Source organism: Telopea speciosissima, chromosome 8 (genome assembly GCF_018873765.1).
Source record: "Telopea speciosissima isolate NSW1024214 ecotype Mountain lineage chromosome 8, Tspe_v1, whole genome shotgun sequence".
Classification (NCBI taxonomy): Eukaryota; Viridiplantae; Streptophyta; class Magnoliopsida; order Proteales; family Proteaceae; genus Telopea; species Telopea speciosissima.
Window position 1 is genome coordinate 56,122,238 of NC_057923.1, and position 60,948 is coordinate 56,183,185.

A 60,948-nucleotide genomic window follows, 5' to 3' on the forward strand; every position below is an offset into this window, starting at 1 on the left:
CAACCAAAGTCATTAGGTATTGCCTAGGATTTCTTAATAGTTATAGACTTTTAAGGTAGCCATTCATAGAAAAGCAGGCACCATGGCTAAAGGCTGTCCATAAGATAAGAGCAGGCCTTTTAAAGCAACGACCTAAGTCCCACTCTGGCATCAATATAGCCCCAAGAAGATGAAACGTTACTTTCATATATATGTTGCACCAATACCAAGTTTAGCAAAGTATATTAGGGAATACATGGTGACAAATATATATATTTTTTTATAAGTAATATCAATTTATTGTAAAGAAAAAAAAAATTATGGGTCGACATTCTCTTTTGAGGAGCGTAGCTTTTGCACACATGCATAGGGGCCAATGAGAACGCGAGTTTGCATCATGGGGGCAGGGTGGTCATTTCACCCCCTGTGTTTGGGCATGGACGGTACACTCCCCATGACCCCAATAACAGGCCAAGACTCACGAGCAAAGGCAGCTCTTCAAGCAACTTGAGGACAAGACTCACGAGCATAATAAAAGGCCCCTAGACCCCAATAACATGGTATGACTCATGGTTTCACAAGATTCCCGTGGATATGATAATGGTTTTAAGCTCTGACATTTTTGAAACGTAAAAGCCCAGCCTACTAGGAGATCTTGGGTTCAAGCCTCTAGGTTCTCATCTTCCCACGCTCCCCCCATAGAATAGGTACCTATCTAAAAAAACATGAGTTTCCATGTATTGACCAGTTTATATTTTAGACCCTAATGATTTTTGTTCTTTGTTTTTTTTTTATTTTAAAAAGAGAGCTATTTTTAAGCTAAGTATGTTGAAGCTCTATGTGACAATCCAAAACCATCCTAGCTGTTTTATAGTTCAAACTTCTTTGCAATAGAAGACCCCTCTTTCGTTATTACTTTTAACTTGGTTGGAGTGAATGTATGTTAACTATTTGTTGTGTTTATTTAAGTTGGGAGGCTTCCTTTTAATAAATTCATATTCCAAATGCTATTATTCTGTTTGTTGAATGGTGTACATGCCTCTTACCAGGAAAAAAAAATGATGTACATGTATACTGCATAGAGAATATATGTCAATACTTTTGCTCGTAAATTTTTAATTAGAAATTGTATTAAACATGTATTAAATGTGTGTCTTATTATTGTTGTATGAACTTTTTGTCTTTTTTTATGCGAAAATTCGGAAAGTTTTTTTTTTTTTTTGGTAAACATTCTAAAAGTATTATTAAAGTCAATGTCCATATATTTAATAACAATTAATGTCTATATTAATTCATTTTTAGTAAATATGCGTGTAAGGCTTCATAAGATGCAATGCCTGGCAAAGGTATACAATGAGGCCATGGATTTGATTATTCCAAATTAGGGCAAGATCATTGCCATTACATTTTGGGAATTTTATTTTTTTTAGGGAAAAGGTTTGGTACACCACTGTGTACGGTAAGTTAGCAGTCTCTTTGTTTATCTCCCCCTATCCCTAATGTATGATGCTCCGTCCCATGCCCCTATTTGTGCCGCCCATTAGTTTACCATACATAGTCGGTGTGTCTATCCTCTTCCTTTTTTTATTATGTCACAAGGGCCTTTGAATTTTTATTTTTTTGGAGGGGGGATATGGCATTCTTCTTGTTTCATATTTTTTCCCTAATTTTCTATATATCCATATTTTTTATTGTCTTATTGCTCCACTCTTACGTAAGGGTTTTCTCAATTGCTCTTATTATAGTACCGTAGCTGTATTACACAAATATAATATCAATGATCATACCATCATCATACATTTGTTTAGTAGAACAATTAACTAAAGCAAGAAAGGACCAAGGAGAAAACAGCAAATTTTAAGTTATATTGGCTCCATTTATTTTCAGGTAAAAGTCCCATAAAATGAAAATTTGCAAGTAAAATCAATACAAGAACTTTTAGGGTTTTGCTTGAAAATATTTTCCTCCTCACTTTTTTATTAGAACAAACAAAGGCTTGCCTTGCTAATTACAATCTGAGAGTTGTAGCAACGCCTTTAAGCAGGGCCAGTCAATGTCTAAACCCTATCATGCATTGCCTAACAAAAAAATCTTTAGAAAAGGGCAAGGTCAAATCATTGGAATTTGATGTGATAATTTTAACCATATGGATATGGAAAAAGAAATCTATCTAGGAGTGTGGCCCACACCAGCACTCCCATGAATCTATCTCTCTCTTCCCCATATGAAAAGACACTTATGCCCCCTTGTTTTGAGGAGGAGAAAGATAGACACATGAGAGTGCTGACGTAGGCCACTTTCCCGGACAGAAAACTACTTCCCTTTTACGTAATTGTGTGAATTAGTCAAAAATCAAATTTCATACAAAGATTCAACCTTATACCTTCCCATGTATGTTCATTCTCTCTCTCTCTCTCTCTCTCTCTCTCTCTCATGTGTGTGGCATAACTCAAGGGTGCTGGTGTAGAGATACCCTCAATATACTTGAAGCCGTGAAGGTATCAGCTGGTTTCCTTAGTAAAGTATGTGGCTTTTAATTCCTGATCTTGGGGAGTAACTTTAGCCATAAAGCTAAGCCCAAGCTTTCCATACCCAAATGTTTATGGGCTTGGGCTTGGGCTTGGATTGTCAGACATGGGATCTAGTCTAGGATTGAGAGATTCTAGCTTGAAATCAAGCTAGTAGGGGTTAGCATTTTGAAATTTTACCTTGAACTCGGCCCAATAAGCCCAAGTCTTTTCTAGGGGGCACACCTCATATGTGCCACATGGAAGGGTGGTGACAATTCCGGTTGTTAGATATCTGTACAGTCACCCTTCCACATGGATATGGCAAGTTTTACAGGTAGTCTTGAGATATCCTCCAGAATTGATGGTCTAGAGAAACTTTTGCTTACAATTTATTGACATTTTTGCTTGTATTTTTTAGCCCTCCATGTATTGGCATGCAGCCTCCTATAGTGCTCGGTTTTCAAAAAAAAAATCTTAGTACTTGGTCACTCTATTTGTTCCAAAACTTGACATGTGAGCAAGAGACCTCCTGGTATATTTGTCCACATAATTTAGTACTCATCTAAACAGATCCTCTCCAACCACCCATCCAACGGCGGGAAGGACTTGGACATGCATCTCTAGGCGTTGCCAAGTGTTGGGATGCGTGTCCAAGTCCTCATAGCTATTGGATGGGTGGTTGGAGAGGAGTTAAACGCCAAGTAGTTGGAGAGGATCTGGATCCCTCTAAGTTGACATATGGCAGGTAGTTGGACTGATTAATAAGATCTTTTGTGCAGATTGTTTGGAAAAGCTCTTCCCATATATATATAAAAGAGGAGGGTTTTCATGCACGACCGCATAAGGGGGAGGGGATTAGGATGCGTCAAATAGGATGGGAGTTTTATTCATTTTGACCCCCTACTGTGAGAGGGGGACATGGCAGTGCACCCTTGCACGGCCATGCACAAAACTTTTGGCCTATAAAAGTTTATTTTTTTTGGTAAAAGGCCTATATAAAATTAAAATTGAAACATGAATTATGTTTGTGTGCAATGGTTGTTGACAAATTGTCATACTTTGATCAAGTTGAGTTCATCAACCACACTTCTATCACTCCATGCATCACACTTCTATCACTCATTCATCCATGTACACTCACCAATCACACCTTGATCATTCCATGCATCATTCAATATCTCTTCTTATTCTAAAGCTTTCTCAAAATCAAAATTCAATACAGAATGCAAAACACCCAACCTAATATTCATTATATAAGAAATTCAAAGGAAGAGAGATCGAATACTGCCATCTGGCTGCATTGCGTACGGTAACACCTCCCTATGTCTATCTCTCTCCTCCAACAAGAGCATCAACATGAACTGTCCCTTGGTTGCAGCTTTAACATCCAATGCTTGTTGTTTCTGAAAGAGTTTGATAAGATCTGAAATTCTCCGTTCCGTTCTGGTATGAGAGGATGTGTATTTATAATTCAAGAGTTACATGATTTTCCAATATACATAACTTGAGGATTACTCAAATTAGGATAAGTACAAAGGCTAGAGCTAAGCTCTAGGAGTTATCTACAGGTGATCCTTTAGAGTTTGTATTAGATGAGGACTCCACCTGTGACGTGGATGATTTATCCTGTAACAAACGAGTTGTTACTCTATCACACCCCTTCAAGCTTAACGGCAGTTCCTGGACGGTGAGCTTGTCCCTAATCTCCTTGAACCTTGAGTGAGAAAGCGTCTTAGTCATAATGTCCGCCATTTGATTTTGGGTATTGATGAATCGCACATCCAGGACCTTCTTGGAGACCTGATCATGAACAAAGTGATAGTCGATTTCAACATGCTTTGTTCTAGCATGAAGAACAGGATTGGCTGCCAAGTAGGTGGCCCTAATATTGTCGCACCAAATCAATGGTGGATGGTCCAATTTGCAGCCGACATCACGAAGAAGAAATTGAAGCCAGATAAGTTCTGAAGCTGTGTTGGCCAGACCCTTATATTCAGATTCAGTGCTGGATCGGGCAACGGTAGGTTGCCTTTTGGAGCTCCAAGAGATGAGATTGGGGCCCAAGTATACACAATATCCGCTAGTGGATTTCCTATCATCCGGGCAGCCAGCCCAATCAGCATCAGTGAAAGCAGTGAGGTCAAACTTGGATATGGGCTGGATGACTAGGCCATGAGAAGTTGTGCCCTGTATATAACGTAGGATGCGCTTGACAGCCAACCAATGATTCAAACTTGGATTGTGCATGAATTGACAGACTTTGTTGACACTGAAGGATAGGTCAGGGCGAGTCAGTGTCAAGTATTGAAGAGCACCAACAATACTGCGATAGAGAGTTGCATCAGAAAATAAGGGTCCATCATCCTTGGCCAATTTGGAACTTGATGTGGCCATAGGTGTGGAGCATGGTTTAGAATCGACCATAGCAGTATGATGTAGTAAATCGTTCATATACTTGGTCTGAATGAGAACAAGACCCTTAGAAGAACGATGCACCTCTATGCCAAGAAAATAATTGAGCTGCCCCAAGTCGTTCAATGCAAATTCCTTTCCCAACCTTGAAAGAAGGGAAGAAACAGCATCACGTGTACTACCCGTTATTATGATATCATCAACATAAACCAATATCAGAAGGATCGATGTGTCATGCCTCTTAACAAATAGTGAAGTATCCGACTGTGAAATTTGAAAACCAGTCTGCAAAAGATAAGAGCTGAGCCGGTGATACCAGGCCCGAGGTGCCTATTTTAATCCATATAGGGCCTTGCGAAGGTGGCAGACATGATCCGGATGCCGTTGATCAATAAACCCTTGGGGTTGAGCCATGTACACATCCTCAGTTAACCGTCCATTTAAAAATGCATATTGAACATCTAACTAACGGAGTGTCTAGCCAAAGGAGACCGCAAGAGAGAGAACCAGTCTGATAGTGGTGGGCTTCACTACTGGACTGAAGGTCTCATCATAGTCAAAGCCATGCTCTTGATTGTACCCTTTTGCAACGAGATGAGCTTTATAACGATCTATGGTCCCATCAGAGTGTGTTTTAATTCGGTAGACCCATTTGCAACCCACCACATTCATTGATGGTGTTCGAGGAATTAGTTCCCATGTCCCATTTCGCACCAAAGCATTAAACTCAACCGCCATTGCGTGTCGCCATTTGAGGTCTTTGTTGGCTATGGTGAAGCAGGTGGGCTCAATGGGTAAAGGTGTGGGCTGTAGCGCACTCAAGAAGGTCTTAGGTTTGTGAATGTTGTTCTTGGAATGAGTGCACATGGGATGAGTGGATATGGGAACCAAAACTGTAGCAGGTGGTACAGCGGGTGGAAGAGGCTGGGATGGAGCTAGCTCGAGTGAGTGGTGTATTGGTGAATCTGAATGAGAAGGAGATGGTTGAACAGTAGCACTTGGTGCAGGCCGTGGCTGAGCTAGAGGGGTTAGTAGCTGCTGAGATACACGGTGCAGCACCCCCTGGACTGGGTTTTGGGGTAGTAGAGTGTAATGGTTTTGACCCCATAAATGGAAAATGTTGTTCATTGAAAACTACATGGCGCGATATATATATGCGGTTGGTGGGTATATGTAGGCATTGATAACCCCGATGGTGAGTGGAATAATCGAGAAACACACATTGTAGGGACCGGTGATCAAACTTGTGCTTTTGATAGGGTTGCATCCATGGGTAACAAGCACACCCAAAAACCCGCATATCATGATAGAGAGGTGCCTTTTGAAAGAGAACCTCAAAAGGGGATTTATTTTGTAGGAGAGGTGTAGGCATCCGGTTAAGCAAGAACACTGCTGTTTGGAAAGCATGCACCCAATATATCTGTGGAACACCTGCCCTACGAATGAGTGTAAGGCCAGAGTCAACAATATGCCTGTCTTTCCGCTCCACTATCCCATTTTGTTCCTGTGTATGGGGACAGGAATAACGATGCAGAATGCCATTAGTATGTAAATAAGATTTAAAATTTTGAAATTCTCCATCTCCATCAGATTGAAAACTCTTAATATTGGCACAAAAATATTTTTCCACCTGTGTTTTAAAGGAAATAAAAATGGAGAGAGCTTCAGATTTGGAATTTAAGGGAAAAATCCATGTATAACGGCTATAACCATCTATAAAGGAAATATAATATTTAAATCCACTAGAAGAAACTACTGGAGATGGTCCCCATAAATCCGAATGAATTAACTGCAATGGTGCATTACAAATACTAAATGACCCAGAAAAGGGCAAACAGTGAGACTTGCTTAAGGTGCAAGGTTCACAAAAAAAAGAAGAAGAGGACAGTTCTACTGGGAAGGCATTATTTTTAATTATAGTGTTTACCACACGATGTACAGGATGACCAAAACGATCATGCCAGACCATGCTAGACACCCGTTCTCCAATGTAGGCTATAGGAGAGCCAGTCTGATGAGAAGTAGTTGAGCAAACACCTAAGGAGGACTTATTTGAAGCAGAAATAGAAGCACCATTGAGTACATAGAGTCCATTTTTATTCCGGGCGTGAAGAAGGATGTTCCCCGAGGATGGATCCTTGACAAAACAGAAGTTAGGATGAAACTCAAAAGCACAGTTATTATCTTTGGTAAACTAAGAAACAGATAAAAGATTCTTTTGAATATGGGGGACATGATAAATATGATTGAGGCGAAAAGAAGACACAGGTGTACTCAAAATTGATGAACCAATATGAGAGATATTCAAACCTGATCCATTTGCTACGCGAACCTGATCCGTCCTAGTATAAGTGGATGGGATGGAGAGATTTGCCATATCTGCAGTAAGGTGATGAGTCGCCCCAAAATCAAGGTACCAGGCTTCATTGGTTCCATGATGAGAAGGAGCAACATACATAGCAGTAGGCTGGGGCTGCTGTTTGGTGATGTTCGGATTGAACCTTTGATAGCATTGCAAGGCCGAATGGCTAGGTGTAGAACACACTTGACAAGTTACCTTGGAACGATAATCACTATTGAAACCTCTGCGCCCTCGGCCACGTCCCCGACCTCTTCCACAATAGTAGTTTGGAGTGGAATTGGAATTGGGAGTGGCATTACTGTCCTTAACAGCCATATTAGCACTTGGGGTGGCTGGAACCACCTCAGGTGCTCTACTCTGCAACATAACTTCCTGATTAGTTAGAAGTCCCAAAAAATCATCCAATCCAATCGGGTCCAAATGAGAGGTGATTGATGAAACAAAGCCATCATAATCAGATCCAAGACCGTGGAGAAGGCTGAGAACCATTTGATTTTCAGTCACTGGCTGGGCAGCGGCAGCCAAGAGAGCGGCGATGGTCTTTGCCTTTTGAACATAATCGGCAATAGGCATGGTACCTTGCTTCAAAGAACAAAGTTGAAATTCGAGCTGCATTATGCGGGCTTGAGAACGAGAAGAGAAGTGTTTCTCAAGCGCTGTCCATACCGCATGTGAGGAATCAAGACCCACAACCAAAGAAAAAATAGACTCGGTGAGAGTCGAGAGGAGGCAGCAGAGCAGCATCTGGTCTTGCTGCTGCCATGCTTCAAACTCAGGATTGGGTCGAGGTTGTGCTGGTGCAGTCGGATAAGCAGCATCAACGGGTGCAGCAATGGTTGGAGAAGGGCATGGAAACGACCCATCAACATATTTGAGGTATCCGTGAAGATGAAATAGCGGCAGAAACTGAGCCCTCCATAGAAGATAGTTACTGGCATCCAATTTAATTTGGAGAATATGTGAGATATTGCCTCCAAACCCGAATGGAGTCGAAGCCGAGACAGTCACAGGAGTGGTGGTGAGTGAGGAAGTCGGTGAAGAAGCCATTGTTGAAACGTGAAGAGAAGAAAGGGCAAGTGACTAGGATCGAACTGCTAAGAAGTTTAGCAAGCAACTGATACCATGAAAGAGTTTGATAAGATCTGAAATTCTCCGTTCCGTTCTGGTATGAGAGGATGTGTATTTATAATTCAAGAGTTACATGACTTTGCAATATGCGTAACTTGAGGATTATTCAAATTAGGATAAGTACAAAGGCTAGGGCTAAGCTCTAAGAGTTATCTACAGGTGATCCTTTAGAGTTTGTATTAGATGAGGACTCCACCTGTGACGTGGATGATTATCTTGTAACAAACGAGTTGTTACTCTATCAGTTTCATCTTCCAAGAAATCCAAAATCCATAATTTCAAATTGACTTGTTGCAATGCTTGCACACACCGATTATCTGATGAGCTACGATCATTGGAATTCCAACATATTTTACCTCCATTCATCACATGGGGTATTATTTTCAATCTATCTTCTCATCTCAAACATTGGACTAATGATGTGTTTGGTATGCATTCTTGGAATGCATTTTAGGTCGGTTTTATATTCTCAGATGATAAAAATAGTTGTTTTTATCACCCGAGAATGCAAAACCGACCTAGAATATATTCCAAGAATGCATACTTGCCTAAGTTTCTCTCCACCCATTGAGGACTCCGCTCACCCAACATCCTAGGGTTCACAAAACCCCTCCTAGTGTTTTAATATTTTTCAAAATATCCTCCTAATATCCTTTACCTCGTCATCAGCCTCATTAACAAACTCTATGATGCAAAAACACACTTTATAGACCGCACGACCTTGTCATGTTCCTTCAACTGCACGTATTTGTACAAGGCCACAGAATGGTTCTTCTTCCTTATTATTGTCAAGCTTAGCTCTCTGGCCGAAGCTGTTTAAAATTTTCCCCCTATGAAGAACCCCATTTCCATCTTCTCCTTCGAACTTAGTTGAAAGAAAGAGAAGCTGTGTTACACATTGGAGATCTCAGATCTCAGCTACTCTTGATGAAATACAATATTTGTTGGGGTCTTTCGCTGTGGAAGAGTATTTTCCCTTAGCCCCTTATCGACTTCTCCTTTTTACTACTTCTATTTGGCTTTGATCAACGTTGCTTTCCTCATTTTTTTGTTCCATATATCACTCCAACATATGATGATCTCTTTTCTATCTTATTAGCTCAAGAATGTTGTAAGCCAGATCAAGCAAATTAGTAAATTAAGGCTATGTTGGAGCGCACTCCCATTCTCATAACGTAAAATACATTAACTTTAAATGATAACACCGTTTAGATACATGTTTAATTAAAACGCATACTTGATTTTAGAATGTTTAGGCATTTTATGTGTAAAAAAAATGGTTTGATAGATAAAATCCAATCACACTTCAATCAAGCTAGGAGGGATACCTTGTTAGGTATCATTGCACTAGTGGGTGTCTTGCCATAGTCACCATGTTGCCAACTACTTGGGCGTCCAACTCCTCTTCAACCATCTATCAAAAGGCTGGGAGGACTTGGACATGCATCGCTAGTCCAAGCATTAGAGAGGATCTTTTTCCGTAAATGAGTAGGAAAGAATAGTAGAATCTACAATGATGAGGCATCTCTCTACTAAACATTATTGAATGCTTCTTTTGATGGTTTCAGGGGAGCGCATAGTCTTCGAAACTTGCGTCTTTGAGCCTTGGTGGTTGTCGAATCGTCTTCAATAGCCCATCAGCCCTCTGCCCCGCAGCATGGTTCACAATCTCGGTATTATCCAGAATTGGACCAAATATGACTCATTTGCCCCTGTTTTTTCAATAATGTTTTTTTTTTAAAAACCTTTTTACCCTTGTTCATACAGATGTATTGGATTAGTCTCGGGATTGGTCTTGACCGATACAGATCTGATCCGAGATTACAAACCGTGCCTGAGAGAGCAAGATAGAGGTGCTCACAATCATTGTTGCTATTTCGCAAACTAAAGGTCGGGCTTTAGAACATGAACACAGGATGGATTATAAGCACATTCCAAGATGAGCCCCATTCTTGGATGCGTTCCAGGATTTGAGAACGAAAATATAAACGAAACAACTTTTTTTTTTATTATTTATTTTTATGACAAACCAAAGCATAATTTATATTACTAAGTAACGTAGGTACAACCTAGGTATGATGGAAAACTATCAGTCCTGTATAGTTGACAAGTTAGACTTGGTAAATGTTCAGTAGCATCTAAGAAACTAAGTAGAAATGGTAAATAGGTGCGTGAAATAGTGGAGAAAGACTGTAAGGTTAAAAGTTTGATAAGTGTGGGGTTGGAGACCTAGATGTTGGTAACCGAGATATTGTGTTGTTGCAGAGCGGTGTTGTTGCAGAGCTTCCCAGCCAACCCATAATCCATACACTTCCGCCTCCAGATCCGTAGACGCCGCCAGACAACCTGCATCTGTTAGGATAGTCTGACCATCTATCAAAACCTTATAAGCCCATCGAGCTAATTTAGGATCTGGTTCAAAAATTCCTACGACCACCAAGCCAGATAAGTTCGAATTAAACTGTTGACTACTAATAAGAGATGGCAATAATAATGGGGAGAAACGTTCATCATAAGCCTGAGTGGGGGGTGAGATATCCATGCCTGCTAACCAGCGGGAAACATTGTTAAGGACCAGCACAGGGTCCGCAATAGCTTTACACATAACCACCTTGTTCCTTACAAACCAAACGAAGTAGAAGGTTAAAATAAAAATTGAAAAAAACCAACGCAGGAAAGCCTTATCCAACTGAAGAGTGCCAGGCAAAGAGGTAACGAGATCAATGAGAGATGGAGCAGCTAGATGCTCAGTTCTCAGTCCAAGGGGACCCGAAGCCCATACATGCTTAGTCCAATCATAAGACAAAAAGAGATGCCAGATGGACTCAACACTAGAGCCATAGAGAGTACATTGAGGCTCGATAGCCATCCATTTCGATAGGGTGCCACGAGTTGGTATCCCTGCATGTAAGACATGCCAAAAAAAGATTTTAAATCGTGGATGAATTGGTAATTTCCAAAAAAAATTCCACCACTTGGAATGAGAAAACTGTGGGGGAGAGGAGTTAACTAGAAATTGAGCTACTCTTTTAGTAGAGAGAGTTCCATTCCTCGAAAGTGTGCACCACCACGAGTCCTCATCCCCATGAAGTTGGATTTTAAGAATAGTATGCACAATAGATGGTTGAAAACAAGCGACTAATTTAGGAACATTCCATCTATTATGAGAAATAAAATCACTAACACAGCTGTAGTTTGGAGAAGGGAGATTTACTTGAGGCACAGCCTGTCTTGACTTAACTGGGACCCATGGGTCAAACCAACAAGATGTAGTACAACCATTACCAATCCGTCGGAAAACAATTTTCCTCAAATCAGGAAGGATCTTTGCTATACTATTCCAGGTCCAAGAACCTCTCCTCTTCCCAACCCGGGGGTCAAAGATGGAGGAGTTGGGAAAATATTTGGCTTTTAGGATTTTGGCCCACATAGAGGTGGGTTCATTTTGAAGTCTCCATCCCAGTTTAATAATCATAGCTTGGTTATGGATTAAGGACTTGCGGAGTCCAAGCCCTCCCGTAGCCAACGGTTTACAGACCGTGTCCCAACCAATCAACTGACCATGAGACTTAGCCTCAGAGCGATTGTTCCAAAATCTATTGTAAATTTGGTCCAATTCCTTATAGGTTTTTTGGGGAAAAAGAAAGTGAGACATATGATAGGCCGGAGTAGATGCCAAAACGGATTGAACAAGCACTTTCCTTCCTGCAAAGGAAAGAAGATTCGCCTTCCATGTTGAAAGCTTAGAACGGACTCGGCACTTTCCTTTCTGCAAAGGAAAGAAGATTCACTTTCCTTCCTGTTCTTGATCTAGAATATGTTCCAGTAACGAACGAATACCATACACACCCTAAATCTCACATTGCTGTTGTGGACGAAGTTTTTATCGTCAACAAGTTGTGCTTGGTGTAACCATGATTCGTTACACCATGTCTGTCACCGTGACGAAGTTGCCCATATCTACAAACCTATGGTCATCGATTCGTACAATAGGGGAACTGCAAGGTATTTTTTTTTAGTGAAGTTTATGCTCAATGATCTTTTACCGACATGCAACAGTTTTTGTGTGACGTAGGATGATGACAGCTTGGTAACCATATAGAAATAACCCTACATAATAGGCTTCATCTAGTTCTAGGCTTTTCACATTTTCATGGTTTAATAATGTTTAAGGTTCTACTCCTAAAAAAGGTCCAACTCCTAAAAAAAATAAAATTGGTTAAGGTCTCTTTGTGATTTTCTCTTCAAATCACCAAAGAATATGAAAATTGAGATTTCATGGCAGCAATGTGTTTAATAATTTTATTTTAAATATAATGGGAAAATGTTATAGATACCAGGGGAGGGTACCAACATCCTCTCTCTATTTGGTGTGTGGTTTGTGTGATTATACTTTCATAAAAATAAAAAAAAAGTGTGTGGATTTAGTCCCACATCGGGTGTATGAGTGCAGTGTGTATATTCGTCATTCTACGGTCCTATAAGTTGGTTTACCTTTTAGGTTTTGGTGTGTGGTTTGTGTGATTACACTTTCATAAAAAAAAAAAAAATCCTCTCCCTATAGATATCTTTTCATCTCATAAAATGATCTTGTTACGCTTTCCTGTACGTAACCATTCCACCACACCGCATAAGAGGTGTCAGTCAGGTGGTTCGATTTTTTTGATTTTGATGTGAGTTTCAAGGGAATCAAAACCAAACCAATAAGAACTTTTCGATTTTGGCTTTGGTTTGGGTCGGTTTCGGTTTGTGTTATTCGATTCAACACGGTTTGATTTGATTTGAAAAACCAGATATGAGTTGGTTTTCAGTAGGGATTAGGCAGGGTTTGTCGGTTTCAGGTTTCGATTCTTGGTTCAATCCTGTTGATCGGGCAAATCAGGGGCCCATTGATTTAGCATGAACCAAGTCGAGCCAAAACCAATAGTGACACAAACAGAAGCCGAAGATGAACCAGTAAGGATGCGATTCGTTTCGAACTCAACCGATCGATCAAGTTGGTTTGACTGGTTCGATTTAAGTTTTGACACCCTTACCGCATTGGTGTGAGCTCTACTATGCCACTTGCTCGGAGAACTTTCCCTCAAACCGCGTTGGTATGAGCTATGGTGCTCTACTATGCCACTTGTTCAAAGAACCTTCTCTTAAATTTAATGTAGAAGAAGGAGCGAAGGGAGCGAGAGAAATGATGAGGATGAAAAAGGGATAGCCGTCCAATTAAGTTACATGGTTGCTTGCCAAGAGATTCCAGATGAGAAAACCTGAAACGCTATCGTAATAGTTAACAGATGGTGAACACGTGGAATATTTTATACTGCCAACTAAGCTGCCACCTGAAATATTCCGTGGGGTTAATCAGAAGGTGGTCCGTTTTTGTTTTTTGGTTTGGTAGAATAGAAGGTTGTCCGTTTGGTGGTTACCTAATAGCAAAGTAAGCAAACCCGTCCGACGACTCTCCCACGTAAGTATTTTTTCATTTTTAAACTTTATTTTGGAATATTACAAAAGGGATTAAACTCCGATCTTCTATGTATTAGCCATTGTCCTCTGCAGTTGAATTTTCAGCATTTCTGCATTCGAACTCTGATTTCTCTCTTTGCGTTTTCCGTTTTGGCGTGAGAAGAAAGATATTTCAGCAATCCATTCTGAGATCAGTGATGCTCATTAGATTTCTTTCCATTGTTCTTCATCGTTGAAATCAGATCAGTTCTTACAGCTGATAAATCCGAGAATGAATTCCAAGCCATCTGGTTTGTCGTTCAAGCTCGTTCTTCTCGGCGACGGTAATTCAAAATCACAACTCGATTTTTCTGTACCTCTTCTAGCATTTATTGTTAAATTGAAATGCATGTATTGTCTGAGGTTGGTTTGCGTTTAAGACTCCTGCTTCGAAGTATTTAGGATCCCGATGTTTATGGGCTAGGGTTTGATCTCCTCTCATCTGTTAAGCTTTGTGGCTGCTGCTTGAGCTCACCGATATATTTATTTTAATTCATAAATAATCGCGTCAGTTTATGGTCAAGTTAGATATTTTTCATATGTAAATCCACTTTTGTTTATTGTTTTCCTGCAATTTAATCTGATTGAACAGTTTTCTCGGGGATATGCTATACTCAAAAGAGTAGTATAGAACGATCTTCATTGAACTATAAAAAAAAAATCTTCATTGACTTTTACAGTTCTACCGGTTGACAGGTTCGGTGCCTTCATCCTTTTCCATTGCTCTGGAATTCAAATTATAAAAAAGAGAGAAGAGAGAGAGAGAGAGAGAGAGAGAGAGAGAGAGAGAGAGCATCGTAATTAAACTTAAAGGTTCATAACGGAAGTTAAATTCGTAAGCAGAATGGAAGTTGGGTCCATAGGACTGCTTAAAACCTCTGGGTACTCCATGTTTTAGCAGTTGCCGAGTAGGTTTATTAACCCATCAAGACTCTGAAAGCGTTAAAAGTTCTTAACATCTTTCCCTCGACTCTATTATTGCCATTGCCTGTACAACCAAACCAATTGCTCCAAGTGGTACTGGCTTGATTTCTAGCTCACCTTGGTGGGACTTTTTGTAGATCTTTCAACTCCAAATGTGGAAGATGATGTCACTATGGCTTTGTCATGTAGAAAACCCAAGCTATCTGTAATATGTTTCAAAAGTTATGCATGGCTTTTTGTGAAACTAAATTAACAAGCAACATTCATAAAACAAATGGTAACAAGAAAAGTCTAAATTGTTTTTGAGCATCAAAATTTCTAGTGAGAGAGAGGAGCTGTGATAATTGGAAAAGAGTAACTTCTTTATTGTATATGGTGAGCAATAGTGTTTCAAAAATGTGATAACATTAGGCTTGATGCTCCCTCAGATAAAGATTAAATAAAGCGAGAAATATTATAGAGAGATTCAAAGTGTAGAGACAAGAATTAGGCGTATAAAACATATAAACCTCAACTCAAAAGATTTTCTGTTCTGATACTCCGCTCTTTTAGGCCATGTCTTTTGTTGACTGCGAAGCCCTTTTTTTTAAAATTCTTTTCTTAATGCTTCAACCTAAACATGTTTTGGTTCTTTGTGCTCTCCCCCCCCCCCCCCCCCCAAATATCAGTCTAGAGCCTTTGACTTGGACCATGTGGCTCCTCACAAGTGCAGTCATTGCTGTGTACTGCACATGACAGAGCCATCTCAGTCAAATTTTCCCTATATTGTGACGAAATGGTGCAACCCCTAAGTTCCTGCAAATAAATTAATATGAGCCCATGTGTTTGTTGAAGGAGAGATGGTTGGCATCTCCCTGCCTACAGGGAAGGGGATTAGGTGACAGCCTTTGGACTTTCCTGTTAAAACACACAGTTAAATTAATCTGAGTCCATCCTCTCTCGATTTGCATTCACCAATCCATCTTTGCATCCTCATCTAAGTTGAAGTCATTTTACGTAGGTGTTGTCTTGATTGTGAGCATTTTACTCCATAAGCATGGTGAAAATCCCCCTTCAATATAGTTGATGTAGTTGCATTAGACATTAATCCTGTATGGAGGCTTATTCGCAAGCTTAGGAGGCCCATAAGGTGCTATTGGCAATCCAATGAGCTGAAATTGACTTTTGGGTAGTAATATTAGAGGTTGGGCCTGTTATTTTTTTGGGTTTCATTGTAATGGGCCTAATTTATAAACCTATAAAGTGGGTATAAAGCTAGTACACGGGATTAATAGTTAAGTGTTGAGTTAGATTAGAATACTTAATAGCTAGATAGAGTTTTGTTTTGAGTATCTTTACTTTATTGAGTGTATGAGTATGATTAGGAGTCCTTTATGAGTCAATTAGGACTTTTAGAAGATCTTTATATATATAATATACCCCCATCAATTAAAGATGATTTGAGTAAAGAATGTGGGTTTTTTTAGAGTTTTGGTGTTTGTTGAGTAGTGCATACGGGATTGGTATCTTTAATCTAATTTCTTTTCCTCTGTTCTTCAACATGTTTCCTCTCTTTTTCCCCCAAGTAGATCGATTTCATCTCTTTTCCCTCCCTTCCCGTCGATCTGATTTCTTTCCTTAACAACGCAGTTGCTTCCTTTATCTCAGATCTAATCACTGATTTGATCATTGGGCCTGCTTGCATCTGAGATCCATAATCTGGATTTTCAAATTGCTTTAATTCATATCAGAGCCGAACTTGACCATGGGTACCTATGTTTTCTAGACCAGAGTTTGTTTGCCTAACAGAAAAACTGCTATTTTACTCGTAGATGACCGCAAAAGTGACAATTTCATCTCACGGTTTGTAGTGGAGATGTTATCAAAGGCCAACAAAATAATTATTGAATCTGAAGATGATGTCTTTGTCAAGTTCTCAATTTCTCATTACTGTGATGGTGCTTATTGTGAGATGTTTGAATCTTCCGAACGCATCATTAAAGTTGATCGGCAATGGTTGGAAAACGAAACGGTGTAGTTGATCGCGACAGCAATTTGTGCATCCTAAAGCCTTTTCATCTACGACAGACATTGTTTTGAAAGTATTGGCTGACAAAATATGCTCAGAGTCGAAGGAGGCAACACCAGCTATGCAACCATAGGAAGAGCTGAAGGGGTCCACACAAGAGGAAGACCGCTCTGATGTGGGACAAGAAGTAATGGTAAAGGGGGACGAGATGATTAATATGGGTGAAGCAACAATAAACTCTATTGTAGTGATGGATGTTCTACGTATTGAGTTTGTTATTTCCCATGCATTTTAAGATGAGGATACGCCATCAATGTTTCTCTTTTGAACTTGATTTTTGATATTGGTGCAGAGCATGAGACATTCTCCCTAGCTCTTCTATTTCTTCCCTTCTACAAAACTCGAGAGAGAGTTTTTCTCAGCACTGGTAATGTAGTCCTAGATTTGAATTGCTCAAACTAGGAACCAAAACAGGACCTTTACCAAAGGATAGGTTCAGTTTAGGTTTTAAAACTATGAAAAAAATATTAGGTCAGGGAAAACACCCTAATAAACAAGAAATCATATGAGGGAACCAAGAGAACAATGGGAACTAAGTCTGACGCAGGCGGAAGGTTCAGATCTGTAATAGAGAGATCAGATCTAATTTATTGGGAGATTCGGGATTGGATAAAGGAGAAGACGAGGTTTCAAGATCAGATTCTGATCTTGGATGAAGAGAGAAGATGAGACGGAGTATCGTGAGAGAGAGGAGAAGAGATGAGATTGAGAGGGGGATAATTGGATAAAGATTACAGTGAAACTTAAAAGACCCAACTTAAAAACTGAAAAGGCTAATTAAAGCACCTAGAAAAAGAAAATCAATTCATTAACTAAGGCTAGGAAAATGAAAAGACACGTTGGAATATTAAAAGACACTTTAAGAAAATTAAACTCAGGTCTGGTGGCTCTTTATAGTAGACTTCATGGGTCCCACCAGCAATAATATCGTAGGGACTCACCCTGGTTAGCTTAACCCACGGCTGGGCTTAATTGGGGCTGGTTCTTGGCCCTGCGGGTTGGTCTAGTTCTGATGTGGACCAAAACAGCATGAGGGATTGATGCAGATTCATCACCAAATAGGGCTTGTTTCATTAGAAATAAGTCTAGGGTTGGGTTACATACATGTTGGGCCTTTGATCCCATGGGTTTCTAATGTAATAGGCCACTTTTTTGGGCCTAAAATAGGGGTACATAGGTTGCATACGGGATTAGCCCAATACTTAGTTTTTATTGTGTGTTTTTAATTGAACCGATTTAAATTGGTTGCATCCAATTGGTTCAATTGGTCTAATTTAAGTGAAGTGATCCTATTGGCTAAGAGGTTCTTATATCCTATTGGCTACTAGGGAATCTTCTTCATTTTAAGTATTTTAAGTTGTTTTTAAGTCATTAGGACTCTATTTTGAGTCTATTTTAGTTTCCTAGTCAGTTTAAGTTAGCTGTTAGGTTAAGGATTAGGTTAGGCCATTCCTTTTTAGTGTCTAAGTCTAATTTTGAGTCTTTTATATAAGGTTCTAAGGGGGCCATATATTAAACACGAATTTGATTAATAAAAATTAGCTTTATGCTTGCTGCTATTGCTGCTGCTCTTGTGAGTGTATATCCTTGTGGATCTCAAGGTGGAAGGGATTGGTGGATCTCCAATCGACTCCTTGCATTGTGAAGATCGGGAGGGCTGCTACTTATCTCCTTGCATTGCGAAGATCGGGAGACCCCATTGTTCATCTTCAAAGTTGCTGCCATTGAAGACCTGTAACAAGTAAGAAATTCTGCAACTATTCTTCTTCCGTCTAGAAGGTCACATACAAGGTGATTTTCGTGAGAATTCTGCCCAGCCAAATCTAACCATTAAAATCTGCTAAAAATTTGATCAAGGCTTCCTCAAACCCTAAGAGAGACTCGATTCAAATTTCAGCCCCAAACTCCCACTCTAACCCCTTCATCTCCTTGCTCCATTACAACCCAAACCCAAAACCCTAAAATTCAATTCTGCCCAAAATTACAGAATTTCAAAACTCATCCAAATCCTAACCTTTTTATACCATATTGACCCCCTAGACCTGCCCATTAATACCCTATAAACCCCTTTCCCAATATCCAACCCAAACCCTAGGAATTGACCTAAATCCTAGTGTTGTTCATTCGAACCAGCATCCCCTTTTGTTATTTGATCCTGTTGTTTGGCTCCTAGTAGGTCTCCTACCTATCTAGGACTACATTAGGGATCTTCTTCAGGCTTGATACTACATCAAAATCATATGAGGTTAGGGATGGGGGTAATAAATCATATGTACTCCTCAAGTTTCTCATCTTTGAAAAGAGCATTTCCTTCCATCTTTTTGTAGTTCCAAGGTTTGGGGATTTGAACTTACTTGTTGATGATGAATGAGCCTTGAGATCAGATAGCTTGATTGTAGAACAGTAATGGAGAAAACAAAGTAAGCAAAACGAACCACTGGGGCTTCCCACCGCAAGGCGTCAATCTGATTAAATAGCCTTGATCAAACACAAGACAAATCTTCAAAGGAGAAGAAGAGCAGCAAAAAGCTTTTCATTAATATCAAATTTCGTGTCCAATACTTGCCTCCCCCACTTACAACCTCATATAAAAGACTCAAAAATAGACTTCTACACTAGAAGGAAAGGCCTAACCCAATTCTTAACCTATTAGGTAACCTATACTGAGTAGGAAACTGAAATACTGAAGGAAATAGACTCAAAACATGGCTGGACTTATAGAGTCCTAATACTGCCCAACTTACATAATAATTAAATAGTCACATGATCACTTAAGTGATCACATAACCACTAATTACATAAAAAAAAACTAAGTACGGAATTAAAACAGCTAATCCCTTATGCAACCCTATTACCCATACTTTTGGTCCATAAAAGTGACCTATTACATTGGAAACCCATGGGATCAAAGGCCCAACATGTGTACAACCCAACCCTAGACTTATTCCTAAGAAAAAAAACCCAGTTTGGTGATAAATCTGCATCAACGGGGGGAGGGGAAAATTGATCCAGTTGCATTAGACATTAATCCTGTATGGAGGCTAATGTGCAAGCTTGGGAGGCCCATAAGGTGTTGGTGGTAGTCCGATGAGCTGAAATTAACCTTTGGATAGTTATATTATAGGTTGGGCCCTTTTTTTAAGGTTTCATTGTAATGGGCCTAATTTATAAGCCTATAAAGTAAGGATAAAGCTAGTACATGAGATTAGTAGTTAAAATGTTTGAGTTGGATTAGAATACTTGTTAGCTAGATAGAGTTTTGTTTTGAGTTTATGTACTTTATTAGTGTGTGAGTATGATTAGGAATCCTTTTATGAGTCAATTTAGGAATTTTACAAGGTCCTTATATATGTAATACATCCCATCAATTAGAGATGATTTGAGTACAGAATATAAGTTTTTTTAAGAGTTTACTATTGTTGAGCAGTCCATACGGGATTGGTATCCCAAACCTGATTTCTTTTCTTCTCTTCTATTCTCTTCTCCTCTGTTCTTCCCCAAGCCAATCGATCTCACTTCTTTTCCTTCCCCTTCCATTTATCTGATTTCTTTCATCGACAACGCAGTTGCTTCCTTGATCACAGATTTGATCATTGGGCAATAGTTGTCAATGCAGTTGCTTCCTTGGACACCTTGTTGGTGTTGCCTTTCGTCTGGATCCCCTCCAACGCCTTGGGTTACCTAGACACAATTATGCTTGCATCTGGATTTTCAGATTGCATTAATAGTGTTACACTGCATTTCAGGAATGAGCTGAGATAATGAAAATGGTTACTTTGGATACATAAAAGAAAAGGTTTTTTAAGTGGATCAACTCTTTTTCTTTGCTAAGTAACTCTTTCTATTATGCCACTTGGAAGGAGGATGTGGCCCATCTGGATCAAAAACTTAGAGGAGCTTCCATGATACTGGTTTATGATATAGTTTGTATTTAAATTCTCTTGTTTGTGTTTAGGTTTAGTATTTTTATTTGGGATTGGTTTTGAGTTTAGTACTTTAGATAATTTTTGTATTATTTGCGGTTGGGGTCAAAACTTGTCATGTTTGCATGATTTATTTGAAAGGTTGTTGAGTTGTATTTCCTTGAAGACCAAGATCTCAGAAATCTGAGTTTATCTACTACCATGGTTGGTGTCATTTAAAGGTTGTCGAGTTGCCTTTCCTTGAAAACTAGAATCTCAAAAATCTGAGTGAGAGAAAAAGAGATATCTGAATTTATTTTGGAAGAGAAAAAAGAAGGGTTATGTAATAGTGGAGACTATTACTTTATACTATAGGGGTGTATACTCATCTAGAAAAAGAGTGCTGGGGCGATGTTAGCTGGTGACAAATCTAGGTTAGTAAAATTATTTCCATAGAAGTTGTCTTATAGATCATCAAGTGTGAGACGGAGATCGAAGTCTCATTTGAGTAGAGGTGTGAGTGGTGCTTCTCCTTCTGGTCGATTTTCTATTCCCGGGTTTATGTTTATTTCTGATGTTCCTTTTTTTTTATGTTGGGTCTTAGGGTGTTGTTTGGGTGAGTTTCTAGGTTTGATTAAGCTTTCTTTTTGTTGTTGGTTCGGCTTTGCTGGCTGTTCACGTTTTTGCTGGGGTGCCCTTTTGGGTGCATAGGTGATTTTTTGCCCCTTTTTTTTAATTCTTTGTTTTTCCCCCAAGTCTTATCATTTCTTCCATTTTCTTTTGTTGTGTTCTCATTTAATCTTAATATCTTTATAGTCTTTGTCAATGTTGGCCTCAATCTTTCAATATAAAGGTTCTTTATTTGGTGTTGAAAAAAGAAAAAAAAAAAAGAAGTTTCACTCATGACTGTGTATGAATATTGGTTATGTTTATTCCAGCAAATTGTTGAAAATGAACCACAGAAAGAGTAAGCTGATCGGTGGCTTTGAAACCCTTAACATCTGTGTGAAGGAACTATTTAATGAAGTTGAGCCCCAAAAGGGTTTTAAAGTAGTAAATGTGGTAAAAGTATTGAATGTAATGTTTGTTGTAAACGATTACTCCTTAAGGAAAGTCATGGTTTAAAGTAATTAAATAAGAACAATAAATTGTAAGCCTTAGTGCTGTGGAATGTGAGCGTCAAGGAGCTGAATCTCTTAGATATTTTTTTTGATAACTGAATCTCTTAATTTTTTTTTTCCCTTTAGCTTTATTTTAGGGTGGCTTCAAGACTTATCCTTCACAAAGTCTAAAATATTTCAGTACATATGATCTCTTGGTTGCTACTCTATAACTTGTGGCTCTGTTGGTTTTGAAGTTTCCTGGGTTTTATGCAGGTAGAGTTGGAAAAACTTCACTTGTGGTGCGGTACGTGAATAATTCATTCTCTGAGAAACAAGAAGCAACTGTGCAAGCTTCCTACCTGACCAAACGCCTTGTTATAGAAGGTGTGCCTATTACCCTAGCTATCTGGGTGCGTTTTCTTATACTTTTCCTTCTTTCGATCAAGTTTCTCGACCAAGTCTTAAAGCTTTAGTTTTGGGACTGTCTTTGTCTGTATATTATGACATGATTGTAAAGAACAATGTGGCTTCAAGTAGTAAGAGGGGAAAAAAAACTGTTATTAAATGTGTCAACCGAAGTATGGGAAACTAGGCTATTAGACATGATCGCACAATACACTGTTCCATGGAACACAACCCCACGATACGCACTTTAACAGAACCAAAGGGAATCAACTTGGTACTGGTTTGCTAGGATCCAATTTGTGAGTTAAAATGGGAATTAGGTAAATGGTCTAAACGCTCCCAGCTTGGCAAAATCCATTGACTGTTTTGCATACGTGTCTTAGTGCACATATTAATTAGTTGGTGTTATAATTAGCCACATGCTTATTTCCTCAACTGCTGATTACTGATATCATGTAATTGAAGAAAAGAGATGTTTTAATTTAATTTTAAAATGATGGTTAAAGTTGTTCAGTTAAATACCCTACACCTCCATGTTTCATGAAGTGTCTTCTAGTCTTGTGGGTTTTATACTCTCTTACTCTCCATAACTGGAATGATTGTATCACTAAGCATTTGTTGATCAATGGGAGTGCATCATTGGATAATATACTCAAAGTGGTAAAGTTCTGAATTCCCTTGCATAGCCTGGCTTTTTAAAGTCCTATGACCTATGGGTAATCAACTAATCATATCTCAAGTTCATCCCATCTCATACCTTGCCAAGTGACTTGAGTCAGATTGGAGGACATTGCAGTTTTATTGTTGAACATCTTCCTATCATTCCCTTTCGGGATTTTTGGTTTGTTTATGAGAAATTAATAATGTAATATTGCATTGCATGCTCTATGATGGCAGGATACAGCAGGACAAGAACGGTTTCATGCTCTGGGTCCAATATACTATCGTGATGCAGATGGTCTGTATTTCAGTCAAGTTCTTTGTTTGGTCCATTGATGTGGATGAAATTGCAACATCTCAAGGTTTCAATCTGCACTAACAGTTTTTATGTTAATGATTGGCTGCAGCAGCACTTTTGGTGTATGACATCATGGACGATGATACCTTCATTCGGGTGAAAAATTGGGTGAAAGAACTTCAACAAATGGCTCCCAAAAACATTACTATGGCTATTTCTGCCAACAAAAGTGATTTGGTTAGATCAAAGAAATTTGATATTCAAGAGGCTGAAAGGTATGCAGTTTTCCTTTGCCTTCTACGAAACAATTAGTGTCATCTATGTTTTGGAATAATCTAGTTTGGGTGGTTCATCCATTCTTTATATATGCCTTGCTAATTGCTAAGATGAAAACATGTAACTGGTCCAATCTTGGTGAATTTCAAATAGATATTTCTAAAGATGGAGCATATACATAATGCCCTAATCTCCGTATCATTTAGGTCATGTAGTGAGTGATATCCATGTGAATCCAATCCAGATCCAAATTTTGTGGATCATGATCCGGCTTGGATCCATGCTCCTTGATCCATATCCAAATCCAACCTAAGATCCAGATGGATCCTAAATATGGATCAGTCTTGGCTTGTATCTGACCAAAAGTGTGCAATTCTTTCCCAGTTGCTATACTAATAAAGCCATCCCTCTCAATTGAGGGATCCACAAGCATCTCCTACCCAGCGTTAGTGAATTCTCTTACTTTCTCTATTTCTCCGTGATTTTGTGATTCTGTCATGTATTCAGTCTAGATTGTTTTGATAGCTGAAGAACTGATTTGGGGGACATAGTTGTTCTTCAACTGGAAGCCAGGGGCACAGGTGCTGTTACACAAGGTTCAAGAAACCAAAATATTTTGCGAAGCCACCGAATTTCGGTTGAAGAGGGCGGGTCTTGGTGCAATGGTAAGGTTGCTCCATTGAGACCAAGTGGTCATGGGTTCGAGTCTAGAAACAGCCTCTCTGCGAAAGCAGGGGTAAGGCTGTGTACATTATGACCCTCCCCAGACCCCACAGTGGAGGGAGCCTCGTGCACTGGGTACGTCCTTTCCTACCGAATTTCGGTTGAATCTTTACACATTTCGGTGATCGGTTTCATTTGACCATTTTGGTGATCAAATGGCCATATTTTGGCCCAGAGCTTCATAATTAAGTATTGCTAAACACAATGGAAACTTTATATTGTTAAAACACACTCAAAATGTTAGTTTGGTTTTGTACCCTAGGTTGGCGTGTATGGTGTACCTTGGCTGTATATATCTCAAATATAGCTTATGCTACACATAATTTAATACTATAACATACAAAAATAAATGAAAACAACTAAAATATGCAATTGCAATTTACAAATGGAGAAAAGTTATTTGATATTATTAAATGCCAAAATGTTACAAGTTACAACTACAAGTATACCATACATGTATACAAGTGTTACAACTATAACTCCATTAGTGAAAAGTCAACCACTAAGTATTAACCTTGTTTTTTTTTTCTTTCTAAAATTGTTGCAAGAAAATCAATTTTAAACCAAAAAAAAAGTAAAAATAATTTGAAAACAGAAAATTAAATCTGACGCCGTGATGTCATAGATCGTGGCCTATGATATCTAACAATTAAAAAAACAAAAAATGAAGCTTAACCACTACATATTTACCCAACTTTTTTGCAAAAAAATAACTTTAGGGAAAAAGGATATGCTTCAAACTGTGAATCTTCAAGAAATCTGGCTCAAATGCATCAAATCTTTGCTGTCGATGTGTTGTAGAAGCCTCCAACGCGTTGTTCCACCAAGATTTGCAAGTGGAATGGCCAAAAAACTCAAAAGCAAGGGGTTGGAGTCGAATTTGCAGGTTCCGGTCGAAATATGTTGAAATGGGTCGTAACAGCTACCCGTTTCGAGAATGTACCGTTTCGGCAGTACGAAACCGAAATGCCAAAATAGTTCGAAATTTCAACCAAAACTTTCAAGTTTCAATCGAAACATTTTATGCCTGTCATAGTTGTCATGGTGGCAAGGCGGTGGAGGCCTGTCTAAGCGCTTAGGCGGTAAGGCGGTCTAGTGTTAATTCCTCCCCCCCCAAACACTTTTCTAACATCAATACATGATGCATCATACCTTGTATCATTAAAAATTAAATTTAAGCCACCTCAAGTCATCAAAATGAAAAATCATACATGATACATCAAAATTCAGAAACATCATAAATTAATTAAAGTATTAAAACAAATAAGTTAATACCAAATTACCAATAGGAATTAAAAATAATAATGCAGCAACTAGGCAAGCAGCATCATCGATTCATCCTTACAAAGAAAAAAAAAACATAAAACAGAGAAGAAGAAGCAGCAGCCAGCAGTATCATCATGTATTTGGAAAGGAAAAAAAAATGTAGAGAAGCAGGCAAGCAGCAGCTGTATAAATTCACCATTACAAAGGAAAAAAAAATAAACATAGGATTAGACATTAGACTGTAGAATAAGAACTTAAGAAGAAGAAGCAGGCAACAGCATTATCATTAGTCATTATAAAGCAGAGAAGTAGAGAAGAAGCAGCAGCAACATGAGCATCGTTGATCGCTGTTTACTTATTCTTAAGAAAAAAAAACAAAGAGAAGGGTAAGAAGAAGATGATGAAGCAGGCAAGCAGCAGGGCTGCAAGAGCATGAGAGGTTGAGAGTATCGTTTTAAAGAAAGAAAAAAACAGATAGAAGAAGAAGAAGCAGCAGCAGGCGTTAACCAAGCAAAAAAAAGAAAAAAACAGAGAAGTAGAAGAAGAAGATGATGAAGCAGCACTGTAGCAGGGCTGCAGGAGCATGAGAGGCTGAGAGCATCATTTTAGAGAGAAAAAAAAAAACAGAAGTAGAAGAAGAAGCAGCAGCAAGCGTTAACCAAGCCAAAAAAGAAGAAGCAGAGAAGTAGAAGAAAAGATGACTAGGGACTAATATACTTACCTTGCCGGAGCCGGAATGGTCGGAGGAAGCTTCACCTGATCCTTAGAAGCCGGAAAATAGTTGTCGGAGGTCGGAATAGCAGAGATACTGCCGGAAGATGGTCGCACAGCCTTCGTTTTCGCAGAGAAAAAAGAATGGTCGAGGGTTTTGACTTTTGAGAAGCTTTAGGGATTTTACAAAGGTTATTTATAAACTTGATCCCATGTAGCAGCGTGTAGTAACTTAATATACACCACCAAATGAAAATAAATAAACAGAAAAAAAAATAATGCATGCAAAAAGCCACACCCAAGAGAGGCGACCGCCCTGACCACAAAGCGTACTAAGGCGTTGCTTTATTCGCCTAGGCGACTCCTAGTTGGCCAAGGCGGCCGCCTTTCGTGACTCACATTAAGCGTAGCACCGCTTACCCTCTAGAATTCCGCCTGGATGCCAAGGCGACGCCTTGACAACTATGATGCCTGTAGATTCGCATGCAGTTTTGTTTTGACCAAGGTCAAAACCAAAATTTTTCGCGAGATTTCGGTCGCTGTTATGCTAAAAGTCAGGGTTAATATGAAGAATAAGAAGAAAAAAAAAAACATAAGAGACAGGGTAACCAAGTCTTGGAGGCCTTGGGTTAAGAACAATCAAAGAAGTCAACAAGGCAGGCATTCTTAAACTAATCTGGAAGCTGGTTTCTAAACGGAAGAGCATTTGGGTTGATTGGATCTATTATGGGCTTCTCCGAAGGGACTCCATCTGGACTGTCTCTCCTTCCCCAGATGCTTCTTGGGGGTGGAAAAATATTCTTTATCTCAGGCATGTAGCTCTTGGGGCTGCTTCCTCAAAGATTGATGATGGCGCCTCTACCAGGCCAAAAGCTCGACCACTGGCATCCTATGGGCATCCTTCTCCCTCTAGTTAGCTCCAGATCTATCTACAGTGCAGGCTTCTATATGTTTTCCTCAGTTGTGGACATCCTCTCTGATGGTTGGGCTCGCCCTCCATCCCCTCAGCTTGCATTCATCTGGAATGCCCTTCCTTCTATTGTTAGAACTTAGAAGGCCTTCTGGCTTGGATGATTTTGTTGCTTGGACACCTTCTTCCTCTGGTCTTTTCAGCTCCAAATCCACTTGGAACCTCATAACATCTAGGGGGCCTATCTCCCCTTGGCACAAGATTGTTTGGTTCAAAGGCCACATCCCTCGCCATAGCTTCTGTGTTTGGCGTGCTCTTTCATATTGCTTTCCAACACAATCATTCCTCATCCATCGTCAGATCCAAGTTTCCCCAGCTTGTTGTCTTTCCTGGAACGGCACTGAAAGTGTTGATCACATATTTTTTGAATGCTCATTCTCTTCCTCCATTTGTCGGGTTGACATGACTTATGCAGGAAAATCTCTTTGTGATAGAATTGGAAAGCTAGCTTTCGGAGCTACTATTTCGCATATTTGGATGGAGCGCAATCTTAGGAGATGGACTACCAACTCAAGATTCTTTCGTCAGATTTGGTTTCCATTTCTTTTGAAGTTTGTTCCAAAATTTCTAGCTCCGCCTCTTCTTTTGTATACTCCACAAGGAACAAGCATATAGTTGTATCCTGGGGTCTTCCCTCTTCATTACTTCCCCCCTCCCCCCTAGAGGGGTGTGCTAGCCTAACCCTATGTATTGTAGGATGTTTTTCTTTTTCCCCCTAATTTGGGGTTTTCCCTTTTTTTCCTCTCTTTGGTAATGAATATTTATTCACAAAAAAAAGAGTCTTGGAGCAGAAATTCTGCCAAATGAATGGGTTCTTTTTATTTTTCTCTTTTATGAGTTCAAATCAGCAAAACAACCACCATTTTTTGTTCGGCCTCACCATCCAAGTCCACTGCCTAGTCACCAGCTCAATTTGAAGAGGATTTAACAAGTTCAAATTGTACCTTGAAGTACCAGCAGACATTTCAGATCTGTGTTCTTTTTCCAATTTCCTTCTTTTGGGTACAAACCAAGTCTAGTTGGGTCATTTTTAGCATACTAAGGTCCAGGAAAAGGTTGTATTTAGGATTAGAAGGGGTCTAGAAAATTTTTGTTAGCTCTTGTCTTTACCGTTAGAACAGTCTGATGCAGGTTCATCATAGAAATTGGCTTATTTCTTTAGAAATAGGCCTAGGGTTGGGTTATATACATGTTGGGTTTTTGATCCCATGGGTTTCTAATGTAATATGCCACTTTTATGGGCCTAAAATATGGGTATATAGGTTGCATACGAGATTAGCCCAATACTTAGTTTATTTTTATGTTTTTTAATTGAACTGGGTCAAATTGGTTGCATCCAATTGGTTCAATTTAAGTGATCATGTGACTTGGTTAAGTGGTCATGTGACAACTTAAGTGGTCATGTGATGTAAGTTAGGCTGGATTAGGACTCTATAAGTCCAGCCATGTTTTGAGTCTATTTCCTTTAGTATTCTAGTTTCCTAGTCAGTTTAAGTTACCTAATAGGTTAGGGATAGGGTTAAGCCATTCCTTTTTAGTGTCTAAGTCTATTTTTGAGTCTTCTATATAAGTTTGTAAGGGAGGCCAGCATTACACACGAATTTTATTAATAAAAACTCAGCTTTATGCTTGCTGCCTTTGTTGCTGCCTTTGCTCCATCGTGAGTGTGCCTTGTGAGTAATATCAAGGTTGCCTTGTGAGTAATATCAAGGTGAAGGGATTGGTGGATCTCCAATCGACTCCTTGCATCGTGAAGATCGGGAGGGCTGCTACTTATCTCCTTGCATCTTGTAGATCGGGAGACCCCATTGTTCATCTTCAAAGCTGTTGCCATTGAAGATCTCTTCAAATCCAGTAAGTTTGAATCTGAACTTTGTTTAAACCTTCTTCTTCTCACTCCTACCCTAACTAGGATTCCTCCATAACTTCAAATCTGTCCATTAGTTTCAAACCAAACTTTCAGCATACATCCCTTACATCATTATTGACACTCGATCCAAAATCCAGCTCATAACTCCCACTCTATCCCCTCCATTCCTCCACTCCATTAAACCCAAAACCTGCAACTCAATTCTATCCAGAATTGCAGAATTTTAAAACCTTCCCAAACCCTATTATTTTTATACCATATTGACCCCCTAGAAGACCTGCCCATTAATACCCTATAAACCCCTTTCCCAAATTCCACCCCTAAACCCTAGATCCTAAAAACACTCCATTTTTACAAGGCCTCTAACCCGAAACCCTAGATTTCCAACTTCATCCAAATCAATCCAAACCTACACCAATAGACTCCTAAAAACCTGCACATCATTACCAAATAAAACCCTAGCTCGAAACATAGTACTAAATCTCGTTTCGTTTTGATGTTTCGGTCTGACTTAAATTTCCGAGATACCGAAATTTCGTCGAAATATGGTATTTTTCTGTGGGTGTAAAATGCCAAAAATGACCGAGATTTCCGAAATTTCCGAAACGAGATGACCGAAATTTCCGAAATATTGCATTTTTTCATATCGGACTTGCGTTTCGTTTCGGACAGGTCGAGATACTCAAAATATTCGATATCTCGACCGAAATTTTGCGAGTTTTAGTACTATGCTTGGCCTCGAAATCCTAACCCTAACCCTAATTCTGCCCTAATTAGCCTAAGTTGTCCCAATCGGCCAGCCTTGTTTGGTGATCCTATTACCCTGGTTCCTAGTGGGACTACTCCTACCTAGGACTACATTACAGTCACTTATTTTCTAATTTTGTAGTCCATTTTCCATTGGTTGTTTGGGGTCTAGCCATGGTTTCTTCTTTGTTTTCTAGTTTCTAATTTTATATAACAGGGAATTAATAAGTAAAGGGGTTCAATTTCATCTATAAATAGGACCCAAGAAGTCCTGGTGCGATCTTGTGTTCGAAAACCCAACTTTGGGATCGCTATGGGCCCACAAAAGTGATTAAGATCCAATTAAGAAGAACAGTGGCAAATTTTGTAAATATGTAGAGCAGTTAAGACCTCTTTTGGACAAGAAACAGAATCAGAGATGGAGTGGTAAATAAACTTAAGAAGGTCCAATCTATAATTTCAGGGAAGGTAGGAGTTAAATAAAGCAGAACTTAAAAGAAAGGGGCTTTCATGTAATTCTTAAAATTTGGGGGCTTAGTTTTACACAACAAAAGTATGCGTCTTCTTTCTCTCGAAGAACCAAAAATCAGCGGTAAACCTGGTTTACTTTCAGGTGAAAGATCTTTGTCGATATAGCACCAATTGACTCAAAATTTCAGAACAAGGTTGCTAACCAGTAGGGCTCTTGAAGTTGAATCCAACCAACAAACCCCACAACCAGCAGCCAAGATTTAATTAAAATTTCTCTGAAATCTATCCTGGTGGTAAACAGAACTCAGGTTTGTTCAAAGACCTGGTTGATGGTTCCTATCACAGTGGTTGTGTTCCTGTTCCAAACTCTCACTATTAAAATCACCTTTTACTTTATGAACACCCTTTGAAATTTCTAGGAGAACAATATGAATTGATGGGCATAGTTGTCACAGCGTCTAGGCGACCCTAGGTGTTGGAGAGGGGCCGAAATCAAAGCGGCACCAATTAGGCGACCAAGGCGCCTGGACGCCTAGGCGACCAAGGCGCCTGGACGCCTAGGCGACGCCTTGACAACACTTTAATCCAAGTATGGTGGGCTGCAAGTACCACTGGAAATAGGATACTACGGAAAAAACTCAATGGAACTCAAAGGGATAGGAAAGAATAGTAGGGACTAGGGAGAAAGACAGATAAGAAGGTAAGCAAACAGAAGAAATAAAGAAAAGATCTGATCTGGAAACTTGAGGAATCAGAAGAAGAAATGCAGTCCAGGAAGGGAGGAAAGAAACGCCAGTCGACCTGGTTCAAGTTTGTGCAGCCAACAACAGACTCGAGTTAATTCATTTTAAATCTATTCAACTAACTCCATCATATGTGCTTACATTACATATGAATAAAAGAAACCAAACTCAATATGGAAACCTACTCAACTAGGAAATAACTCAAATAAGGAAACTACCTAATAACTCCTACGTAATCTACCACCATAATAAAATAAGATAAAAGATGGCTCCTATGTAATCTACCAGCTCCCTTTTGACCAAAAATCCAGATGAGCCGGTTGCGTTTCGGCTTGGCGGCTTGGGTCTCCAAAGTGGGTCGTTCTGGTCCAACCATGCCAATGCAACTGCATCAAGTCCCTCGTATACGCAACATGTTTTCTGAGTTGATAGATTTCTGCTTTCTGGGTCTCTCTTGTTCTGCAATTATTATTCTTCGTTTCGAAGTTTTATAGTAAGAAAACTTTAGCTTTCCGGTTCCAGCACCTGAGGCTCTACGAACCATGCCTAGGCTCCCCTTCAATAGAAACCAATATTGGAGCTGAATCCCTTATATTTGTTTTCATCCCAAGTTAGATACAAAGAATTTATATAGGTGATAGTTTGATTCTTTCATTGCACATTTATTGGCCATAGAAGTGCTTTACTGTTGAAGGTGATCCCTCCTTTGTTGGCACCTCAACTTTGGTAGCAATTCCAAAGTCAAAGGTGTGGAAATATTCCGTCTCCAATATGGAATTGAAACTGTGGTCTTTGAGATTCTAGAAGGTCATAAATATATGAGATGTCATGAAATGTTTTAAAAGTTTAACCTCTTAAAGGTCAACCTGGAAAAGTGGGGAGGGCATAATTTATAAAGTGTTCCTTTAGTAACATTGATGTAGATCGAAATATGAAGAAAAAGAGGCCAAAAAACTGTTCACTTTACTATGTCACAGCCCCTTATTTTGCCTTGGTGTGAATGCTACTAGAAGATCTTTTGGGGCTCAAGACCAGATCATGTGAAGACTTTATTAGAAGCTCAATTTTGTTTGTGTGTGGGGGAATTAGGAGTTTAGTTTAGTTTCTATTTTTAGAATTATTCTCTTGGATATTTTGTGGTTGTCTATTAAGCAACCTTAGCTCTTTAGTTTCTAATTCCAGATTTAGAAAGTAGGCTTAGCTTTTATTTAGAAGTTTCTATTTTTAGTTTGTTTCCTTTCTTTCAAGTTTCTAATTTTCTCGTACTTGTAAGGCAAGCATAGCTGCCCATAAATATGTAATGCCCTTAGAGGTCCCCTACCAACGAATTAATGAAGTTGCTTAGATTGCTTTATTGCAAGTTTTGATTATCCTATTGTGAGGATGAAGGGCTGGAAGGGCTGAGAGAGCCCAATCTCCTTAACCCCCTTTTTATATTCTTCTCCTATCTTCTTCCCTTGCCCTATTCTATTCCCTTTTGTTGCTGCTGCTGCCTGTGACTGCTACCAGTGCTGGAGATCACATATTCACATTGAAGATTAGATTCAATCCACCAAATTGAGATATTAACTGCTGCTGTTGTTCAACATAAAGGAGGCCACAAGCATCCCTGCGATTCCAGTTTCTGCTCAGGCTTGCTGCAAGTTTCAGACTTGAATAACTCCACCATCAAGCACTGGAACCAGAAGATATTTGGAGGGCTGAATCACACAACCAAGGGCTATACTCGACCCCTGGTTTGGTGTCCTAACACTCATTGGTTTGGGAGATCTGCTTTAACCTTTTAATTTTGACTTCAGTTCATATCTCAGCAACAAGCCATCACAACAGGCTGAGATTTGGAGCACAAGACCTACTCAGTCCCTCGATCCAAGTTTGACACCAAACTGCTGGCTGGGTTACCTAGTATTTGTTACCTTCTATTTTGGTGTTTACCTTCAAATTCTGATTTGCTTCAATTATTAATGATCTGCTGCAACTATTAATGATCCTACTGTAGGGTGGTTCTTAGTTGAACCCCTTCTACATTAAACATACAGGTGTACTTCATGTTAGTTTTCAAACCCCTACGGTAGTCAAAAATTAAAAGGAAAATCTATTGGAATACTCTTATCCTTTAATTTCCTTTTCTTCATTAATTTTTGTTTCCTTTTAAAGAATTTTATGTTTGCAATAGTGTCATCTAGTTGGACCTGTGAAGCAACACTCGCCTTCACAGTACGCTATTTTGACTCTGGTGGATAGGTAATCTGGCTTAACTGAGCCAATGGATAGACAGGATGCCCTTGATTATCCACAAATGTGATCTCACCTCAACTATGTGGGCCATGTATTGTCTTTTTCCCTTGGTTTGTTACCATTATATCGTTTTGTCCAAAGACTTTTCAATATATCTTTTTGGAGTTTTATACTGACCTATGGAAAAATGGGTTTTAGCAAGCTTTGCACATGGGAGATGGGTGATGTGGATATGTTAATTTGAATGCCAACTTAGCAAACAATTGGTAGTATTAGCAAGGTTCGAAATTTCCGTTTTTTAGGCCATTCACGTCCTGCTGGAACCAGTTTTTTTGGGGCAAAATTTGGTATTATTATCTAAATTTTGAACATTGCACCTTATATGTTAACATTCATTTCATTTTGGTTTCTTGTGAAACTGAAATATTTCGACAATTTCGGCAAATTTTTGCCGATATTTTAAAAATTGGTTATTCGGGTCATCATGGAAGTGTTATTTAAATGGGCTGTTAAGGAAAAGTGTGAGATTGGTATCAAGTGGAATGTCTTGCTTGACACCTTAGTGTTTTTTTTAAGCGATACCTTAGTGTTTGATAACTCTATTTATAGGTATTAGGTAATAAAATATAGGAGACAGAGGGCGGATTAAATGTAACTAATCACTATATTAATGGTTGAAATTCTACAATATGGAGCCATTTCTATTTTTTAATATCATTATGAATTAGTGTTTATTCTGTGTAGAGATATTTGGATTAGCCAACCCATTTGTAGATGTTTGCTTACATTTTGTAAAACAATATAATAGATTGATGACTTATTTCCAGTTTTATGTTGAATTAACTTTTACTGTTATTCAATACAGCTATGCAGCATCAATAGGAGCCAAACTTTTTGTTACATCCGCCAAATTGGGTTCGGGCATTGATGAAGTTTTCCTTGATATTGCAACTCGTATGTTATAAACCACTTAGTTTTTATCTTCAAGTTATGTTCTCCCAGATTAGCTATAATTGTGTTTTATTTTAAGGTAGTTTTCTCTCCAAGGAAGCAGCAAAAACAGGCTCTTCAAATTTTATTGATTTTCCTTCTCATATTTTAGAGGAAATTAGAAGAGATAGCTTGGGAATCTCAAGGTTTAGATTTTGTAATGAATGTTGTGGGTTGGTTGGTCCTGTTGATGGCATTGCCGAAGATGGGTTCCAACCATCCCTTTTTGTATTTTTATTTCCTCTGGGTATGCCCAGTTGTACTCCTGTAATTTTTCTTTCCTTTTAATACAATTCTTTCTGATCCTTAGCAAAAAAGAAGGTAGTCTTCGGTTGTCTGATTACAAAAACCTGTAAACTAAATTATGACCTTTTTACCCTCCTATTATCAAAGGAAATGGCTACTGTAGAAAACATTTCCTTGCACTTGTTCTTTGTATGTCTGCAATGTGCATATTCTGTCTTGGTACCTGTGTGGGACTTCTCCATACATATCTACATAGATGTGCTGATTTTAATGACTTTCTCCTGTAGGAGTGCTCCAGAAAAAGAGAAGCAGCGTCGAAGGCTTCTCATCAATTCCGCAGAGGAAAGGGATGGTAATTGTAGATGACGAGCCTGAGAAAGAACCACAGAAATGCTGTTCATAGTTCTGTCTACAGAGGCTACTTCTGATTGGAAGGTCTTAAAGGTATCACAAGCTACCCTAGTCTTGGGATAATCAAAGTTACTTTTGAATTGTTGACACACTGAAGAGTTTAATCTGCCAAATACCCCTTTTAATTTATAACATAAGCACCATGCTTGAAACCATCAATTTGCTTGCTATAGCAAATTCTGAACTTGGTCCAAAACCATGGTTGGTCTTGGCAGACTGGATCAACAGAAAGATGGCGTGCGGGCCTTGATGGAACATGGAGGTGAAAAATAACAAATTTTATCAAAAGCTTGTGTTTGTGTGTGTGAGGGAGAGAGTATTTCTTTGGTCTGTCCCTCTGATCCTGTCAGACCCAGATTTAACCGAGGTTTGACATGGATCATTTGCCCGAGGTCTGGATCCAGACAATTAAATTTTTGTCCAATTAAAATTGATTGAGGTCTAGTTATGGCAATTAACTAAGGCTTTGAAAGTCAGGCAAAGGAAGGAAATTATCGAGCCCAAAAATCCATATGAATGTTTTATTCCTTTGGAAATAATGTTTACCCAAGATTCTGTTAACTGGAGAGGCGATACTTCCTCGAGTGATCAATGAGAGATGAGATTATCCAACTGCAGATAATCCATTACCTGATTCCATCTACCTACAATCAATCTCCAATGCTATACAAGTAGTAGTTCTGATATTTGAATTATTCATTTGCGATCTACCTTTTCTATCTTCTATGGTTGTAGGCTTTGGAGTATTCTGTAATTGGGTACTCCTTAGTTGGAACCAAATGATTTAGCCTTGGACATAAAGTGCATAATTTACTTATGCCATGATGTAGGACTAGAATCAAACAAACCTCAATCATCTATTAAGGAGCCAACGGGTATTTAAACAATAAATTAAGTAATTTTCTAGTAATGCTCATGAGTCATTAGTTCAGAATAGACTAGCAAGGAAAACCGTTGTCTTCCTGAAATAAACAATGTCTAAAAGAGCTGCAATTCTATAATAAATTGATAGACTTAATGATGATTCTAACGTCTCTAGTACTTAAAATTAAATTACTTTGAATCAACTGAGTGGAACATGTAGGCTGCTTGCAGAATCCTGTAATTGAGGAAACAAGAAATCTTGGAATTTTAGGGTTTACGAACTAATTCTTAAACTTTAGGGTTTACAACATAACACATAACCTTTTTGATTAATAATGTTTGTTTGTCCAATCACCTAACGGATTAACGAAGGAACTTCTACAAATCTATTGTACTGTGTAACGGAGAATCAGCAAGACATTTTCAACTTATAATCCTGGTAGAGCTTAACCAATTGGAAAGATCCTTTAGATTTGGAATTTCCACTGATAGCAGAATTCTAGTCTCAAAATGTCATGCGAGTCTAATATGTTATGATATGGTTTTGGAGCTCTGTAAATCAGACCTGTGTGCCAGCAGATCAGAATAGAATAAAATAACAGTTCAAATCTCTGATCTTATAATTGTAAATGAAAACCATAAAATCCTTTCTCCAATCTGATATTAAGGAAAAAACTGATGCAGGAGCACTTCTTTGGACCAGGCTGAACCCAATCAAAAACCCAGACTGAGAACCAGGTCCAGATTGGTTGGGTCTAGTAGGATAAATTGGATATTTATTTTCTTTATTAGGATGATATGTAGTCTTTTATTTATTTTATTTAGTTGGAGATAGCTATGTAGGGAGGTAGTAGTTTTCTAGTTGATTTTTTGTTTTTTTGGTGAATAAATAATTCAGTACCAAAAGGGAGGGTAGGAAAAAGGGGGGGGGGAATACAGAGGGATAAGAGGGGGGGGGGGGGAGCTATACAAAACAAGGCCCTAGGAGGGGCCCGTAGAAAGAAGAAGAGAAATAGATAAACCCTAGGTAACAACAATATGCCTGTTCCTTGGGGAGTCAACAATAGAACGATAAGGTAACAAGTGTCACTTAGGGCTAACATAAAAAAAAGATGGCATTCCAAATAATGTCAAGAGAGCGGGAATTGGAAATCCATCTTTGAAGATTGCGCTCCATCCAAATGTGAGAAATAGTAGCACCTCACACAAGCTTGCCGACCACATCACAGTTAATATTACCGGAGAACGTCATATCCATCCAAAGCGACTCCCTATTGAAGGGGAGGAATCTACTATGGCGGGGCCAGAAGGAGGATAAGACATTTTCCAAACTGCATAGGCAAAAGGGCAAGAGAAAAAGAGATGGTCAATGTCCTCAGCGCCATTCTGACAAAGGGTTCATGAAGGGGAAACAGAAAGGTGGCGGTGAAGAAGGAAATCTTGGGTGGGAAGGCTTTGGATAAAGACTACAGTGAAACTGTGACGAGGGATGTGACCTTTAAACCACACCAAATTGTGCCAAGGTACAAGGGAGCCACTATGTCTAACAAAGTTCCAAGCTGATCTAGAGCTGAAAAGGCCATTAGGGGATGGAAGCCAAAGGAATAGTGTTGGAAGAATCGTGGGTTAGAAAGAGAGAATGAGAGAATGGAATAATAATGTTATATTTCATTGATAGGTAAGCCCCTCTGTTTATAATAGAGGGAAAAGTTACAAAGGAATGAACTAGGCGATGTGGGACTAAACCCACATAGCCAACTGTAGACATAATTACCCCTAACTAACTGTCTTTATAAGAGCAGTGGCTTAAACCTAATAACATAGGAATTAAACTACCCCAAAAGGACCAGAATACCCCCACGGTATTTTGGATTACATATTCCAACACTCCCCCTCAATCTGGATTATACAAATAAGAGAAGAAGGAAAATCCAGCTTGAACTAAATAAAAAAAAAGAACTTCATAATAATGCTAACACTCCCCCTCAAGTTGGCGCATACAAGGTACTACTGCCCAACTTGAACAAAATGGGAAGAAACTAAGTTGCAGCAGAATCCAGCTTGACAGATGAATGCAGCTCCCAAATAAACCTTCAAGAACTTGAAAAATAGATCTTCAAAACCTGGGCAGACTTGATCAGCAAACTTTCACCAATCTTCAACAGCTGTCCAGTGATGGATCTCTGACTGATAATCTTGAAGATAAGCAACTAGGGCAGCAAGCAGTGGAAACAAATAAATCAGGCAACATAAATGATCAACTCAACTGTAGAACCTTATATAGGCAGGCAATAACCAAACATCTTCAATACTTTAATACTTCATTCTCCCCTTTACGGCGAACTCAACCCAATAACAAAGGAGATACTCAATGGCAATGGTGGAAACTCTGATCTTCTATGTTTTGCACCAAGTGTTCCTGCAAGTTCTGCTTCTACAATGTCTGCAGGTGTACTGTACATAATCCCCCCCCCCTACGTGTAGTAGTACACTTGGACATAACAGAGATGATGTAAGTGATAGGGCAAAAGCATAATATTCCAGAATTTTCCAAAACAGGTGCTAAGGGTAATGGAAAAGGAAGAAATGGCATATTAGAGAATACCATTAGCGTCCAAAGTGGTTATGGGTATATGCCAAAGGTATGTTTTGGGAGGTGGTGAAGTGAAAAGAGCAGTGGGATAATGAATTGCGGAGTAAAACAATGCAACATATAAATTTTCAACCATCTTCAAACGATCAAACAAACACTTTTGATGGAAACTCTTGCAGGGGAGAAACTCCTAACTCCAATATTCAAATCTGATAAGTATACAGATCTGATTTGAAGTAAGAAAAAGCTCCAATCTTTAAGGCTTGATCAATCTTCAAACAAGGAAGAACAAGTGTGCAAAAACTCCAATGTATAAACTCCCACATACGAAATAGGACTGACAAAGATATCTGGATAGCAATTGATGTAAGAAGCTTCAACAAAAAACCTGGATCAGATCTGAATTAGTTAACAATGCTAGGATCAAGCTCCAAAGTAAGCCGGATATGAACCATAAAAGCTTCACATAAATGAATAGGTTCGTAGTTGCAACCAATAACCTTGGAACACACTGTTGTAATCCCAAATAAACTGATCTCCAGGGTAGCAGATTCGAGTCTTCAATACTGAAAGAAATTCGATCTCCACTAGTAGGATACTCAGTCTCAATAATAGGGCAGCAGTAGTCCACATAAAGGTAGCAGTAACATGTCAACCAGTCATGCTTACAGAAGCTAATCAATAGAACCAGCAAGGTATGTAGTAAAGCTCAATAAAACCAGCAAATTTAAGATAAATAATCTGACAGACCCATAGGTAGTTGAAGTAGCCAGCCACATAGGAACCAATAAAAAATAGGTTGATAATTGAAGAAATCGAGCCATAAGTGCGAACCTGAATTTTTTTTTTCAAAAAAAAACTCCAAGAATGATGCTGAAATTTGGGTTGAATACTCCTCTGATATGTATAAGACTCTCCTCAAAAAATTAGCTTGATAGGACAACCCTAACCCTAAAATCGATTTTTGTCAGGGTTTTGGAAAACCCTGAAATTGAGATCGATTAGGGGAAGGGGACTTCAAAAATCTGTTGATGCTTGTCAAAGTGTGATGATTTCTTGGCATAAATGCTGTCCACAGCTGCTGGAATGGATCTCCAATACGAACACCCAATCTCTTGTAGGATTTGAGACTTGATCTTCAAGTGGGAGAAACACCAAAAAGTGCAGAAAAAATAGGGCAGCAGCTATCTTAGGTAAAATACTTCTTTAAGCCATGAATAATTGAAGTAGATTGCCTCTCTTGATGGTAAAAACACCTCCAAAAACTCCAGAAGCAGCAGGTAACCCTAACCCAAAAAATCGATTAATGTCAGGGTTTTGGAAAACCCTGAAAAATAGAGATCGATTGGGCAAGGGTCTTCTAGAAAACTTGGATAGGTGCAAGATTGAGGTCGAGTGGTCCTAGTAATGGAAGTAATCAGCCCTCCAAAAATCAGCAAAAGCTGAAACCTGTAACCCTAATTTCGATTGGAGTCAGGGTATTGTCAGGGTTTTTAGCAGGTAACCAAATTAGCAGGTTAAGAAAGTTTTCGCTGTAGAAACAAATCCAGCCATCAGAAAGGATCCAAACTTAGGTCGAGTAGGGTTTGTAGTAGTAGGGAATCGCCCTCAAAAAATCAGTTGCATCTGAAAAGGGAAACCCTAAAATCGATTGGAGTCAGGGTTTTGAAAAACCCTGACAAGTTGAGATCGATTAGGGTAGGGGCTGGAAAGGTTAATGAATGATGGAGAAAAAGAAAAAAGGGAAGGATGACAATGTAATAGGGTAGAAAGGGGCTGGAAAAGGGTGCATAGGAGTCTCCAACAATGGAGGATCAGCCATATTTAGTGATAGAAATCAGATCTCCGAAAAATTATGGAAAGCTCCAATATCGCAGGTATGGTTCCAGCAGATTTCGAACAGAATTTTTAATAAAAAAACGTAGTATGGGAGGAGGGCAGCAACTAAATCATTGGATGCTTTGATTACCTCATTAGTGCTGCCCCCTTACAAGGATGAAAAGAAGAAAAAAAATAGGAGGATAAGCCGAGAGAGAAAGAAAGGTGGGAGAAGGTGATTGAAGAGAAGGTTTTTTTTTTTTTTTTTTCTTTTTCTAACCTAGATCAGACCTGCTCTGATGCCATGTTGGAAGAATCGTGGGTTAGAAAGAGAGAATGAGAGAATGGAATAATAATGTTATATTTCATTGATAGGTAAGCCCGGGGAAAGTTACAAAGGACTAAACTAGGCGATGTGGGACTAAACCCACATAGCCAATTGTAGACATAATTACCCCTAACTAACTGTCTCTATAAGAGTGGTGGCTTAAACCTAATAACATAGGAATTAAACTACCCCTAAAGGACCAGAATACCCTCACGGGTGAGGGTATTCTGGATTACATATTCCAACAATTAGGTCAGAGGTGGAGGGATGGGGGGGGAAGAGAGGGGGACCAAGAACCATGGGAGATTATTGAACAAACCTTGGCTGATTTTGGAATACCCGAGGAGTAGACAGAACGAGCACCAACAACTGGAAGGAGAACTCCTAGGGGTTGCCAGTGGTTAAGCTAGAGGGAGGTAGAATTCCCATCAACAATCTTGGAAATGGTAGCTCGAAGGGCAAGGGGCGAAGAAGGAGGATTTTGCGCTAGACCCAAGAAGAATCAACAGGAATCAAAGCTGTCCAAATTGACTCAGATTTAAGAAGGTACGAATAGACCCAATTGACCTAGTCGTGCTTGGTAGAGATTTTCCAGAGTAACTTGAGAATACCAGTGATATTAGAATCACAGATTCTACGGATGCCAAGACCGCCCTCTTTTTTGGGGAGAAAGATGGATTTCCAACTGAGGGGGTGAAACAATTTGGAACATTCTTTGCCTTTCCAGAGTAAGGCGTAGAAAAGAGATTTCATTACCTTGATGGTAGACTTTGAAAGCCCATAAATGCCGCACCAATAAATGTAGAAGGATTGGAGGACTGATTTGATTAGCTCCACCCTCCCTGCATAGGAAAGGAGCTTTCCTTTCCAGAGTTGAAGCCTTTTGCAGATTAGGTCAAGCATGGGGGTATAGTGGTGACCAGTCAGCCTAGCGGGAATAAGAGGAAGGCCGAGGTACTTGACAGGGAGGGAACCAAGGGAGAACCCCGTGAGGCTAACGTGGGAAGCCTTTTCAGCTTCAGAAACACCCGAAAGAAAGATGTGGGATTTCAAAAGGTAGTGCTATTGTATAAAAAGTCGGGGACAAGTAATAGAAATTAAGTGAATACAGGCTTTTTGAGAAATGAGAACATTGAACAACTACTTGTTTTGTTATGATTCACCAGGAACAGCAAAAACCATATTGCATTCTCTAATCTTATATGGAGATAATAGACGTACACCCATATACATATAAGACATACATGGGGAAGGAGGAACCATGCTTGGTTATCTCTTCTGAGTCATATTACAAGCATAGTTCGAGAACTCGTTTCGTTTCGGTATTTCGGGCTGACCGAAATATCCGAAATATTCGAAATTTCGGATATTTCGGTCGAAATATTGTATTTTTTCTGGTATGTTTCGATAGGCCATTTCGGTGGGTTTTAGGCCAAGTTAAGGCCTGAAACTTCATGGAAACCTTATTTTAGGCTATATAAACACATTTAAATGTTCAAATTGCAAAAATAGTCACCCAAAATGGTGTTTTGGATGTGCACCATTGATTGGCAACGTACGGTCGAACCCTAATATATAACTTAGTTAATTACACATTTACACATACACATTATACATTAAACAAGTAAATTGACTTGGAACTAAGTTGGAAACATAATGACTCATAAGTTAAGTCATAAATCATAATATTAAGTATATAAGATATCAAGTCAATAACCAGTTAACAAATAACAACTTAAGAGTTAAGATTTAAGAAGATGATATCAAACATTCCAAATCACAAAATCCCCAATTGTCCTACAAGGCTACAAATCAAGTAGTCAACTAGTCATCATTCATCTCCAATGTTTACAAATTTGCTAATAATAACTACTCCGCCGTCCAGGATCAACCCCACTCATGGTCTGCTGGAGCCGACGTGTATTGCTCTCCGACTATAGGACAAATGCATGTCACGTCATAGTCTGGGAGAAGAAGCGAGTGTAGTCATCCACAGTGGCCATGTAAACTGCATCATCAACATGCTGAAGGTAACCTATCCTAGGATATAGGTCACCAAACTATGAAGAAGTACTACCCACTGATCCACTATGATATGAGTCATATGACGGCTCTGGGAGCATGTATGGGTTGTACGGCTGCGGCTGGTGGGTTAGGTAGCCAGGGTAAGAAAAGAAATTCGAAAACCAAGCAAAAGTGCAAAACCAAAGCTGTTTCTCAGTCTCGGTCGAAATTTCGACCGAGACTGACGAAACATGTTCTTTATATAGAGCAATTTCTTGAGAAATTCGAAATCTCGCGATATTTTGAAAAAATCTTGAGATATCTCGAAATTTCGATCGAATTTTTGTATTTTTTTTATTCGAGGTGGCATTTCGTTTCGAGGAGGTCGAAATATCCGAAATTTGATCGAGATTTCGCAAGATTTTGAACTGTGATTACAAGTTTGAATTTCTTTATCAAAAATTTCCCAAGACAATGCGCTACATTCCATTGGCCCATAAGATTTCCATTAGAACTTTCCAAGGGAAAGCAACAGGATGCTTTTCACCAATCCCATTCTCTCCAAACCTGATGAAACGCACATGGGGCTCCCCAAATTTGCAAGTTAGCCAGGGTGGTATTAGTGGGACAAGACAGAGTGGTGAGTGCCTGGGCTCTTCAAATTCCATACAGGGCCCTTACCTGATAAGGGTAATGTCAAATCCTAACCATGGTAAAACAGCTAGGTGAGGGACCAGTTAAACCCATCCCATTGCCATCCCTATTGGCGTCCCCTAGAGTGGGTGCGAAATTAAACATGGTCAATGCTGTTTGAGAAATCATGGCCTGTCTAACATTGGGGAGGTATCAAACTGGGGGAGGGTTGAGTTTGGTATGAGCTTATGCTAGCCCAATCAGGGGGACTCAGGAATTGTGATTTATATACATCTCCTATGGTCCGCAGGGGTGTCTTATCCCCTCCTTTCCCTTACCAATTACAATCTTTGAATACAATTTTTGAATTATCCTGAAAAAAGATTGAGTGTATGAAAGATTCTTGGAGGAGCCATGGTCACACCTCATGTCATTAGACTTGCAAATTATGACATCTTGGTTCCCAGCTAAATTGCTTGTTCCAGTTGAATCTGAGAAGTGTTAATGGCCTCTGATTTGCAAAATGACAACTGTTTTGACTTGGGATAGTTTTAGGAGCAGCTTTCCTTTGTGACACGCAGACCTCTGTTGATGGGCTTGCAGCTAGTTGTACTTCTATAGTTTCTGGGTAGTTATTGAGACCTATTGCGCCCTTTTGAGGGCTTTCTCTATTCTACTTTTATACCTGGACTCTTCACTATACCCTATTGCAAGGGAAGTGCAGGAAAGACTCACAATTGCACTAGGGTTGGGACTCCCAGTCATGCTAGAGCCTCTCTGAAGAATCCTAGTCCTAATAAAATTGTGAAATCATAACCAAGTAGGACTCAAACTGAGAAATTTAAGTCAAAGTGGGGTGACTAGGGAATCTTTATATCTGGGTGATTTTCCAATTTCATTATGCCCAATAATAATAATAATAACAATATTAATGGCTTGTCTTATCCCTATCATGCATGCAATTATGAACATTTTTTTTTGTTTAGATGTCAAGCTCTGTCGCTGTAGACCGATACGTATCGAGTGGCATACCTTCCCTTTCATGTCATTTTTCTGTTGTATCACCATATCTCATTTTCTTTGTTAGAGAATATACCACTTTTTTCATAGTTTTCAAGGTAGTGGAGGGGTGCCTAAGCGCTTAGGTGACAAGGTGCCGCGTAGTTGCTGCCTAGGCGCCCAAGTGTTATTTGTTATTTCCCCTCTTTTCTAACATTATTTTGTACATTACAATGTATACCTTATATCATAAAAAATCAACATTAAACCACATCAAGCTATCAAAAGTCAACATTATCACATCAAGTCATAAAAAATCCACATTAAGTCACATTAAGTCATCAAAAATCAATATTAAGCCACATCAAGTCATCAAAAATCAACATAGAACTAAAAGATAGCTGAACTGAAGAAGCAAGCTATTGGAAGTTTGAAACAATCAAAACATACAGTTGGTTTATACTGTTCTTGGAATTGGTCATTGTCATGGTATACCTAGTCTCACATTTGGTTTATATTGTTTTTAGATAATATGATATTATCTATAAGTAATTAAACTGCTCTTGATTTAGAGAAATGTTCTTGTTCTCTTAGAAGTTTGACTGGTCAAATGATTTTATTTGTACGTGAGACTTTTTGTATTAGGTAGACCACAAAACCAGCTTTCCAACAAATCGAAGATTGTTAAATCTGATTTATATTAATGGAGTAATGTTCCGGTCAAACCTTATTTGGTGTAAGTGAATGCTGTCAAAATCGCTTTGAATGAAACTATTTTTTTAGATATCAAAACAAATGAAGATTTTACCGCATTTTTGGTTTTTAGCAATGTATTATCCAGTGTTTTAAGTATCTTAACGTATTTGCTGATACTAACCAATACGTATCTTAGTTTTAGGTACTGATACAATACAAAACCGATTTTCGATACCTAAAATAAGTATCAACTGTACAGGGTCGATACATGACCTGATATGGTTGATACTTATAGATACACTTGATACATCTCTTATAAACTATATAACTCGATCGATGACCCAAACACTTGCCAAGAGCTCCAATAAGGCATTGTAATCAATTTTGTTTTGGCAAAATCAACTTGATTCCTTGTAAGTGGTAATTAAACAACTTACAATCAAGGATAAACCATATTTGCGCAAGAACAATTTTCTATCAAAACTTGTACTTTTCTTGCTCAAATATTGATTTTTAGTATTTTTTGCAATGGATCACTAGGTTAGTGAAAACCAACCTGAATGCTTGCATCAAACTAGGGTTTTTTTTTTTTGTTTTGTTTTGTTTTGTTGAAATGAGGTGTGTATCTAAACCCTAAACCATCCCCAAACTGAAAATGGCTTTTTTTTTGCCGTATTAGTACAACTAAGAAACTTCATCCTTTATACATAATCAATTGAATCCACTTGTCTCGTCGTTCTTTGTTGTCCTCTTTATACATGATATATTTTACGTATTACTTATTTGTAGTGTTTTATGCTTCAAAACTATATTTCGCATCTATCCTAAACATTTCCATGCGTATCTTTAGTGTATCTTGCGTCTCTCCAATACGATACGTCTCTTAAAATCACATTTCCTATACAGTACCTGATACCGATACTTTAAACCTTGGTTTTACCATATTAAGATTTATGGAATTTTTAGATTTGATAAAAATCCCAGCATTAGAAAGTTGAAAATTTCACCTACCGCCGAAAATCCAGTTTTTGTTCATGAACTGGGGGGTTATTTTTTATCCTTTTGGAATTTGATTTTTTAACTATTTTTATTGGATTTAAATAGGTGGGTATTTGCATATTTATGAATAATATCTTAAGTAAATGTAAATAAGGGCCAAGGAGTCAAGGTTCGAAAACTTGGGTCTCGGAGCCATCTTGGCCCAGCCAAAAACCGAGTCGAGTCGAGATCTTGCCGAGATCTCGGCGAGTTTTTGCAATTTTTTTTTTTTCAACTCGAAACCCCATCTCGGTGGGTTTTAGACCTATTTTGGGTCTGAAAGTTGGTATTTAGCCTATTTTAGGCCATTTAAACACAATGATATAATCAGATTTTGCAAAAACAAAGTCCAAATAGGACTTTTATATCAGACCCTAAGTTGGTAGGCGACGACGTACTAAAATACCATACTCTATACATTAATTACATAATTTAGTAATAGAAAGCTAGCAAAACATTCAATTAATAATAAAACAACTTAATAAGCATTACAAATGTTAAAGTGATACATCAAATTGCTTAAGTTTAACAATGTTACAAGTTACAACTATCATCACATAAAATGAGATTGAATCACATATTCATTCCCCACTTGTCCCATATAGTCTTCCCATGACATGTTGTTGCTCCACTATTGCATATAGTTCTCCACAGCATTCATATAAGAGTTGTCATCCACATATAGCAAGGTCCTTATCCTAGGGTATAGCTGTTGCCATGTGGCGTGAGACGGTTGCCATGAAGTGTGAGATCCACTGCTTCTGCTAATGTCATATTGAGGCATGTATGGGACTGGGAATGTGGGCCCAATACCAGACCCAGTGCTTTGATTGTCATTCTCATGTGTTGACTGGCCAAACTGACCATAGGCACTATATTCAGAACCGGTGCTCTCCTGGCCATAATCATAGTGATGATGAGGCTGAGATGAATGCCACGACTGATGCTCACTACCAGTATCCATACTCATGCTTCCAAAACTTGCTAGCGTGGTGTTCATACTCGTGTCATCATGCTGAGGTTGGTTGTGTTTGCGACCCGTCCTTCTCTTGTACGTTTTACTGTGACCACCAAGGTCTTGATCTTGTGTGGCATGTGTAAACTGAGACTCACCTGTGCAACGCACAGGGTCCACCTGCGTTCCCACTTCATGCTGGTATTGCTCGCGCATCCCCTCATGACGATCATCATAATAACCACCACTCTGCATGCCACCACCACCACCACTGCCACCAGCATCACCACCAGCAGGGTCATCACCATCACCATCATCATCATTATCATCAGGAGCAGTTCCTGTTGCAGCCTCAAAAGGTCTCGGTGACTCTGAATGTGCACGCCCCTCTTGCGACATATAGTCTTCAACATCTGTACCGGTTACGGACGCAATGGTGGAGTCTGGCCTACCTCCAGGCTCATCCATATCTGGTGCACCACAATCCCTCACCCACTGGAATAGGGGATCCTTATCATCATCAGAGTCCTCCTGGAATATGTTGGCTAGTTCGATGGGATCTTTGTCATTGGTCTCAAATTCTTCACGTATGTGCCTCATCCTTAGTCTCATATTATAATGCACATACACCAGCTGCTCCAGTCGTTGACTACCCAATCTGTTCCGCCTCTTTGAGTGTATCAATGCTAATGTACTCCAGTTGCGCTCATACCCAGAGGATGAACAAGTTTGTGAGAGCACTTTCACTACTAACTTCCTCAGGTTGGGTGAACTTGTACCATAAAGCACCCACCAGTCAGCTGCTTATAAACATAGAATATTAAGAATATTTGCATTCTAAAGGGATAAAATTATAATTCATAAATCTAATGTCATGCCACCTACCAGGGTCTGACTTTTGTCTACCCTCCACTGCAGCTTTTCGACTGAAACTTGCTGAGGCCTCTTTGAAGAATTTGATATATTTTCATTTTAAATTTCAAACATTGTTAGAGGCATTAGTATTTGCTATTTAGTAATTACATTCCTTTACTTACGACCAAAGTTCCAAAGTCCCGTACTCTCACCTCGTCATTGCAGTCAGCTTGTGTCTTGGCATTGGGCTCCAACTTCTCAATAACAGTTTGAATTGCCACTAACAAATCTGTGTCTAGCCCAAGATCATGCGAGTACTGGTACTTTGGATTCAAATAGTATGCTAGTAAAGGGGAAATCACAAATATAATTTGTTAGTGACTTAATACTTTTGAGTTTTGAATATGTAAATGTAAAAACTCATACAAAGTGTAAAGTATGTTGAAGTGTTGAACTCACCAGCTTTATGCAATGGATGACTCAAGTGCTTCTCGCACCGCTCATCAATGATGTTAATATATGACCGAGCACTTCGGGGTATTGCAGCTCAGACCATTTCCTTCATCTTCTTCAGGGCAGCATATATGTGGGGCAAGGTAGGCTTCTTCTCCGTGTCAACCATCCTTAGTACTACCACCACTGGCTCTAATATGGCAACAACTTTATACAAGTCCTTCCAAAATTGATCACTTGCAATGGTTTGTTGTGCTGCCTTCCCTTCTTCTGACCTAAAACCTTGCCAACCAAACCACTGTTCACTTGCAAACATAGACCTCAGACCTATCACCTTGATCTGAAAGCTCTTCAATGCAATGTAATTGATGGCAAATCGAGTGACACCAGGCCTCACTAAATCCCCCTTGCATTTTTCCCTCATCACGGCTAAAGCATAACCACGGTTATACACAAAGTTGGTCACTTGCCTTGCCCTATTGACCACACCAGCCACCAAAGCTTTTTTCCCCATGTCTTTCAGCATTAAATCAATGGAATGTGCTGTACATGGAGTCCAAAAGAGGCGGATCCTCTTACTCTTCTTGTTCATCAACTTCTCTCCAGCCTTCTTAAAATTAGAACCGTTATCCGTCACAATTTGGATAACGTTCTTTGCTCCTATATCTTCCTCCACCACTTGCTTCAGTAGCTTATATAAGTATGATGCATCCTTTACATGCTTTGATGCATCGACAGACTTCAAGAATACAGTCTTCCCATTACAACTCATCATGAAATTTATAATGGACTGTCTAGTAGGTCCAGTCCAACCATCAGCCATAAGAGTAACCCCATATGTGTCCCACCTTGGCTTCGGACCCTCTATGTACTCTTTCAGCTCCTCTACCTCTTGAGGCAAATATACATTATATAACTCATATGGTGAAGGCCCCTTCCATCTTGGGCCAACCCTCCCTGCAGCGTCAAGGAATGCATTATAGTATGTTCCTTGTGCTACATTAGCTGGAATGCCATTGTATAGCATGAACTTGCTGAAGGCTTTCCGTGCTTCCTCTTGTTTACCACCAAACACTTGCAGGATGGTTGGCTAGTAGGCATCTTATTGCCTAAAGGTAGATGGATCCTGCTAAAAAATGGGATATGGGGAACGTGCTCGTGGTCGGGCTTGGGGCCGTGGGATATCTCTTGTGCCAGTGCTTCTCCTCCTCTCAGCTTCTTGCACTGGTGCAGCTGAGCCAAATCCACCAGCTCCTCTTGCTTGCTCATATGCTCTCATATTCTCAAAATGAAAACTTTGTTTACTCTCTGCCAAAGTCTGCTAGTAAATCCTCCATTCAGCCTCTGATTCGAACTCACTAGGTATAGGCCTATATTCAGTATAATCTCCTCCACGGATCTCTAGACCAAGCCTCTCTAGAACTGCCTCATCAAAAGCTATTTGTTGTCTTTCCCTCTCAACTTTCTTTGTTCGTACTCCTCTAAAGTTTTGTGCCATAGCCAGTTTCATTTGGCTTGGAACATTTCGGCATGAGGCAACATCCTTGCCTGTACCAGACAAATGTTGCTTTAACCTAGTTGCTCCTCCAGAATTTAGAATCTTTCCACAGTAGTTACACTTTGACTTCTTTTTGTCCTCGGACATCAGGACTCCATGTAGCCATGCTATATCCCCCATTGTGTAAGAAATATCTTATTTTTTACATTGTTACATAAAAAAACATGTATTAGTAACTATTACAGACTTAAAGTAAAGTATTAAACACTTAAAGTATTGTATTCATAACTATTAAACATAATGTGAAGCTACTAGAACAATCAAATACCTATCTTTGATTTATTCCCTAACCCTAGTATTTATTTCTTAATTAAAAATAATATTTATAATTTTTATTAAAAATAATTATACCTTAAAGTATAAAATATTATAACATAATGATGTATTTGACACCATTTGAAGTTGGACATTATGTGCATATGTTGTGCATAATTTTTAACAAAAACAGGTATTGTTCTTTAATTTTATATATTTTTTAAATATTTTAATAATATTATTAATAAATCTGAAAAATAAAATATTTTTTTTAATGGGTGAAAAAAAAAAATGACTCCATGAGGCTATAGATCATCCAAACTTGTCTAACATATATGAAAATCACATCCAAACAATAAGTATTTATCCTATTTTTTTCAATTTCTTTTTTGAAAAAATTCATATTTTTTCCAGAAATTATAATAAAAAAATTAATAACCGAAAAAAAATTCGGACTCCATCAAGTGATAAATCGGCCAAAGTTGTGTAACATAACTTAAAATCACATGAATCTACCAAGGTTTCATCAATTTTTTTTGAAAAAAATAGATTTAGGGAAAATTGCCTACCTTTCAAAAATCCTTCAAAAACTTGATGAATCTTGCAAAAGTGAACTTCAATCTTCAGTTTGGCAGCAAAATCACCTCCCAAAGCTTTCAATCCATGAAAAAAATGAAGAGTAGAAGAGAGGATTTGAGAGAAGAAAAGTAAAAGAGAGTAACAGAGGCCTCTTAACAGAACTCGCCGAGATTAGCGAGTTCTGTCGAGATGGCTCCTTATATCTTAAGTTAAATGGGTAAAACCCATGGTTCGAGACCCGAGATATGCCCATGACCCAAGTTCTCGGCGAGATATTGCCCTTTTGTGTATCGATGCCCATCTTGACTCGGTATTTCGAAAAACCGAGAATCTCAGCGAGATCTCGCTAGTTCTCGGACCATGCAAGGAGTTTAATATCACTAAGGCGGCAACCGCCTAGACACCACAAAATCCGCTTGGACGCCTAGGCAACATCGCCTAAGCGACGCCTTGACAACTATATATTTTTTTTCAAAATGTTATTTGTGGAGGGGAAACATCCTCATTCTAGTCATTATCCTGTTATTTTGAACTAAAACAGTGTTCTAATACTATTTTAGTAATATTTATTGGTTGTTGATCTGGCACACCCTGTGTTCACAAAACAGAATATGGGAGAATACTTGAATGATCGATGTGATCACACAAGTCTATGTATTTATAATAAAAGGAATTACAACATAAAGTTTAAAATACCCCTAGCTTAGCCAACTCAACTAGGAAGTACATGAATACAAAGGAATAACTGTAAAAGGATTAGAATAACCCCATGGTATTCTAGTGTACATTATTCAACACTCCCCCTCAAGTTGGAGCAAATATGTCAATCATGCCCAACTTGACTAAATTAGGATGAAATAGCTTTCCAGATACTTCCTTGGTGAAAATATCAGTAAGCTGATCAGCAAACTTCACAAAGGGAACACAAATCAGCCCTTCTTCCAATTTCTCCTTGATGAAATGCCTATCCACTTCAACATGCTTGGTGCGATCATGCTGTACCGGGTTATGTGCAATGCTAATTGCAGCCTTGTTGTCAAAGTACAACATCATAGGAAGATGAATAGGAACACCAAGATCTTGTAGCAAGCCTTTGAGCCAAAGCAGCTCACAAATGCCGTGTGCCATAGCACAAAATTCTGCTTCAACACTAGAACGAGCCACCACATTTTGCTTCTTGCTATGCCAAGTGACAAGATTGCTACCTACAAAAGAACAATACCCAGAGATAGACTTGCGATCTGGAGAACCAGCCCAATCAGCATTAGTATATGCTTCTATCCGTAGGTGACCATGAGAAGACAGGAGAATGCCTTTTCCAAGAGTTGACTTCAAGTAGTGAAGGATACGAAGAACAGCCTCCATATGAGAAGAGTAGGGATCATGCATAAACTGACTCACAGTACTTACAGCAACAGCAATGTCAGGACGTGTGTGTGAGAGATAAATCAACTTCCCCACTAGTCTTTGCTACCGGCCTTTATCAATAGGTTTACCCTCTTTTTCCTTGACACGAACATTAGCATCCATAGGAGTATCTGAAGGATGACACCCTAACAAACCAGTTTCAGCCAACAAATCTAGGACATACTTCCTTTGAGAGAGAAAGATGCCTTTAGAAGATCTGGCAACCTCAATCCCAAGAAAGTACTGTAGCTTTCCTGGATCTTTAATCTCAAACTCCTGCCCAAGAAAAGTCTTCAACCGGCTGATCTCATCACCATCATTGCCAGTAACCACTATGTATTCAACATAGACTATAAGAATAGTGAGTTTTATACCAACCCTCTTTATAAAGAGAGTGTGATCAGCATTACTCTACTTATAGCCCACAGAAATCATGGCTTTGTGAAATCGGCCAAAACCCTGCTTGAGGTGACTGTTTCAGCCAATAAAGTGCACGCTTCAGTTTACACACTTTACCTTGGTTTTTGTCACAAGAGAACCCTGGTGGAATGTCCATATACACCTCCTCATCCAGTTCTCCATTTAGGAAGCATTCTTCACATCCAATTATTGCAATTCCCATCCAAGGTTGACTGCACAGGATAGCAAAACTCGAACAATATTCAGCTTTGCAACAGGGGCAAAGGTCTCCTAGTAATTAATGTCGTATGTCTGGGTGAACCCCTTTGCCACGAGTCGTGCCTTATACCTATCCACAATGCCATCCGCCTTCTGTTTCACTACAAACACCCACTTGCATCCGACGGTTCTCTTCCCAGGTGAAAGAACCACAAGCTCCCATGTGTTATTTTTTTTCAGGGCTGCCATTTCTTCCATCATTACTGCCTTCCACTTTCCATCTGATAGAGCTTCTTGTCAGTTGTTAGGAATACGAACAGAAGAAAGAGAAGAAACAAAAGCACGAAAGGATGGAGGAAGGGAGTCATAAGAAACAACATGGGATATAGGGTGCCTAGTGCAAGCCCTGACACCTTTGCGAGTAGCAATAGGTAAATCAAGAGAAGAAGTATTACTAGGTGGAGAGGTAGATTCTGGAACCTGGTTCGGCAATTGGATGGGTACTGGTGCTACAGTGGATTGAAGCTGCTTATGTTTCCTTGTATAAGTCTGCACATTAGAGTCATCAATCCTCTTCTGAAATTCACTAATGGTTTTCTGGATTGGAGTTTTATGAACTGGAGTTTTCTCCCCCTGAATAGGAATGTCAACAACATTGTCTGTGATGGTCTCCCCCTGTATAGGAACCTCTCCCCCTGAGGTAGAGGGAGGACTAGGAGTAGAAGGAACAGGAACAGACTCATTGAAAACATACTGCAAGGGAGGTTTTGTGGTCAGCACATCTTCACTGACACTCTCCCCCTGAAGAGGTGGGGACAAATAATAAGAGACAGTCTCATGAAAAACAACACCCATACTTACTAGGGTACGTCAGGTAGGAGGATAATAGCACTTGTACCCCTTCTGGGTGGCAGAGTATCCTAAGAAAATACAGCGGAGACTACAGGGATCAAGTTTACTAGGGGACCGAATATCCCTGGCATAACAAACGCAGCCAAACACCCTAGGGGGAACAACAAAAGAAGAAGAGCCAAGTAATAGCTCGACAGGGGATTTGGAATCAAGAACCCGACTGGGCAGCAAACATCAGTGCTCTTGCCACCTCCAAGAGATGGCGATTTTTTCTCTCAGCCATACCATTCTGGGCTGGAGTATCAACACAACTGGTCTGATGTAAAATCCCATGGGCAGCAAGGTATGTTTAGAACTGACCTTCCATATATTCTGTCCCATTGTCACTTCTCAAGACTTTGAGAGTGGCATTGAATTGGGTTTGGACCAGCTTGTGAAAATGCTGAAAACATGTGAACACCTCATTTTTTGTGTGCATCAGGTAGACCCAATTGAATCGGGAATAACAGTCTATGAAAGTGGCATACCACCGATGACCAGAAATAGAAGCTTTTCAACTAGGACCCCACACATCAGTATGAACCAAGTGAAATAAAGAATAAGACTTTTTATTAGAAATAGGATAGTTTGAACGTGTCTGTTTGGCCAAGACACAAGGCTCACAAAAGAAATCTTCCTTATTACAATTTTTTACCAATGCTGGAAATAAATGTGATAAAGTTCCTAAGGGGGGTGTGTCCTAGTTTAGAATGCCATTGGCGTAATTCAGAGGAGAAAGATGCAGGCTGATAGAGCTGAGAAGGTAATGCTTGTGTAGCAAGAGGTTCACCATCAAGAAGGTACAATCCACCATGCACTTTACTCGATCCAATCGTCTTCCCCGATTCTAGTTCCTGAAAGACACAATGAGTTGGAAAACATGTCACTTTGCAATTCAGATTTTTTGTAATACTACTAATAGATAGAAGGTTAGTAGTGAAATTGGGAATATGCAACACAGAAGACAAGGAAAGAGAAGGGGAACAGCTAATGGATCCTTTCTCGGAAATAGATGAGAGGGATCCATCAATTATTTTAACTTTATCCTTGCCAGAAGTAGGAGAATAGGTATGAAAAAGGCTAGAAGAACCTGTCATGTGATCAGTGGCATCGGAGTCTATGATCCATGGAGTGGAGACAACCGATGCACAATGACCAGCAAAGGAAATACCTGAACGGGCAAAGTGGGAAACTGATGGAGTGGAGTAACTGGCAGCAGATGTAGTAGAGGCAGCAGAAGTCTATAACATACGCCTGAAAGCCAGTAGTTCTTCCTGGGGGAGACCAGTTTCTGCAGTGGGGGCTGTAGCTACACTTTCAGTGTGATTAGCCATGTTTTTAGTTTTACTACGACCACGTTTGTCCTCAAAATCAGCGGGCTTCCCATGTAATTTCCAACACTGAGCCTTAGTGTGATATGGTTTGTTGCAATGTTCACACTTTATAGGCTCTTTTGCAGGGGCATCAACAGAAGCAATACTCTCAGAAGTAGGAGTAGAGTTGGAACCAGCAGCCTGTAGGCCTGATCTCTCAACCGTAGGAGTCAACATCATAGCAGCCCGACGTGTCTCTTCAGTATGAACAAAAGAAAAGGCCTGCTCCAATGTGGGAAAAGGAACCCTACCAAGAACTTGCACACGAATTGGATCATATTCAGCATTAAGACCAGCCAAAAAATCATAAACTCGAATCTGGTCTACACACTTTCTATAGGCAGCAATGTCGGCAGCTGTAGAAGGCTGAAAACGAGAGTAGTGATCCAATTGTTGCCATAAGCTCCTGAGGGCAGCATAATATTTGGCGACTAACAACTCCTTCTGAGTAGTGGTATGGAGTGTCTTCCGGATCTCATAAACCTGTGCATCATTCCCCCATTGTCCATATGTTTCCTTGGCAGCAGTCCATATCTGTTTAGCTGTGTCAAGAAGTAGATATTGACTAGAAAGTTCCGGTTGCATAGAGTTCAGAACGAAGGACATAACCTTAGCATCATTAGCATTCCATCGAGCTTGAAGGGGGCCCTCATCAAGGGACTGTGTAGAGGTGCCAGTAAGATGGCCAGTAAGTCCTCTTCCAGCCACAGTCAAAGAGAGAGATCTGGCCCACATTAGGTAGATGGAACCATCAAGTGTAATAGCCGCAGCATAAGGGAGGAACTCAGTCCTGGACTGACCATCACCTCCAGAAGTAGCCGAGGTAATTTCAGAGTCTAGCATGGTGAGAGTAGAAGCTTTGCAAAAAAACCAGAAGTAGAGGTTGAATATGAAGTCGAGAGACCCTCTTAGCAGTAGAAACTTCCTTGAAAAAAAATAGCAGCAACAAGCAGGCCTATCCCCAAAAATCGATATGGCTCAGGGTTTTGAGAAAACCCTAAATGAGGAGATCGATTGGGGTTAGGGGTCTTCAAAAACACTTTAAAGGTGCTGAAATTAATGTCGAGTGCTCCTTGAAGTGGAAGGAACAAACCCTCCGAAAAACAGAAACATCAGAAACCTGTAACCCCAAAAATCGATTGGAGTCAGGGTTTTGAAAAACCCTGAAAGAGGGATCGATTTATGGGAATTGTCTTCAGTTGTTGGTGTAGACCTTTGATAGTTTCTGTCCAAGGTTGCTAATATGAATCTCCAAGAAGTTGGAAACAATCCTCAAGGTAATAGAGGCTCGATCTTTAAGAAGGGGAGAAATCCAAAACATCGCAGAAGGGGAAACCAGCAGCTATCGATCTCAAGTGGTGCTTAGAACATTGTTTAATGAGGTTTGATGAAGGGCAGCATCTAGATCAGAAGATCACCTCATTAGAGCTGCCCTAAAGTGGATGAAAAGAACCAAGGGAGGAGATAGAAGGGAAGAGAAGAGAAGAGAGGCGAAGGGAAAGAAGAATAATGGAGAAGTTTTGAAAACCTAGATCATAGAATTTGGCTCTAATACCATGTTCACAAAACAGAATATGGGAGAATACTTGAATGATTGATGTGATCACACAAGTCTATGTATTTATAATAAAAGGAATTACAGCATAAAGTCTAAAATACCCTTAGCTTAGCCGACTTAACTAGGAGGTACATGAATACAAAGAAATAACTGTAAAAGGACCAGAATACCGGTATTCTGGTGTACATTATTCAACACCGTGTTTTAGTGGATAGGGCACCCCAATGAAAGATAGGCTCACCCATAAAAAGGGCATACCCAGTGCAAGAGGCTCCCGCCATTGTGGGATCTGGGAAGGGTCATAACGTACACAGCCTTACCCCTGCTTTTGCATAGAGGCTGTTTTCAGATTCGAACCTGCGACCACTTGGTCACAGTGGAGCAACCTTACTGTTGAGCCAAGACCTGCCTTCAAGGATGGGCACACCTCCCATAAAGGACAAAAATACCCCCATGAATGGATTTTCTATGATCTATGGTTCTAGCTGTACTTTTTGTCTTTTTATGATATGTGTTGAACAAGGTGTCAAATAATTACTTATTGTTGGAACCATGTACTCTAAAAGGCCGACCTTGTAGGAAAGGGAGGAAACAATGTGTATCATCCATAGTTGTCACGGCGTCACTGCGATCCAAGTCGGTGGAAGGGTGTCACGTCGATATATCGACATGTCACCCGCCATGGCGAGCATGTCGACCATGTTTAATTTTTTATTTTCTCTATTTTTAATGTCATTTAGTATGCTATAATATATGTCCTATAACATCAAAAATCAACATGAAAGTGTACTACACTACTACTAATATACTATGCCACTATGGTTTAATTCATGAAAGTGTAACTAATATCCATTAGTGTATATGAAAGTATGAAAAATTGAAAATATAGACTAACCTATCAAATAATTGAAAGCAATAGTAAAAATCAAATGATAGGCTAACCTGTTTACTGAAGCTTGATAGCAATAGTCTTTCTTCAGTGTGTGTGATTTGGAGCAAAGCATCTAAGCTATTAAATGGTTTAAAAAAAAAAAATTTAAATCTAACTTTTATATGTACAAATATCGACCGATATGCCAACATATCGTGGTATGGCATCCATGGCGATGCCATGGAAGCCATATCGAACGATATATTTACATCCACCATGGCGTAGCTCGATATGCCACCTCTCCCAGCGCCAGGACACCATGGCGACGCCATGACAACTATGGTATCATCCAGGAGCTCTAGCACGGCGGACTATCCAAAGGGGAACACTAGGGGCGGATAAATAATTCACAACACCTGCACTCGCGCCCAGAGGGACTCGATCAAGGAACCAGTTCCGGTCGATGGAGGAAGAAAGAAAAGAGAAAGAAAGAGATAAGAGAGAAAGACTGTGTTAGGTTCACATATATATATATATATATATATATATATATATATAAATAAAATTACAAGTATACCTTTACAGTGCTGAGTATTACAACTATAGAAATAAAAACATGTAATTTCATTAATACCCTTTATCCTTACAGACTACTATTCTAATATCGAGCTCTGTTTTAAGATGCTTTTCCCTTTAAGTCAGTATCCTAGTGGCAATATGATACCTTCAAAGCTGCCATCAATTGGAGGTGTTAGAGTCTAGTTTTGATTCTGTTTTTATTTCTGGTTGGTTTAAACTTTCCTGGTATGGATCTGAAACAGCCTAGCACTACTCTATATAAGCATGTCCTGGGCTAAACCCTCCGCATGATTTGATGATTGGAATGAAGCTGAACTGTCAGCTTCTCAGTTCTATGGGATTCAGAGCACTTTCTGCTGTGTGATTCAGTAGATGCCTGGTGGGATCCCAGGTCAATGGTATAGGTGGGATTCCTGAATTAGTTATCTTGCTCTCTTCCCTCTTCTTCAATCAATGAGATAAGATTCTATGCACTTTTCTATTCCTTGCATGCTTATTTCTCTTTCTTTTCTTAGTTCTGTTTGCTTCACTGGTTGGCTGGTCTGGTACATAGTTTCTACCTTTACCATTCACAGTTTTATGTTCTGGTTCCTAGTTCTAGGTGTTGAGGTCATCCTCATTAAAGAGGGCCAGCCACCGACCTTGATGGGTTGAGTGGTGGAAATTGGATTTCAAAAGTCAAATAAAAAAGAAAGAAAGAGAAGAGAGTAAGGGAGAGAGTAATAAGCTAATGGCCAAAATAGGAATCGTCCATTAAATAAAAGGAAGAAAAAGATGGGGAAGGGGTGCCTCCCACCTACCCTGTCTCGTTCAGCAACATGAAGAATGTAGTGAGCTCTCCTCTACCATTTCCTATTAATAGGAGAAAGGGCAAAGGTTCAACACAGATTGAACAATACAAGCTCAAGAGCTGAGAGTGTGTGAGAGTTGTTTGGAGTATTGGGTTTTGAGTATTCTCTTCAGGGGTTTGAGAGTGTGAGTAGAGAGAGGGTGTACAAGGAGTATCCGGTTTTGGATACAGGGTTGGATTTGGATTCAAATCCAAGTGTTATTACTTGTATTGTTATTCTCTTCGTTCTCTCATAGTGAAGAAGTCCCAATTACACCTGTGGATGTAGGCATAGCCGAATCACGTAAATTCTTGTATTGGTGAATTTTTTTTTATCATTTTTGCGTTATCACTCTGTGCTCACGTGGATCCCACACATAATCACAATTCACGTGACACTATTCACAGTTACTGTTCAAGTATTGCCTTTTTTCTCCATGTTTCTTTACAAAGAGGTGGGAAAAGGGTATTGCTTTTTCCCAACACTAGGTTCTAGTTTAATGGCTGTTTACAAAAGAAAAAAACAAAACAAAACAAAAAATCAATCAATTTCTAAGAGACCTTATTCGAGTCCACTTCTTAATATCTCAGTTTCTGTTTTGATATTCAAGTTCTGATTTAAGTTTATTGTTTAGGATTTCAGTTTGCTATTATTCATTAGTTTAGTCCATCAGTTGAGTAAGTTTTGAGTCTTATTAAATTTCCTGCATCGTAATTCTTTTTCTGCTGTAGTTCTGGTTCCCTGATTTGACTTGGATTCTGCTTAAACTGATTCTGATTTGAATGATTGGCTCTGGTTTATGTTATTAGCGTAATTGCCTACTAAAGTAATTCTGGAACATCTCTTTAGAATTCTGTTTTGAAATCTGAAACCCTGCCCATCAGTTCTGGAGTTTTCTAGCTTTCCTACTCCCAATAGGATTACTCCATAAGTGTGAATCTGACGATCAGGTTTTAATTACATTTTGCAGGATTATTCTTCTCTGAGACCAAACCCTTCAGACCAGAATTTGAGCCTAATCAGACCCATCCTCATTGAGATATTCAGTCGCTCTTAAAACTGGGTTTTATCCCTTGTCTGCGATTCTGGATCCTGTTTGTTCCTTAAACCTTATTCATTGGGTGGTTAGAAGTTATAACCCCATCACCATTACCCTCAGTGCTTCAAGATTTCACATGGTGGTTTCTAATTGCTACCACATTATATTGCTTGTTGGAGTTTCAATCTCTGAATAAGAAGCCTATGATGTACTAATTTAGTTATTCTTGATGGGTAGATCTCTTTAACATATTTACTTTTAACCTTGTCCTGATGTTTAATTTTCAGGTTGCTTCTAGATAGAGAAATACAAGCTATTTTTTCCTGCATTTCAAAGTCCATTACTCTTTCAGAACCATTTGATGTAGAAGGTATAAGAGGATGTATCTTTGACCAAGATAGCTTGCCAGAGCAGTTGGCCCATTCGAATCAACAGCTTTCTTGCCATATTGTAATTTTATGTGTAAAATATGATTGTGAAGGCAGCTGCAGGTCAAAGATCCATGGTTCACTTGTAATGATACAAAACAGGTTTGCAGTGCACATTCTGCACGTGTATCCCGGTATACCAGAGAAATTGACCTTATTTCATGTTTGTAATAATCAGCTATTGTCCCTTTTTGTGACTGCCAGATTATATATTGTTTATTTGATTAAAAAACAAATAAAAAAATACCATACATAGTGAATCATAAAGTATGTGATCTCATCTAAGAATGAACTTTTGGTTTTCGAAGGCTGTGTTTGGTATATGAGAATGCAGAATGCGTTCTTAGGTATGAATCAGATATATATATTTGGATAAACTACATTATTGATTTTACAATGTTCAGGCATTTCATCGAATGCCTCATGTGTCCGCGATTTTTCATTAAAAATAAAAATCAGCTACAGAAACTCAGTTCTCAATATTCAGCCATAAGAGAATGTTCCAAGTCCTTCACGAACGACATTAACCATACATGGTGACAAAAAGAGAGAACAGAAGAGAATGTCTCAAGTCCTAAGCTAAACAGATCAACATCTCCCATGCTGGTGTGGACAAAGATGTAGTCCCTGCCATGGACTTCTCTGTGAAATTGGCCTACACCTAGGGGTGTAAATGAATAATCGAAATCTGTTTTTGTATCTGTATTCGTATCTATTTAGCACTATCCGAATCCGTCTAAAAGCTAAACAGATGCGGATATCGATAAGCTATAGCTATCCGAAAAGTTATATTAACATGTAAATAGATAAAATA

General features: G+C 39.2%; 1 protein-coding gene and 1 non-coding gene across 3 annotated transcripts; both read left to right on the plus strand.

Annotated features, from left to right (window-relative positions):
- The first annotated feature begins 13,885 nt into the window (after nt 1-13,885).
- Nucleotides 13,886-60,438, plus strand: LOC122638259 (ras-related protein Rab-21-like). 2 transcript variants are annotated; one of them, XM_043831134.1, is made up of 7 exons: nt 13,886-14,174; nt 22,161-22,297; nt 23,190-23,250; nt 23,363-23,525; nt 34,131-34,219; nt 34,789-34,945; nt 59,994-60,438. In XM_043831134.1, the coding sequence occupies exons 1-6, from the start codon at nt 14,123-14,125 to the stop codon at nt 34,902-34,904; spliced, it is 618 nt and encodes a 205-aa protein (XP_043687069.1). In that variant the 5' UTR covers nt 13,886-14,122; the 3' UTR covers nt 34,905-34,945; nt 59,994-60,438. The 2 variants fall into 2 exon arrangements, with proteins under 2 accessions (XP_043687069.1, XP_043687068.1); XM_043831133.1 differs by having other exon boundaries at nt 13,887-14,174; nt 23,360-23,525.
- On the plus strand, nt 15,636-15,776 carry LOC122638424. The gene has a single exon (XR_006329426.1). It is a non-coding gene; the product is annotated as a U6atac minor spliceosomal RNA (small nuclear RNA).
- Nucleotides 60,439-60,948: the final 510 nt, after the last annotated feature.

What these genes read in the sequence shown, in the direction of transcription:
- LOC122638259 (XM_043831133.1), top strand. Translation starts at nt 14,123, where the DNA reads ATGAATTCCAAGCCATCTGGTTTGTCGTTCAAGCTCGTTCTTCTCGGC. An exon ending in GATATTCAAGAGGCTGAAAG is followed by an intron (nt 23,526 to 34,130) that starts GTATGCAGTTTT and finishes TATTCAATACAG; the next exon opens with CTATGCAGCATCAATAGGAG. An exon ending in TTTCCTTGATATTGCAACTC is followed by an intron (nt 34,220 to 34,788) that starts GTATGTTATAAA and finishes TTTCTCCTGTAG; the next exon opens with GAGTGCTCCAGAAAAAGAGA.